The sequence below is a fragment of the Ranitomeya variabilis genome, chromosome 3 (assembly GCF_051348905.1).
Source record: "Ranitomeya variabilis isolate aRanVar5 chromosome 3, aRanVar5.hap1, whole genome shotgun sequence".
NCBI classification, from domain to species: Eukaryota; Metazoa; Chordata; class Amphibia; order Anura; family Dendrobatidae; genus Ranitomeya; species Ranitomeya variabilis.
In genome coordinates, this window is record NC_135234.1 from 745,789,412 (window position 1) to 745,861,500 (window position 72,089).

At 44.2% G+C, this 72,089-nt stretch overlaps 1 long non-coding RNA gene across 1 annotated transcript; it reads right to left on the reverse strand.

Annotated features, from left to right (window-relative positions):
• Window positions 1–5,364: 5,364 nt before the first annotated feature.
• LOC143818587 (uncharacterized) lies at window positions 5,365–50,780 on the reverse strand. Its single transcript, XR_013224626.1, has 5 exons — window positions 50,697–50,780; window positions 12,586–12,734; window positions 10,444–10,548; window positions 6,176–6,309; window positions 5,365–5,630 (listed from the first exon to the last, which is right to left on the reverse strand). It is a non-coding gene; the product is annotated as an uncharacterized LOC143818587 (long non-coding RNA).
• Window positions 50,781–72,089: the final 21,309 nt, after the last annotated feature.

Here is a 72,089-nt window from a genome sequence, read left to right on the forward strand (position 1 = left end):
AAACAGTTCTAGGTTGTATTAAGGTACCTTCACACGAAACGACGCTGCAGCGATAGCGACAACGATGCCGATCGCTGCAGCGTCGCTGTTTGATCGCTGGAGAGCTGTCACACAGACCGCTCTCCAGTGACCAACGATGCCGAGGTCCCCGTGTAACCAGGGTAAACATCGGGTTGCTAAGCGCAGGGCCGCGCTTAGTAACCCGATGTTTACCCTGGTTACCAGCGTAAAATGTAAAAAAAACAAACAGTAGATACTTACATTCGCGTCCCCCGGCGTCCGCTTCCTGCACTGACTGACTGACTGAGCGCCGGCAGTAGCAGGGCACAGCGGTGACATCACCGCTGTGCTGTGCTTTCACTTTCACTTTGCGGCGCTCAGTCAGTGTGGGAAGCAGACGGCGGGGGATGCGAATGTAAGTATGTACTGTTTGTTTTTTTTACATTTTACACTGGTAACCAGGGTAAACATCGGGTTACTAAGCGCGGCCCTGCGCTTAGTAACCCGATGTTTACCCTGGTTACCAGTGTAAAATATCGCTGGTATCGTTGCTTTTGCTGTCAAACACAACGATACACGGCGATCGGACGACCAAATAAAGTTCTGAACTTTATTCAGCGACCAGCGACATCACAGCAGGATCCTGATCGCTGCTGCATGTCAAACTAAATGATATCGCTAGCCAGGATGCTGCAACGTCACGGATCGCTAGCGATATCGTTACAAAGTCGTTTCGTGTGAAGGTACCTTAAGTCTAGATTACATGAAGTAATTATCCCCCTCTACTCCTCCTTGGTCAGCCCTCATCTGGAATACTGTGTCCAGTTCTGCGCACCACATTTTAAAAAAAGACATTGAAAAACTGGAGCAAGTTCATAGAAGAGCGACCAGGATGGTAAGTGGAGCGCCCCCAGAAGCAGGGCCGTGGGGTACTCGGTACCGGGCCTCTCTGTCTCAGTTCTGGGGTTGTCACGGTGGCTAGACCCGGTCCGTGACCCTGCTAAGGGGCGTCCAATGAAAGATGTGATGATGGTGCGTGGTGCAGGTCGCGAGGAATAACGAGGACACAGGGTTGCAGTCTCTTTACCTCTTTACTGAAGGCTTCAGGGTCCTCAATCCAGAGCACTGCTAACAGGGCTGGCTGAGACCGGCCGGTCCGAAGGCACCTCCAGAGTTCCCTTTGCAGGTGGAAATCAGTGCCTACCTTCTAGCGCCTGTGTGCTATAGTACCTCCCTGCTGAGCACCATGGGATAGTCCTCACAACTGTTGTGTCTGTTTCTGATGTTCTTCTTTCTCACAACTCGTATCTATTCTGATGTTCTTCTCCGTCCCCCAGATGATATGGATAGGACGCACCCGTATGACGGGTAGGCCTGGAGTTCTTCCGGGACCCTAGCATCGCCCCTCTCCCACAATTGCCCCCTATGTCTGCTTAGGTGATTTAGGTGAGACAGCCAACCTAAAATTAACTGTCCTGCCTCTGTTTGAAGTAATGCTTGGAGCCTAATACTTCCTCGGCGTTCTGGCCACCGGCTACGTGCCTCAGTAGGATGTTGCCTCGATCTTATGGCACGACTCCTACTGGCTTTATCTCCTTTTTGCTGCGAATCTCGTTTCTCACTTCTCCACAGTAAACCTCGCTTCTTTTCCTTTCTTAGGATGCCACCGCATTCAAGTGCAGGCGCGGCTCCGTAACCTTCTGTTCTTTTCGCTAGGCCACTGTCAGGATCCCACCCCTGACAGAGACCCCCCTGAATCTTCCCCTGCAACACCCTCTGCCACAGGATGTTGCCTGGTTCCAACCCAGTCAGCTTCTGACTAACTTCCTATCCAGCCCCCAGTTTTACCAGAGTGTGAGGAGTGGCCTAATACATAGCGCCCTTTGCTCCCCCTGGAGGCCAGAATGTGAAGTGTAAAGTGTGACTGTGATACCTGGTCAGGTGAACTCCTTAGGTGCCATCAGACGTACTATCCCTCCCCTTAGCGGCGGAGCGTCAGTACAGCAACGACCAGGACTCTGGGGCACTACATAAGCACAATGTAAACTATGTCCTATGAAGAACGGTTAAAGGATCTGGGAATGTTTATCTTGCAAAAAAGAAGGCTAAGAGGAGATTTAATAGCGGTCTACAAATATATGAAGGAATGTCAGAGTAGAGGGATCATAATTATTTTCATTTGCACATAGAAACACAAGAAGCAATGGGATAGAACTGAATGGGAGCAGATACAGACTAGATATTAGAAAAACTTTTTTACAGTGAGGGTGATCAATGAGTGGAACAGGCTGTCATGAGAGGTGGTGAGTACTTCTTCAAAGAAAGTCTTCATACAGAGGCTGGACAGATGTCGGTCTGAGATGGTTTAGTGAATCCTGCATTGAGAAGGGGGTTGGACATGATGACCTTGGAGATCCCTTCCAACTCTAACATGCCATCATTCTATGAACATCTCCACTTAGTTGGTAGCTAGGGAATAGTTAAGTGGCTGAAGTTTAGATTATAAAATGCTGCAGTCCTGGTTGTTCGTGTAGTAGAAGCAAGGATGTAGGACAGCAGCTCTCTCCTTTCCAGTAGACCAACATTGCAGAACTATCAGAAGAAAATGTAGTGCAGTATTCCTTTTTTACCCCTTAATAAGAGGAATCTCCTGGTCCACAAATCCACCCAACTGTGCTGGGACTCAGAGAGGCCACTTTGGTGAGGCCCAGGGATCCCATGCAGGCTTCAGCAAATGATGAAACTGATCACCTACCAACATGTAATTTTGAATAGAAGGCGCTGGGATCTGGAGGTCCATTGGGGTGTAGCAACCTCATATAGAGTGGAAAATATCCAGGAATAATAAACATGTAGGTAAATCTTCCAGGTTAACTAGCAGCTCCTCCTGTAATATACTCTATGGCATGGCCATTTATTTCCAGTGTGCATGTTTCTGCTACTGTTATTGGAACCTGCCTTACGAAATGTACCTCTGTGATTATCTGACATGTAACCATCAAGCTTATGTCTGGGTCGTCCTCCACCAAGCTGGGCGGTATTGACGTCAAACAGCCACGGTATTCTCTCCAGCCGGCTGGCCATCTTCAGCAGAATAAAAAGGAGGAAGTTGTGGAAGGGATGCAGGATCAACTCGTCTCAATAAGCAATGTCCAGACCTCAGGTGCAACAGGAAATAAACTCGCTTTTGCTGGAGCAGTGGATGATGCTGATGATTACAGCTCTCCACAGTTATTCAGTAGACCAGGCCAACAGCCGCTCATGGTGTTATTAGCCCATAACCCAGCTATTTTCTAGCAGCTCTCCTCAATCCCGCTGCTTATAGTACTATAGGGGCATTAAAACTCTCAGCCGGGACATTAGCATCCTTGGCTCCTCAAGACATCCCTCTTCTGATACCTAACTGGCATCGTCTGGCAGTTGGGCACTTCTTGAACTGCGCAGGACACTGTTTCACGCAGCTGCACAGATTTCGCTGGAGTCCCTACAGCGACCACAGCCAAGGCACTGGCTGGACTCCTTTATCTCCTTCACCCCTCAATCCCTGTGGCGCAAAGTTGCATCTCCTAGTCTTGGTAGTTCTCCTATTGGCGGCTGCTACCCACCAGATTTCACAATGTCCCTCTTATGCGCTTCAAGCGGAAAAATCGCCGTTAATCATAGCGTAAGAGTTTTTGAAAATTTTTCTTCACCAACATTCTTCTTCTAATTTGAATGGATTACTAATCAAATTGAATCATTTTTTTAACCAACAGATGGTTGTGCTGGACTTCCTTTCTTCTTACCTGTTTGTACTGACTCTACCAGCTGGATACGACACCCCTTCGGTTGATAGATACAGCACGGTCGGCACACTATTGGAAGTGCTGGTGATGAGCTTTTTACGTTTTCTATTACTTCACCATGGTGTAACTACACCTACATGGGCAGGTTCAGATCCCACTAAGGACAACACCTGCAAGGAGTTTGTATGTTCTCCCTGTGTTTGTGTGGGTTTCCTCTGGGTTCTATGGTCTCACACCCCAAAGACATACTGATAAGGAATTTAGATTGTGTGAGCTCCAATAGGGACAGTGATGACAATCTATGTAAAGCCTGTGGAATAAGATAGCGCTATATATGCAAAGCAAAAAAAAAAATGCATGCTTTACCACTGCTAACAGGATCACGTACTCCATCATGACTCTGCAGCATAATACACTAACCCTCTCCAAGTCACAAGTTACCTTGATTCTCAGCATACCCTCTTGTAATAAAAATCCAAACACAATGGAGGGGGAGCATTGATGCTCTTTATTTCACTTTTCTATGATTGAATGATCTACTCATACTGTTATCCATAGAGCCCCCCGCATGGGGACAATTGTCTTTATACGATGTGTCATTTCCCTCTCGGTCACTGTAATAAAAGATTTGTGAAACTAAAGATGACACTTTATAACAAGAATCAACCTAGAGGAGTAGATGGGTTATTTATGAGACTCGGCTCCAACCTAGTAGATAGCACGTAGTAATATGTCTACGCTGACCATGCTGATTTCATAGAGCAATTGCAACCTCACAGTATGGCACAAAATCATGACCTGGATTGACCGGAGGCCTAAACAAGGTATTTCTGTGAACTTAAAGTGAATTTGTCTTTAGATTTCACAATACAAGCGGTATCCAATATCACAAAGATCTCCTCGTCCTTATAAGACTGATGTACTTACTTTGAAAATTAATGCAGCATGGTTGCATATTCTTGATATTAATATGAATATTTGATTCGATTTCTGCCCGCTAGCCTGACTAACAGCTGCAGCTTGTAATGAGCAGTGTGAGATCTCTGCAGGGAAGAGGGACACTGAGGAGCTGTCAATCAGGCGTGGTGAATGGAAATTCAGAAGCAGCAGAGGAGGGGGAACACTGAGCAGCTTTCAATCAGGCTAGGTGGATGGAGTTTTAACAACAGGGAGAAGAGACAATGAGGAGCTGTCAATCAAGTTAGGCGGGCAGAGATTCAGTAGCAGCGGAGAAGGTAGACACTGAGGAGCAGTCAATCGGGCAAGACAGAAGGAGATTAATGAAAAGATTTAAATAATAAAAATATGTCTGCAGTTTGTATTGTGAAATCGGGTGACAAATCTACTTTTAAGCATAAGTATATTCATATATATGTATATCACATGTGAGACATTTTTTGCTCAGTTTTCAGAGTGGGAACTCTCCAAACTCATTGTATTTTTAACCCCCTCTGCTAGCTTGAGAGTCTCTGCTCTGAAAATTCAATAAAAAAAACTTGTATAAACACCCAAAGGCTATGTGGACACAGAAGAGTTTTTTTTATTTATTTATTATTTTTTTTTTAAGTATTTCAACTGGAAACTACTTGAGCAAATGTTCCTTGTTTGTGGAGTTTTTTGTTTAGTTTTTTATTTTCTGATACATTTCTTGAAGCGGTTGTGGCCAATTTTTGAAGACTTTGGAAAAGTTGTTTTCCCAAAAGTGTTTTGGAAGAATTTTTTTCTCTGAAAGCATTTTCTACAGCCTTTTATTTGGACAATGTCAAGTATGGAGAGTATTCCATTATGATTTCCATCAATGTGGCATGAACTTCCTTTTTTCCCCACCCAGGCAATATTCAAAACCTGAAGTGGAAACAAAGAGTCAAAGAAAACTGACACGATATCAACAGCAAAGTGACTTTATAATATAAATCACAAAAGTGTCCAAACACTATAAGAATATTGGTACTTCTCAATACATAGAACACTAGAGTGACCACCTAATAAGTGATCATCTCAATGAAGCTCACCAATAAAAAATGTCAGTTAAAATATAACATTTATTGAAAACAATTTTTTGTTACTAAAAGATCCAAATAACCACTAGAACAAACAATAACCCCAAATCGGAAGAGAAAACCCACCCACAGGTCAATTAATCTGGCTACAATAGACCATGAACAAAATGATGGAAGGAAAACAGGCAAGGAACATGTTGCATATAATTGAGCCAGGACAGAGATGCCTCGATCCCATAAGCACACCTAATAACGGACCCATCAGATCTACTCCTATAATAAGTGTACAGACCGCATCACTAAATGAAAAACCGATGGTGATCACTGGGTGTGCCAAGGAAAAAACAAGGTGAACGCCTGAAACAGTATTGAAAATAGCCAACACCTTACCAGGTAAATGCCCGTATAGTGAGTGTCCTCCTCCGGCGCCCCCGGACAATGTCAAGTATGGAGAGTATTCCATTATGATTTCCATCAATGTGGCATGAACTTCCTTTTTTCCCCACCCAGGCAATATTCAAAACCTGAAGTGGAAACAAAGAGTCAAAGAAAACTGACACGATATCAACAGCAAAGTGACTTTATAATAGAAATGTAATGTGAAGAGTCTTTCAAGCATTTTTTAACCAATTGTTTGTTTGTTTGTTTTTTTAGCTAAGCAGTTTAGGAAAGAAACAAAAGAACTCTGTATATATAGCCTTAGGGTATGTTCAACTGGCCCCAGTGTTGTTCAACATTTTTTAAAAATGATCTAGATAAGGGAACTAAAGGTAGACGTATCAGATTTGCAGACAAGGCAAAGTTAAGGGAGCTAGCTAAGGCTAAGTACGCATTTCCGTTTGGCCTGGGCTGCGTATGGTTGCGGACTTCCTCCCTTAAGCTCCGCCTACTTCCGCATACATCCTGCGTACCTATCTTTAACATTGAGTACGCAGGGACGTTGCGTTCCCGCGTGGTCGGTGGGCACATCAAAACGCCACATACAACGCATTTCCCTGTATACCCAATGTTAAAGATAGGTACGCAGGATGCATGCGGAAGTAGGCGGAGCTTAAGGGAGGAAGTACGCAGCCATACGCAGGCCAGTCAAACACAAGTGTGAACCCCGCCTAAAGTACTTACATTGATTGGTATTGTAGTATATACACCAACACAAATTAGAAAGTATATGTGATGTATGATACATGGTTTTCTAAATATTTTAAAAATCTAAATGTGGAAATTGTGACGTGCATTTGTATCCAGCTCCCTGACAGTAAATACTTTGCAGGACCATCTTTTGCTGCAATTACAGCTGCAAGTCTTTGGGGAAATGTCTCTATAAGCTTTGTACATCTATAAGTGACATTATTGGATGGAAGCGTCTGTGAACAGCAACTTTCACATCTTCCTATAGATTGGGATTTAGGTCTGGACTGTGACTGGTCCATTCACACACATGAATACGCTTTGATCTAAACCATTTTACTGCTTCTCTGGGACTATATTTATGATCATTGTTCTTCTGGAAGATGAACCTACACCCAGTTTCAAGTTTTTTGAAGTCTCTAATAAGTTTTTCTTCAGTATTGCCCTGTATTTAGCTCCATCCATCTTCCCATCAACTCTGACCGTCTTCCTTGTCCCTGCAGAAGAAAAGCCTCCACATAGCATGATGCTGTCACCACCGTGTATGATGGAGGGAATAGTATTATCAGGGTGATCTGCAGCATTAATTTTGCACCACACATAGAATTTTGCATGAAGCCCTAAATGTTCTACTTTGATCTCATCTGACGAGAGCATCTTCTTCCACATGTTAGCTGTGTCCCCGACAAGGCTGTTTGCAATCTGCAAGCATGACTTCTAATGGATTTCTTCTTGCCACTCTTCCCTAATGGCCATATTTTTGGATTATAGGACTAATAGTTGTCATGTTGGCAGATTCCCATACCTGAGCTGTGGATCTGTACAGTTCCTCCAAAGTGACCATGGGCCTCTTGACTGCTTCTCTAATTAGTGCCCTCCTTGCTTAGGGTGTCAGTTTCGGTGGACAGCCATGTCTCTGTAGGTCTGCAGTTGTACCATACTCCTTCCATTTTTGGATGATGGATTGAACAGTGCTCTGTGATATCTTCAGAACCTGGGCTATTTTTTTTTTTTTATAACCTAATTCTAATTTACTCTTCTCCATAACTTTATCCCTGACCTGACTGTTGTACTCCTGTTTTCATTACGTTTTTTGATCCCTAATGTTCTTAAACAAACCTCTGAGGCCTTCACAGAACAGCTGTAGTTATGCTGAAAATAAATTACACACAAGTGGTCTCAATTTACTAATTATACTTCTGGAGGCAATTGATCACTCAATATTGTATTAGGTGTTGATGGGATTTTATGTGATATACCAACACAAAGTAGCAAGTATCCCTAAGACAAAAATGGGTTTTGGGTAGATATACCAGTCAAAGCTAACATCTCAAAACTGATATAGTGGAACACAACACAACATGTACCATATATCCACATATACTTGAGAAAAAAAGAACAGTCTCACCCAAATGCATTAGGTAAATTCTCAGGCATCAGACACCGATCATTTTCAGATCCACATGAATTGGGGCATAGATAAATGCCTAACCATCATCCTGTTACGTAAACCAAGTAAAGGTGTTTTTTTGTCATGACCACCTCCCGGCCCATTTCTTCCCTAAGTAGGATACATCAGGGGATGAAAGCAGTCAGTTGTAGAGGTCTTAGATTCTAGTCTCCTGTCTATTAACAGCTTCTATTCCAAAAGGTATTGCTTACATCAATGGCCTAACATTATTATTATTATTATTTATTTATATAGCACCATTAATTCCATGGTGCTGTACATGAGAAAGGGGTTACATACAGGGTTATAGCTATCATTTACAGTAAACAGGTTTACAGTGACACACTAGTACAGAGGGGAGAGAACCCTGTCCTTGCAGACTTACATTCTATGGGATAGTGGGGAAGATACAGAAGGCAGGGGTGGGCGGCGGCGGCTCAGGCGGTGGTGAGGCGGCGGCTCGGTTATTGTAGGCTGTAGGCTTTCCTGAAGAGATGGGTTTTCAGGTTCTGTCTGAAGGATCCGAGGGTGGTGGATAATCGGACGTGTTGAGGCATGGAATTCCAGAGGATGGGGGATATTCGGGAGAAATCTTGGAGGCGATTGTGTGAGGAACGAATAAGTGCGGAGGAGAGTAGGAGGTCTTGAGATGAACGAAGATTACATGAAGGAAGATATTGGGAGATTAGTTCAGAGATATAGGGAGGGGATAGGTTGTGGATGGCTTTGTAGATCAGTGTTAGTAGTTTGAACTGGATTCGTTGGGGGATTGGGAGCCAGTGGAGGGATTTGCAGAGGGGAGAAGCAGGGGAGTAGCGAGGAGAGAAGTGGATTAGGCGGGCAGCAGAGTTGAGGACAGACTCATGTTCTACATTTGTGGCAGCCAGGAGTTTTTGATGATAACCACACAAACTGTCGAGGGGTAGTGAAGTGCCTATGCACAAGACAATCTTTTAAATACCTTCCACTTGTGTAGCTAATTTGTAGGTATGTGGTAAAAAATTCCCCAATATTGCTGTCCATCATGGGTACCAGCCACTGTTTTTGTTGTATTGATCTCAGTCCTTGAGCATCGTTAATGAATGCAGTAATAAACTGCAAACCCAAGTTGGCATCAATCTTTTTGGAGATCTGCGAGAATTAATCAGTTCTATCTTTTTAAGGTTTCCCTATAGGCTTTTCTCAAAACTTTATTTGGGTAGCCTCTCTCAAGGAACTTCCTTTTCGAGATTCCCTACCTGCTGTTTGAATTTGTCAATATCTGTACAATTCCTTTGCATTCACAGAAATTGACCTTTTGGGATCCCTTTCTTTTGTGGGGTGGGATGACTACATTCCCATCTGAGTAGGGAATTAGTTGATGTTGGCTTTCTGAAGTTGCTGGTACACAAGGAACCATCAGGCATTTTTTTTTTTAACAAAAACATCAAGAAAGGAGAGATTTGTGCTATTGATTTCAAAGGTGAAGGAAAGTCCCAAAAGATTAACATTCAGTGTGGACAAAACTCGCACTTGTGCCCTTCCAGAAAATGAAGATATTGTCTATATACCTTAGCCACATGATGATGCCCTCACTACCCAAGATGGATTCCTAGCCAAAAACAACTGTTTTCTCCCACAATCCCAGGAGCAGATTTAAAATATGAGGGGCCACATTAGCTCCCCATTGCAGTACCCTTGAGATGGTGGAAGTACTTGAAGACGTTTTTGTCAGCAGAATTTTGAGTCCCTCTACCAAAAATCGATTATGTCTCTGAAATTGGCAGCCCCTGTTTTTTAGGAAATATTCTACTGCTTCAAGACTTTTAAAAGAGGGATAGATTAACAGAGTGCCTCCACATCAATACTGGCCAAGATCATATCCTGTTTCAGGGTTAAACCTTTGATCTTGATACAAAGGTCAGTTGTATCCTGAGTATAGGAATTAAGGGCCAGAACAGAAAGGCTTAAGGATTCTAAGAAAGTAAACTCCCAGATTCTATGTTAAATCTTTTACTCCTGACATAAATAAGTCTGCCTTTAAACTGTGTAAGGCCCTTGTGGATCTTGGGCAAGCAGAAAGGTGGCCATTATGGGGTACCTTAGTAGTATAAACTCGAATTCCTTTTTCTCCAAAAGTGCAGATGTAAGTCCCCTCCTAAGGATTGTGCACAATTCATCCAAGATACACGTCTTTCGGATTGCTCTGGAACACAAAACAACAAGTGTCATATCCTAGGATATTCAAACACATCTCACGATAATCTTTTGTGTCCATGACCACCACATTCCCAATTTTTTCCGATAGTCTGATCATAATGTGGTTCTATATATGAGCCGCAAGTCAGTTTTATAATGTAAATATATGGAGTATAAGAATGAGGCTCTATAGGATTACATTGTAAACAGGACTTCTGGCTCAGACATAAACCCAAAAAGGATCTGGTAAGTCAGAATAGCAATCCCGTTGGTGAGAAGAGGACCAGAGCGGCGCTGGATTCCAGAGAAGACAGTGATTGGTGAGAATGTTATTGTACTTACACTACAAATATATTTACATAGGTTTAGACAATAAAAATTTTGGCCTGAGCACTTTTTTAATGACACCTTATTTGCATTGTTGAAAATCTAGATAAGGCAGAATAGAAATACCTAACACACAGATAAAGGTCTTTATTTATCTGTCCGATCACTTAATGGCCTATTGATCGTCGAATACATCACTTCACAAAAACGGTAATTCAAGAAAATGTCTCTGCCAATAAACTTTCATTCAGTTCAGCAGTCATTAAGTGTGCGCACTGTGTTTATACAAACAATACAGGTAGGAAGTGTATGTCTCCAATGTGCCACCTCAAGGAAATAAAAAAATTCTATATAAAATAATCATATGTATTTTCTACAGACTTAAAACTAACAAAATAACCTCTATCTTATAGGCTTCATCTCTTGCCCTAGATGAAGCCAATGTAGGCGAAACTTCAGTTGGGCAGCTGAAGTTTTTATGATAGCGATTTGCACATTACAGTCCTATATGTAAGCTATATAAGATGTTTCTGTATTGTACTTCGGTATTTCACTGTACTATCCCTCTTTAAAAAGTCTGACATGCATACTATTAGATTATGTCTTATACAGGGTCTACTATGAGTACTACGATAGTAGACACAGGGGCCATTGTTAGACTCTCAGCTGCCATAGTAAGCCATCGGCACTCGTGATTGTGTCGTGAGGAGCTGATGGGTGACAGAGGGAGAGGTCTACCTCTGTCTAATTATCTAAATGCCCTAGTTGCTATTGAACATGGCATCTAGAAGGTAAAATTGCCAGGATCAACACAAGCACCACTCCCAGAACTTAAAATAGGAGCAAGACCAAGCAATACAGCCCCACTCCTGCCACTGTTCTTATAGGAGAACTGACAACACTGATAAAAAATGTGTGTTGTAAAGTGCGAACTGGCTCCTGACTACGACGTAGATTTTTATTACTGTTCGGGAACCAGTTAAAAAAATTCTACTCATCATGTTAAAAAGAAAAAATCTTTCATGTGGCTATGGCGATGGAAAAACAAAACAGCTATGATAGTTCTAAAAATTCAATAATGAAAATAAATGCTGTCCTCAAAGCCCATAATATTGCATACTGAATGGCTTAATATTCATTGATAGTCATGAGTTCATTTTCCATTTTGCCTTACCTACGGTAGATACATTTTGGTCAACTTTTAAAGTACAGTATATGTCTGATTGAAAAGCTGCAACTTTTTGAAAGCTTTCATTGAGCTCCATTGTGTACTACAAGAAAGTGAAATTCCCGACTCTGTACATAAAGATCAAAACATGAGAGGCGTTCACAGAACTTTGTGGAAGACCAAATGTCCAGCAGCTAATACGGACTGTGCAAAATGTCTACAACAGATCAAAACTGTACTCAAAAGAAATGAATGGATGAAGCACATGAAAAGGACTGAGCTTTTTGACTCTCGATGTCTGTAGGCTACAAGAGGGATCATTCCAAGTGTTTATGACTTTAGGGAGACATCTATGATTCCGAGGAGTGAAGCCTCTGAGAACTGATCTCCAGCCTTTTCTGGTTGTAAACAACTGGGATGCAGAGGTAACAATTGAACCCAAGCTCTAGTACCTGAGTGACCCAAAGACCGTTCTGCAATATAGTAGGAGTATTTTTTTCCACCTTAAACATTTATGAGTTTACCAAAAGAAATGCTATGAATGCTTACTAGGTGCAGGTCCAACCTCGAGGATCCCTATCAACAGAACTTGGATTCTTAATTGCCAATTCACAGTCGATGTCTTTAAATTGATTTCAATGTAGAGGAACTGCGGGTTTTTTCTTTGACTCCATTTCAATTCAATAGGGAAGTGGCAGCTATGAATAAAAAAACATTAGTAGAAAAAAATGCACCATTCAGGCACATTAAATAATCTGGCCAACCACAGATACTTGGCATTATTTGGACTTCACATTTATAACTGAATGTTCGTAAAGCAAAAATCCAACTCTTGAAGTCAGTAGGAAAAAAAATAGGACATGCTTCTCAACACCTCCTACTTCTAAGCCACTGTCTTTTTTACGCATACTTTCAGGCCAAGTTAGCACCATCTTACATTGAAAATCTTGAGAATAATCATAGATGCCAAAGGACTATTCAAGTCAATATACTGTATATTCATGGTGGGTCATCCTCGTACTTAAAATTTAACTAAACTTTTTTTGCTAAATTATTATGAATACATTGCCAAGTTATGAAGCTTTGCAATATACTTAGTTGTACCTCATTTTGCTTCCTTTTCACCCACATACCATGTTGCATTGATTTTTCAATGTCCAGTTCATGCTACTTTATAATCTTCTTTTATGTTACACAACTTCTCCAAATAGCCAAGGCTCTGCTCCCTTCTCCTGGATCCGCTGCCATCTTCTGTGCTCCACATAGGCTTTTGCAAGTTACCCATCGTGGATCAATGACATCATTTCTCTAGACCTATTTAGGGCCCAGTTAGACAGACACTTGTGTCTTAGGATTGAGACTCGAGTCCTATGTTTGGTGTGCTCCACCATCTGTGCTTTTTGTGTTTGTGATTTCATTTATCCCTCCTGGGTGCCACTATGTCGATTTTGCTGCATCTGAGATTCCTGTGTGTGCCATGTCCTCACTGCCTATGTGCCTTCCTGAATTTTTGTAGCCACACCTGGGGTCCGTGTTCCCACCTGGACCTAAGGCTTAGAGGACCCAAACATTTTAACTGCTGGTCGGCAGTATCCATAGACTATATTCAAACAAGCTACATAAGGGAATTCCCATGTCTAAGTACAGGAGTTGGGGCACATATGATCAGACAAGGAGAATCCTGTAATTGACTATTTCTATATAGTCTACAAATCTTGCTGAGCAGCAGTTGAAAGCAGTTTCTAAAGGAGCATGAGCTGGGCAATTAAGCAGCACTTGCAAAGCATAATGCCGCAAGGCATTACTGTGAACAGAGCGTCACGAGGAGCATCGCGAAAGGCCTGGGCTGGATCTGGGGACTGTCGTAAGGTGAGTATGTAACTATTTTTTATTTTAATTCATTTTTTAACAGGGATATGGTGCCCACATTGCCATATTCTACATGGACTGTGTTATATACTACGTGGGTGGTGTTATACACTGCGTGGCTGTGCGATATACTACGTGGGTTGTGTTATATACTGCGTGGGCTGTGCTATATACTGCGTGGGCTGTGCTATATACTGCGTGGGCTGTGTTATATGCTACGTGGGCTGTGAGACTTTCGCCCGAGGCCCTCAAAAACCTGGAGCTGGCCCTGGCTTCACTGATTGATTGTTCGCGGCCAGCCAGGCATGACCAGCGACAGATGCAGTCCGGCCGCGAATTGACGCGGGATTTGAACAACGCTTCGCTAATTGGTCGCGCCCGGCCAGGCGAATCCTGTGTATTCATTGCATTATTCTGAAATCTTCATAAATAAACTACATACATATTCTAGAATACCCGATGCGTTAGAATCGGGCCACCATCTAGTGAGGACTGATTTGGCTAGGTGAGATGCTCTGGACTGGGGTCTAAGGGGTAAGGTTTCTTCTTCTGGAGAGTGACATACCAGCTCTGGATTGTCAAGGTAAAGAGGCTTGTTTGCTGTGCAATGCTCCTCTGGGAAATTTAATATGCAAATTGCCTCTGCAGAGAAGAAGAGGACTTGAACTCTATAGCGCCACCTGTTGGAAGTAGCCGTCATCTCATTCCACTTATTTTGGGTTATGTCAAGCCAAGAGAAAGGTACAGAAGGAAATATCGGTCTTTGGAGTTCTCTATCAAAAATGAATAATAAACCAGAATACGGCACAGTTATGGTAAACACAATAATAAAATGATTTTATGAAGCCTGGAAAATGGCGATTAGCGTTGGAGCCTGTCTTTCTGAAAAGCAGACATGAGTCATCCTTCAAGACTAGATGTTCCACATATATTTGTCATTTGTCCATCTCCAAAAGGCAACATCAGGTTTACAAACCCACAGAGCAGAAACGTGCGGCTTTATAAAATTTCCGCTTTCCCCGTAAAATGCGAATTAACATGCAGATCACAACTGTAAAAGTTTGGAAGCCGTACAGATGATTATTCATCTGCCTCTTTATGCAGCACAGTTGGTGCATTTTCATAGTGCGTTGAATCTACAATTATTTGGTCAGATGGCCACTAAGTATTTTCAGGGAATTATAAGGAGGAACAGACCTAAATGGTGGCAGCTATATACTGTACTTAAATCATCAAGTAAATTGGGAATTACCCATTCATACCCTGAAATTCAATATTTCTATGTAAGCAAAATTGGAAGTGAGGGGGCACAGGGCTACATAAACCAGACAAAAACATGATGATTAACAATAGGGAGGTCTATACAGTTCTCAGAATGGAGAGTGATGACAACTTGTCTCTTCAGAATTCCCCATAAGTGTTCAATTGGTTTCAGATCAGGAGACACTTAAGGTACCTTCACACATAACGATTTCGTTAACGATATCATTGCAACGTCACGCTTTTTGGTGACATAGCAACGATCCCGCTAACGATCTCGTTATGTGTGACAGCGACCAACGATCAGGCCCCTGCTGGGAGATCGTTGGTCGTAGGGAATGATCGGGACCTTTATTTGGTCGCTGATCACCCGCTGTCATCGCTGGATCGGCATGTGTGACGCCGATCCATCGATGTGTTCACTTGTAACCAGGGTAAATATCGGGTTAGTAAGCGCAGGGCCGCGCTTAGTAACCCGATATTTACCCTGGTTACCATTGTAAAAGTTAAAAAAAAAAACACTACATACTCACATTCCGAGGTCTGTCACGTCCCCCGCCGTCAGCTTCCCTGCACTGACTGTCAGCGCCGGCCGTAAAGCAGAGCACAGCGGTGACGTCCTGGCTCTGGAATAATCTGAAACTGTACGCCACACAATTTCATTGCTTCTTTAGTTTGCTTTGGCAAGCATTTCAAGTCGCTTCGCTCTATCATGTGAGGCATTACAAGTTCATGACAAAGGTCCTTCAAGAATATGCGTCTCCTGTCCTTCCTCTGTGCATAAAATTCCAGATGAGTTTCTGTATAAATAATGAATGAATTTAGGACTGCTACATCAAGCATATTTGAAAATAGTACTACAGGCCATCGTTTTGTTTGCCTCTTACACGAATATTCTCCCACCATCTCATCCATTTTATCTACACCTCCTTTTGTTGTATTGTAATGCAGGATGATTTCTGGTTTCAATTTTTTGTCATTGCTGTCAACACTGCAATCGTGATGCATGGTACTGAGTAAAATTACAGATTTCTACTTCTTCGCCTTGTAAGATACCAAAGTCGCTTTGTTATTGAATCCAAAAACACTCTCATAAAGTGCTCGCTGATGATTGTGTTTCAGTGCTTCTGGAATTTCTCGTCTGTTTTGCTTTATAGTACCGTGTTTCCCCGATAGTAAGATGTAGTGGGGGTTTTAGCGGGGTCGGCTAATGTAAGACGCACCCCGAAAGTAAGACATAGTAAACTGTACGTTGGAAAAATATAAGCCATAGTACCGGTACCTTTTGCTGCATTACTGTATTTTTCCGCTGCCCGGAATCAGAGCTGGGAAACCACGTGGTCCCGATGATTAAGTGCAGTGAATATTCATTAGCGGCTCCCCGCCCACCGATCAGCTGAGCGGTGAGCCGGCAGCAGCAAATGAATGCTTCACTTAAGCAGGGACACACATGGCTTCCCCAGCTGATCCCTGCAACTGCTGGGGAGATTTGTGTGTCTGGGGGAGGAGGAGGCAGCAGCAGGGGCCAGGAGATCGCTGCCTACCTGCCTGCCATGCTTGGACGCCGAGTGTTGTGCACACACAGGACCTGTGCTGATGTAAGAAGTGGGCGGGCTGGAGCGTCACATGGCAGCTCAGAGCCCTCCCTCTTCTTGACATCATCACAGGTCCTTCAGGCTCCCCACTAGAATCTTCAGCTTCCTCATAACCTGTGCTGTGGAAAGGCAACAAGAGGGAGGTCCAGGATCCGCCGGAGGGGTGAGTATATCCATATTTTTTATTTTAATTCTTTATTTTTTACATGAATATGGATCCCAGGGCCTGAAGGAGAGTTTCCTCTCCTTCAGACCCTGGGAACCATCCTGCATACCTTCCGATACTTGTGTTCCATTGACTTGCATTGGTATCGGGTATCGGTATCGGCGATATCCGATACTTTTTGGATATCGGCCGATACCATCCGATACCGATACCTTTGAGTATCGGAAGGTATTGCTCAACACTACTTACTGCGCAATCGCAATATACGGCGCAATTTTCCAATATAAGACATACCCCGAAAGTAAGACATAGTGGGACTTTTGAGTGGTAAAAGAATGTAGGACACTGTCTTACTTTCGGGGAAACACGGTACCAACAAGTTTAATAGCTTTTGCAAGCAGAAAATTGCCTAGTTCAACATTGGTGAAATAATTGTCCATGGTAATGTTTCTACCTGAATTGAATATTGGAACAGCAAGAGTTTTGACTATTTCAGACCCCAGATCCTTCTGTACTGGTGCACCAACCTCTTTGCCACAGTAGATTACGCCATTTATGCCATAATAATTTGCAGAATCACACATCCAGAAGATTTTTATTCCATACTTGGCTGGCTTGCTGGGCATGTATTGTATGAACGGTACAAGTTGCTCATCTACAGTAACATTAGTACTAGGATTGTAAAGTTTTGTGCAATTTTTGATAAATATGTTCCAGATATAACGGATAGGGGCTAATTTGTCTGTTTCAAACCTCGCTGCACGAGTTCGCTTATCATCAAAGCGAATGATTCTTCTAATTTCCTCATATCTGCCCACTGACATTGTCGCCTTATAGTGTGGATCAGAAAGTGGGTCGAGAAATAATTCTCATATTGGAACATCATACGACTTGACTCCCTGCCAGCAGTAAAAGTCCAATATATGCATAAAGTTCCTCTTTTGAGATATTTTTACAGGAGTTATTTTTTGCAGAAGCGATACGTCTTCTTTCTAGGTTTGGACATAATAGGACCTCTTCTGCAATATTGTCAGAAAAATAAGTACAGAATACATCTTTAGGGGTAAAGTAACTGGGACTTCCCACAGCTCCTTGAGCCTGTCTCACAATATTGTGTGTTGGAGTACGTCCGACTAATGTAGGATTACTGTCCCAAAAAACATTTGTTTTGGATGTTCTGCTTATCACTTCTTGAGGATCCACTAGATTCACTTCTTCATCATCAGAAGAATCACTGGATGAGGATGTTTGATTAGCTGGTGGCAGATATTCTTCATCAGACAAAGATAGTTCACTTTCATCATCACTTTGAAACATAATCGCTTCAATCTCTTGGTCAGTCAGACACTTGGAGAAAGACTGTGTCATTGCTGACTAGATGTTAGCAAACTAAAAGAAAAAACAATGAACAGAATCAGGGTTGTCCACTCTTTGCTTGTGTGTGACAAACTGTAAGGGCTCATTTCCACATGCGAGTCACACGTCCGTATCTCGCATGTGGAAACCAAGCTGTGGAGCCGGCACTCCAGAGCGGAGCGTGCGGCCGCATAGGAACACATGGAGCTGCACAGCTCCGCTCCTGAGTGCCGGCACCAGAGCTTGGTTTCCACATGCGAGATACGGACGTGTGACTCGCATGTGGAAATGAGCCCTAAGTGTAATGTCCCCCCTTCTTCCTCTCACCCTCAGCAGCTCTTACCTACTTTTAGGTTGTGTACAATTCTCTGGATTTTTGTGGCTCACAAGCTCTAGCCTTTGCAAGCTTCTTAGAAACAGAAACTGAAAATTAATCAGATTTCCTCTCAACAGCTTATCTTATCACAGGTCCTTCAGCAATTAGTTCACAGTGTATACTGTCCTCAGTACTCTATACACAGCTCATTACTGTGTTCCGAAGGATCTGAGGTGATGTCATGGCCTTATCACTCCCTCCAAAAATCACATGACATCCTCACATGTTATTATCCACACCCTGGCCCCTCCACCATTATTACTGAGTACAAATAAAGTAACTTGAGACACAAACACTACTGAGAACATGATAAAAATAGCGGGGGCCTAAAAGGCCCCCAATTCGTACAGATGTAGTTTTCACCAAACAAGCATTGTTACACCATAATACCTATGAAAAAAATTATATTAACAACTGGATATTATCAACGACGACATACTTGAGGAATACCTGGAGTTTCAAAATTTTAACTAAAGTAATTTTGCAGATAATAGCAAAAATGTAAGCATGGGGCCTAAAAGGCCCCCAATATACGTTCTAGGGTTAACTCCATGACCTTGGGGTTTTCCGTTTTTGCATTTCTGTTTTTTGCTCCTCTTCTTCCCAGATCCATAACTTTTTTTATTTTATCAATATGGCTATGTGAGGGCTTGTTATTTGCAGGACAACTTGTGCTTTTTAATGACACCATTGGTTTTACCAGATCGTGCACTGGAAAATGGGGAAAAAATTCAAAGTATGATGAAATTACATAAAAAGTGCAAATCCACAATTTTTTTTTTTTTTTACCATGATCACTAAATGCTAAAACTGACCTGCCATTATAATTCTCCAGGTCATTATGAGTTTGCAGATACCAGACATATATAGGTTCTGTTTTATTAACCCTTAAAGTCCAATGACGGACCATTACTATTGACCTTATGTCAACTTTTCTTTTGTTCTGGTCCTCATGCAATATTCCTAGATGGGTCACTGTATATTCTAGTCCACATACGCCCTTATATTGGGAGACTTCTTACATATGGGTTGATATTAGTCACCATATAAATATTAGGCTACGCCGACACTGTTCCGATATATTGAAATTCAAAGAACAGGCGGATGGCCTACAAGGAAGTTTTGCAGAAAGAGGGTATCTCCAAGTAATATTGAAGGAGGCCTATACAGAGTCACTTAAAAGAGATCGAAAAGAATTACTTAGCCTCAAAAAGAATTCAAGTGAAGAGAACACATGTTTTATTATAAGGATCTCTAATCGAGAGGGAGGAGTGAGAGAAATTTTGAAATGCCAATGGCCAATTCTGCTCATGGATGCTGACATCAGAGAAGCGGTGGGTCCTTCCCCACACATTACTTTTCAAAGAAATAGGTCCCTAAAAGATAGATTGGTCCACAGCCATTTTCATGATCCCCCAAACCAAACTTGGCTGAATAGACAACCAATAGGATGCTTTAAATGCGGCAGATGTAAGGCGTGTAAATCAGTTATATCTGGAAAGACTTTGTTGAGCAATAACACAGTAAGAACTTGCACCATAAGACACTTTAGTAATTGCCGCACAATGGGAATCATCTATAAAGCTACATGTGAGTGTGGGATGGAATACATAGGAAAGACTAGAAGGGAATTCAGATGAAGGATAGGCGAACATATCAGGGATATAGCAAGTAAAAGAGAGACAGCTATCGCTAATCATTTGAACAATTTCCATCAAGGTGACGCCAGTAAAATCATGGGAACTGACAAAATTATTCCTCCATCCAGAGGGGGCAACTGGGACCAGATGATCCCACAAAAGGAGACGAAATAGATCTTCTGGCTCCAGACTACCCAGGCCCTAAAGGTTTGAACGATCTACTTTCCTTCTCTTTCATATAGTGTAGTTGAAAATAGGGTTAGAGAGTTAGGAGAGCCATCGTTGAGTGAGGGCGCCAGTGCGCAGGTTCTAGGGTGCCAACCTCCGTGATAGGTAGTGACATAAGTGTTAGGGCATCCTAGGGCCTAATGGCCCCCATTCATAATCATAATCAGTCATATCTTTCCCTATTATTTCCTCCACTTTTGAGGTATTATTTCTGTGTCCGCACATGCGAGTTATTGATGTAACCACTATTTATTTTGTGTGATAATTTATATATTCTCTCCCCAATAAAGTCTTTGTGAGATCGTTTTTTGGAGTTGTGCTCCATCTGATGTTGGCCCTATCATGTGGCTGTATTCCGGGAGTTCCTCAGTTATGCCCTTTAAATTAAATATGTCCTGACAGGGAACGTGCACATAAACGAATGGCACCATGCGATTTGCAGGCATTTCCAGTGTTTCCCAGCATCCACAGAGTTCTACTTTATTTGTTGTTAGAGATGTTTAGGATTCCACTGTAGGATAAAAGCCATACGCATAGCCATAGCGATGAGTTCGGCTATCCAATCATCGGATCTATTAGTATGGGGCTTTTGGTGAATGCGCATGCGCAAGATGTCGCTTGCGTTTCATATGCGGCCCAAGGACCGGATGCACACACAAGATGTGTCCTGACTATGAACCGGAAGTCATTTCTGAGTTGCGCTCTATAAAGATGGGCTACGCAGCAGCCTCTATAATGGCAATCTCTCTGAGCACCATGGTCATATTGAATCCCTGATCAGTCCCTGATGAGCTGATGATGAAATGCATCGGGAGAATGAAGTCCACGAACGATTACTGCATCGGGTGAGAGCATTCCTTTATTCATGATTGTCGCAATGACTCTATAAATACTCTAAGAAAAAGTTGGATATTAAGGATTATGGTGTGTTTAAGAAGGAATGGGCAAAGCAGCATTCGGTAATCTGAATGCCCTATAATCCCTCCCCTTTACTAATGCTGAGTTATGTGTATAAATAATGCCTTAATATTTGCATGTGCATTTTTTGCTTACTCTCAAGTGTTTCTTATTTGTACAGTACAAGCACAGTTGATGGGATTAACAGCTATGGGCTTATATTATCAGAATGGGAAGGTCCATGGTTATTTCTCCCTACCCAGCCTAAAAATACCAGCATTCAGCCATCCCAGAATTGTCATATCATATTAGATGCACCAATTCCGGAACATTGCCCAGCTCTTCTCAATTGCCCTGGTGCGGTGGCAAGTATGGTAATGGTAGTTGGGTTTGATGACACCTGTGATTCGGGAAAAAAATCCAGCAATAAAAAAGAAACACACACAGATAAATATACTTTATTTGAATAAAGTCTCCCCCACACTATCCCTCGTTCACCAATTTATTGAAAAAAAATGTATCTCATGCAGGTCCGAAGTAATCCATGTTCCTCAATTTTGTCTCCGGCGCCTGTGAACAGCAGTAAAGTGACTGCTATTCACAGGGGCCAGAGAGTGACTACAACGACAATTAGAACTTCTGTATCTCACTGCGATCAGCAAGACTTGGCAGTCAGTTTACGGTTATTTACAGGCGAGACAGAATTGAGGAACGTGGATTACTTCAGACCTGCATGAGATTGTCAGGACTCTGAACATTTTTATTACCTTTTATGCATTACTGCCCTTTTCCAAGATGGCGTCTTTGGTCTCATGTGCACTGTGTCTTCCTGCTATAAAACTCCACCCCAGCCTTCAGTCTGTGCTAGAGTATTCTGCCTTGCATCCTGCTCCTGACGCTGGTGGCTCCCTGGCTATATACCTGCTCCTGTGAACCTGTGGGGTTATCCTGCTACTCAGCTCTGAGTTCCTGCTGCATACACCAGTTTCCAGTAATCCTCCTTCATCTGCTGCTCGTGTTTACTTCCATCTGCATTTGCTGGACATGTAAGCTGTTGCTGCTCTGCTTAAACCTGAGATTATCACCCAGGCCTCCCTGGTTGAGATAAGACTTTGCTTGAACTGCCATATAAGCATATTTATCTGTGTTTGGACTATACAAGGACTTATTTGTGTCAAGTATCCTCAAGAATAATTGTGCTTCACAGACTTTCTGCGTGATTGCATTTTCCTCTGAAGTTCCCTATAGACAGTTAAGCTGCGTTTATTATTTACACCAAGTGTTGTGGACTTGAGTTTCTCTCTGCACCTGTTTGAATCACCGTGTGATAATATATACTTTACCACTTAAAAACTGTGTCCTGTAGTTGTCTTGTTCCACGCAAAGAGTCTCCTGAGTTATCCCCTATAATTATTACAGAGATATTTAATGGTGAATTGAGTTTAAATCATGAGTAAGGGTTATTGACGAAACATGTACAGTGGGGAAAAAAAGAATTTAGTCAGCCACCAATTGTGCAAGTTCTCCCACTTAAAAACATGAGAGAGGCCTGTAATTGACATCACAGGTAGACCACAATTAAGAGTCAAAATAAGAAAACAAATCCAGAAAATCACCTTGCCTGATTTGGCAAGATTTATTTTGCAAATTACGATGGAAAATATGTATTTGGTCATTAACAAAAGTTCATATCAATATTTTGTTATATATCCTTTGTTGGCAATGACAGAGGTCAAATGTTTTCTGTAAGTCTTCACTGTTGGCATATGCAACAGATTAGGACTTATTATAAGTGAAAGGAGGACTTTACACTAACCAGACAGCAGATGGCGATAGTGTGTAAAGTTATATACTTGCTGTAATGTGGAGAGGGAAACTCTCAGTTGTTTGTTTTTCTTACTTCCTGATTCTTCCTGTTTTTCTTCATCTTGAATGTGTATTGTGTTCAGTGCACGGTCTGTGTAACACTGAATTGTATCTCATGTTTACCAGTATGAAGTAAATACTGTTTACTCAAGATATCTTGCTGATTGAAGCTCTCGTAACTACAGCGGTGACTGCAAGAAAACGCACTCTGCAACATTCACAAGGTTGACACACACTGTTGGTGGTATGTTGGCCCATTCCTCCATGCAGATCTCCTCTAGAGCAGTGATGTGTTGGGCCTGTCGCTGTGCAACACAGATTTTCAACTGTCTCCAAAGGTTTTCTATGGGGTTGAGATCTGGAGACTGGCTAGGCCACTCCAGGACCTTCATATGCTTCTTATGAAGCCACTATTTTGTTGCCCTGGCGGTGTGCTTGGGATCTTTATCATGCTGAAAGACCCATCCACGTTTCATCTTCATTGACCTTGCTGATGGAAGGAGGTTTGCACTCAAGATCTCACCATACATGGCCCCATTCATTCTTTTATAAGTCATCCTGGTCCCTTTGCAGAGAAACAGCACCAAAGCATGATGTTGCCAACTCCATGCTTCACAGTAGGTATGGCGTTCTTTGGATGCAACTCAGCATTCTGTCTCCAACCACGATGAGTTTTATTTCTACCAAAGAGTTCCACTTTGGTTTCATCAGACCATATTTCTATCTACTGGCTAACACGGTACCAAGATATATTTCTTTCCTGTATCAGACCATATGACATTCTCCCAATACTCTTCTGGATAATCCAAATGCTCTCTAACAAACTTCAGATGGGCCCAGACATGTACTGGCTTAAGCAGGGGGACACATCTGACACTGTAGGATCTGAGTCCCTGGCGGCATAGTGTGTTACTAATGGTAGCCTTTGTTATGGTGGTCCCATCTCTATGCAGGTCATTCACTAGGTCCTCCCGTGTGGTTCTGGGATTTGTGCTCATCATTCTTGTGATTATTTTCACCCCACAGGGTGAGATCTTGGGTGGAGTCCCAGATCAAGGGAGATTATCAGTGGTCTTGTAAGTCTTCCATTTTCTTATTATTGCTTCTCACAGTTGATTTCATCACACCAAGCTGCTGGCCTATTGCAAATTCAGTCTTCCCAGCCTGGTGCAAGGCTACAATTTTGTTTCTGGTGTCCTTCGACAGCTCTTTAGTCTTCACCATAGTGGAGTTTAGAGTGTGACTGTTTGACGTTGTGGACAGGTGTCTTATACTGATAAGTTCAAACAGGTACCATTACTACAGGTAATGAGTGGAGGACAAAGGAGCCTCTTAAAGAAGTTACATGTATGTTTGAGACAGAAATCTTGCATGTTTTTAGGTGACCAAATACTTAATTTCCACCATAATTTGTAAAATAAATCTTGCCAAATCAGACAAGGTGATTTTCTGGATTTGTTTTCTCATTTTGACTCTCATAGTTGGTGTCTACCTTGCATACACTATATTAAATAATACATTTGTTTACTTGTTTACCTATGAATGAATGAATGTGTAAGACATCCCATCATCCCAGAGAACATTTCACAGAAGGATTCTTATAAATCTTGGATGAGCCGGGCTTGTGAGATACAATCATTTCCTTCGGCATCATGTATGAATCAGGCTGCAAGGTGTTAAATAGTGGCCTGGTATCAGCAATGGTGAAGGAGGAATTAGAGAAGGGCGAACACTGCAATATACAGATACTGAAGATCTCAGTTTATTATTTGGCACAATGTACCAAATTATTACTATGTTTCACATTTGGAATTTATGTGTCACTGAATATGAATCTACGAAGGGAAGAGCTGCACAATGAAATTTGGTTAGATAGTGGGATTAGAGCAACCACTGTTGGATTTCTGCATACAACAATTACTTAATTGTTCTTAAAAATCATCAAAATGGCAAATACAAGTGGTATAGGACTTTGACATCACAGTCACATGAAAATAGTCCTGCACTGCCGCTGCCCACGTCGTGCACAAATTTCACAACGTGCGTCGGTACATCGGCCCGACGTATAGCAACGGACCCGTACCAACGCAAGTGTGAAAGTAGCTTTACCCCTAATGTAGGTCTGTAGATGGAAATGAAGTGGACGAGAGGAGACTTCTGCTGTAAACCATTACTGAAGAGGAAGGTAAGGAGAAGGTACAGAGCAGCAGAAGGAGCAGGTGTGAAGAACATTGTATTAAAAGATTGGGTCATGGGGAACAATCTGTGAGAGAGGAGTGACCACAGGGAGCAGTCTGCGAGAGAGGAGTGACCACAGGGAGCAGTCTGCGAGAGATGAGTGACCACAGGGAGCAGTCTGCGAGAGAGGAGTGACCACAGGGAGCAGTCTGCGAGAGATGAGTGACCACAGGGAGCAGTCTGCGAGAGATGAGTGACCACAGGGAGCAGTCTGCGAGAGGAGTGACCACAGGGAGCAGTCTGCGAGAGGAGTGACCACAGGGAGCAGTCTGCGAGAGGAGTGACCACAGGGAGCAGTCTGCGAGAGGAGTGACCACAGGGAGCAGTCTGCTAGAGGAGTGACCACAGGGAGCAGTCTGCGAGAGGAGTGACCACAGGGAGCAGTCTGCGAGAGGAGTGACCACTGGGAGCAGTCTGCGAGAGATGAGTGACCACAGGGAGCAGTCTGCGAGAGAGGAGTGACCACAGGGAGCAGTCTGCGAGAGATGAGTGACCACAGGGAGCAGTCTGCGAGAGATGAGTGACCACAGGGAGCAGTCTGCGAGAGGAGTGACCACAGGGAGCAGTCTGCGAGAGGAGTGACCACAGGGAGCAGTCTGCGAGAGGAGTGACCACAGGGAGCAGTCTGCGAGAGGAGTGACCACAGGGAGCAGTCTGCTAGAGGAGTGACCACAGGGAGCAGTCTGCGAGAGGAGTGACCACAGGGAGCAGTCTGCGAGAGGAGTGACCACAGGGAGCAGTCTGCGAGAGATGAGTGACCACAGGGAGCAGTCTGCGAGAGGAGTGACCACAGGGAGCAGTCTGCGAGAGGAGTGACCACAGGGAGCAGTCTGCGAGAGGAGTGACCACAGGGAGCAGTCTGCTAGAGGAGTGACCACAGGGAGCAGTCTGCGAGAGGAGTGACCACAGGGAGCAGTCTGCGAGAGGAGTGACCACTGGGAGCAGTCTGCGAGAGGAGTGACCACAGGGAGCAGTCTGCGAGAGGAGTGACCACAGGGAGCAGTCTGCGAGAGAGGAGTGCACGCAGGAAGCAGTCTGTGAGAGAGGAGTGACCACATGGAGTAGACTGCGAGAGATGAGTGGCCACAGGGAGCGGACTGAGAGAGGAGTGACCACACAGGGAGTAGACTGAGAAAAGTGATCACAGGGAGTAGACTGTGAGAGAAGTGATCACAGGGAGCAGTCAGGAAGAGAGGAGTCACCACAGGGTACAGTCTGCAAGAGAGGAGTGACCACAGGGAGCAGTCGGGAAGAGAGGAGTGACCACAGGGTGCAGTCTGCAAGAGAGGAGTGACTACAGGAAGCAGTCTGCGAGAGAGGAGTGACCACAGGAAGCGGACAGAGAGGAGTGACCACACAGGGAGTAGACTGTGAGAGAAGTGATCACAGCCAGCAGTCTGCATGAGAGGAGTGACCACAGGGAGCAGACTGCAAGAGAGGAGTGACCACAGGGAGCAGACTGCGTGAGAGGAGTGACCACACAGGGAGTAGACTGTGAGAGAAGTGATCACAGGGAGCAGTCTAAGAGGAGTGACCACAGGGAGCAGTCTGCAAGAGAGGAGTGACCACACAGGGGTAGACAGAGAGAAGTGATCACAGGGAGCAGTCTAAGAGGAGTGACCACAGGGAGCAGTCTGCGAGAGAGGAGTGACCACAGGGAGCAGACTGCGAGAGAGGAGTGACCACATAGAGAGCAGACTACGAGAGAGGAGAGAACACAAAGAGCAGGCTGTGAGAGAGGAGTGACCACAGGGAGCAGTCTGCGAGAGAGGAGTGACCACAGGGAGCAGTCGGGAAGAGAGGAGTGACCACAGGGTGCAGTCTGCAAGAGACGAGGGTCCACAGGGAGGAGTCTGTGAGAGAGGAGTGACCACAGGAAGCAGTCTGCGAGAGGAGTGACCACAGGAAGCAGTCTGCGAGAGAGGAGTGACCACAGGAAGCGGACAGAGAGGAGTGACCACACAGGGAGTAGACTGTGAGAGAAGTGATCACAGGGAGCAGTCTGCAAGAGAGGAGTGACCACAGGGAGCAGACTGCAAGAGAGGAGTGACCTCAGGGAGCAGACTGCAAGAGAGGAGTGACCACAGGGAGCAGACTGCAAGAGAGGAGTGACCAAAGGGAGCAGACTGCAAGAGAGGAATGACCACACAAGGAGTAGACTGTGAGAGAGAAGTGATCACAGGGAGCAGTCTGCAAGAGAGGAGTGACCACAGGGAGCAGCCTGCGAGAGAGGAGTGACCACAGGGTGCAGTCTGCGAGAGAGGAGTGACCACAGGGTGCAGCCTGCGAGAGAGGAGTGACCACAGGGTGCAGCCTGCGAGAGAGGAGTGACCACAGGGTGCAGTCTGCGAGAGAGAAGTGACCACAGGGAGCAGACTGCGAGAGAGGAGTGACCACATAGGGAGCAGTCTGTGAGAGAGGAGTGACCACAGGGAGCATACTATGAGAGAGGAGTGACCACAGGGAGCAGTCTGCGAGAGAGGAGTGACCACATAGGGAGCAGCTTGCGAGAGAGGAGTGACCACAGGGAGCAGTCTGCGAGAAAGTAGTGACCACATAGGGAGCAGCTTGCGAGAGAGGAGTGACCACAGGGAGCAGTCTGCAAGAGAGGAGTGACTACAGGGAGCAGTCTGTGAGAACATTGACCATGGAGAGCAGTCTATGAGAGAGTAGGAGCAGTCTTCAAAAGAATCAGTCTGTGAGAAAGCAAAAAAGCTTGGGGAGCAGTTTTCAAGAAATTTGGAGAGATGTCGGGCAGTCTGTACTGGAAAGAAGGTACAAGGAAAAGTTAAAAGGCACATGAAGCACAGTCTGTGGCGGAAAGAAAGGCATAAAGATTGGTTAGATAAAGAGGAGTTTTGCACAGAAGCCTGAGAAAGAAAAGGGGGTATGGGTAGTGGTCTTTGAGGGAGAAAGAGGCATGAGAAAAGTCTGCAAAGCAGAAAGTGGAATGGGGAGCAGCCTGTGAGGTAGAAAGGAGTCTAGGGAACAGTCTGTGAGGGAGAAAGGTGTATGAAGAGCAGCTGTGATAGAGAAAGGAGAATGGGGAGCAGTCTATGAGTGAGAAAGGAGTATGGGGAGCAGTCTATGAGGGAGAAAGGAGTATGGGAAGCAGTCTATAAGGGAGAAAGGAGTATGGGAAGCAGTCTATGAGGGAGAGAGGAGTATAGGGAGCAGTCTGAGGGAGAAAGAACTATGGGGATCAGTCTGAGGAAGAAAGGAGTATGGGGAGCAGTTTATGAGGGAGAAAGGAGTATGAGAGCTGTCTATGAGGGAGAAAGGAGTATGGAAAGCAGTCTATGAGGCAGAAAGGAGTATGGGAAGCAGTCTATGAGGGAGAAAGTATGGGGAGCAGTCTGTGAGGGAGAAAGAACTATGGGGATCAGTCTGTGAGGAAGAAAGGAGTATGGGGAGCAGTCTGAGGGAGAAAGGAGTATGGGGAGCAGTTTATGAGGGAGAAAGGAGTATGTGTAGCAGTCTGAGGGAGAAAAGAGTATGGGGAGCAGTCTGAGGGAGAAAGGAGTATGGGGAGCAGTCTGTGAGGGAAAAAGGAGTATGTGAAGCAGCCTGAGGGAGAAAAGAGTATGGGGAGCAGTCTATGAGGGAGAAAGGAGTATGAGAGCTGTCTATGAGGGAGAAAGGAGTATGGAAAGCAGTCTATGAGGCAGAAAGGAGTATGGGAAGCAGTCTATGAGGGAGAAAGTATGGGGAGCAGTCTGTGAGGGAGAAAGAACTATGGGGATCAGTCTGTGAGGAAGAAAGGAGTATGGGGAGCAGTCTGAGGGAGAAAGGAGTATGGGGAGCAGTTTATGAGGGAGAAAGGAGTATGTGTAGCAGTCTGAGGGAGAAAAGAGTATGGGGAGCAGTCTGAGGGAGAAAGGAGTATGGGGAGCAGTCTGTGAGGGAGAAAGGAGTATGTGAAGCAGCCTGAGGGAGAAAAGAGTATGGGGAGCAGTCTATGAGGGAGAAAGGAGTATGAGAGCTGTCTATGAGGGAGAAAGGAGTATGGAAAGCAGTCTATGAGGCAGGAAGGAGTATGGGAAGCAGTCTATGAGGGAGAAATTATGGGGAGGAGTCTGTGAGGGAGAAAGAACTATGGGGATCAGTCTGAGGAAAAAAGGAGTATGGGGAGCAGTCTGAGGGAGAAAGGAGTATGGGGAGCAGTCTGAGGGAGAAAGGAGTATGGGGAGCAGTCTGAGGGAGAAAGGAGTATGAGAGCAGTCTATGAGGGAGAAAGGAGTATGTGTAGCAGTCTGAGGGAGAAAAGAGTATGGGGAGCAGTCTGAGGGAGAAAGGAGTATGAGAGCAGTCTATGAGGGAGAAAGGAGTATGGGAAGCAGTCTATGAGGGAGAAAGGAGTATGAGAGCAGTCTATGAGGGAGAAAGGAGTATGGGAAGCAGTCTATGAGGGAGAAAGAACTATGGGGATCAGTCTGTGAGGAAGAAATGAGTATGGGGAGCAGTCTGAGGGAGAAAGGAGTATGGGAAGCAGTCTGAGGGAGAAAGAATGGGGAGCAGTCTATGAGGGAGAAAGGAGTATGGGGAGCAGCCTGTGAGGTAGAAAGGAGTAAGGGGAGCAGTCTATGAGGCAAAAAGAAGCATGGAGAACAGTATGACAGAGAATGGGAGATGGGGAGCAGTCTGTGCAGGAGAATTGGGTATAAAGAGCAGTGTGTGAGGGAAAAGGGGGTATACCGAGTAGTATGATTGAGAAGTATAGGGAGCACTCTTTGAGAGAGAATTTACAGAATGACTGCAGGTATTATGTATGTGGGGGCTAAAGTAATAAAAAGTAGTAGTTTCTAGAAGTGAAGTTTGCCATATACATGTATCATTCAGCCAACAGCATTTTTCTCTCCCCAATAAATATGCACGTTTAAATCAACAAGTTAGGAAAAAGTAATGTACAGATGCCAGAAACTGAATGGAAAACCAATTTAATGGCTGTCTATTGCTTTCATTGGACTTTAGTACTCACTATAATTCAGAACCAATAATCCTAACCGTGCATAGAAGAAACTATTATAAAACTTTCACCTTTATAGCTATATAATCTACTTTAGAGAGTGTACTCATATTGTAATAATGGAGTTTTAAGCGCTGATAGTGGAGCAGAAGGTTACATCAACAATGAAAAGGACTTACCGTAAATGCGTCTCTAAGTATCAATCTATTGTCTGGCAAGTGTGATTAACATATTGGAAGTGTCACCTTCCTCCCTGAGATTTGGGGAAGACAATAGACACTTCTACCTGATTCATGATATTCTGAACAGCTTCACATTGTATTCTGGGAAGAAGATACTTGTGGACTTAATTTTGTTATCAAATAAACCATTAATTGAATTTATATAAGTTTACAGCAGGATATGAACATTTACATAACATGTATTTGTATCTGCGGAGAATCGCTAGAGTTGTTGAATAGTTTATATGAATATTCGCTCTATTGTATCCTTGATACATTTGTATTTTTATGCCAAGGTAAACAAAGTTAATTAATTGAAAAGATGACTGATTTTAAAAAGTTTTGCATACTGTACAAAATGATACAAAAGTGCATATATACAACCAGTCTATTCCGCTATGTGAAAGTATATGGCAAGGTAAACCGTATACCCAGACTCGGACTGGCCCACAGGAGGACAGGTGAATTCCCTGGTGGGCCATGCAACTGAATGAGAAGTAATTGGCACAGTTCATCTAATGCAACATGTAGAGCATGTCATAATTAATTGAACAAGTTACCCAGTTTATTAATATATAGCAGCATAGGTACATTTCTAAACAAGTTGCAGGCAGGGAAATATACTGGGAAAAAGCTGAAGTGTGGAAGCCACTTACATGCAATTTTTTACAGGAATAAAGACAACTCCCCTGTTATAAAGTTATTTGTACAGTTTCCAAACTTTCCATGCTGGACAAAATCATAAAAATATATATAAAAGTTTAGTTACTCTTATGAGGTAGCATAGCTGTGGTCATGTTGACAGCTGCTACAATAACACAACTCTGTCTCAGTAATCAGAGTTGCATTTCAGAATTTTCAGAAGGCTCATTAGCAGCTGAGTCCAGATTACAATGACAAGTAATACCGCTATATACAGCTGGTAACACAGGATCCACCAATCACAATTGATGATATCACAGCTCACCTTCTCCCCCTCCTGTACAATGACTGATAACATCTCTATATACAGCAGGTAGCACAGAATCCAGCATTCCAGAATCATTATTATTAATTTATACAGCACCATTGAGTCCATGGTTCTGTACATGAGAAGGGGTTACATACAAAATACAGATATCACTTCTAGTAAACAAACTAACAATGACAGACTGGTACAGAGGGGAGAGGACCCTGCCTTTGCGGGCTTACATCCTACAAGGTGATAGGGAAGGAGAGAGTAGGTTGGGGTCACGGCAGCTCTGATTGTTTTGAGGTGGCATGGTCATTGCAGGCTGTAAGCTTTTTTTGAAGAGACGGGTTTTCAGATTCCATCTGAAGGATCCGAATGTGGTGGATAATCGTGTTGGGACACTAAATTCCAAAGCATGGGTGATTTTCGGATGAAGTCTTGGAGGCGATTGGGTGAGGAACGAATAGGTGTGGAGGAGATTAAAGCGATGGCCGGGGGACCACCACGGTGCAGGAAGACTACTGTACACAAGATGAGGTGCAAACAACAAAGGGTAGATTTATTGGAAGGCAAGGAATGAAGTGGATGAGGAAGATGCAAACAGGGGTATACGATAGCAAAAGATAATTTACAAGAGTTATATTCTTTAGCTTGTTCATAAAATAGCACGGTGCTCCAATCTGTTACAAACTCAATAGGTGTCACACAAGTAAATGCAAACAACAAACAAAGAATGATGCTACTCTACGTATAACCTCCCTGGCCTTTACTAAGCAGGCCTCACGGCTGCCGTGTTCTGACTATTGAAGCCTACACTAGGCCCTGATGTGCGCAAAGCAGGAACAAACTCACGGTGATGTTGGGGACTCAGATCCAGTCCCGGGGGCTCTCAACAGTCTAGTACGGTTGTGCGCATGGCTTTCTGTCAGCTCCGTGAAACCCTCCTACAGAGAGAAGGAGGTTTTGGGAAGACCACAGATTACGTGAGGAAAGATATTGGGAGATTAGTTTGGAGATGTACGGAGGAGAAAGGTTAAGGATGGTTTTGTAGGTCATAGTTAGTAGTTTGAAATGGATATGTTGGGGAACTGGGAGCCAGTTAAAGGATTTGCAAAGGGGAGAAGCAGAGGAATAGTGAGGAGAGAGATGAATTAGTCCATCAGCAGAGTTATGGATGGACTGGAGAGGTGCGATATTATTAGCAGGGAGGCCACAGAGGAGGATGATGCATTAGTCAAGGCAGGAGATGATGAGGGCATGAACAAACATTTTAGTAGATTAAGGGTTGAGGAAGGGACAGATTCTGGAAATATTTTTGAGCTGGAGGTGACAAGAGGTCGAGAGATCTTGGATGGTAAAGTGTGATGTAATTTATTGTGATGGATAGATAAGGTAGAGAAAATACCTGAGATGGAGAAGAGATAAGGATTCAGATTTGTGCACTTTGAGCTTGAGGAAGCGAGAGAATTAGAAGGAGTATATGGCTGATAGACACATCAAGATTCTGGATAGCAGTGAGGTGACATCTGGGCCAGAGAGGTAGATCTGAGTGTCATCAGCGTATAGGTGGTACTGGAAGCCATGGGACATTATAAGTGGTCTCAGGCCAAGGGTATGGATGGAGAAGAGTAGGGATTCTAGGACAGAGCCTTGAGTGACTCCAACAGAGAGAGCGGGATGAGGAGGTAGTGTGGGGGTGGGAGACACTAAATGTGTGGTTGGAATGGTGGAGGGGACCCTGGATAGGGCAAGGTCTTTGACACCAAAGGAAGAGAGGATCTGTGGTAGCAGGCAGTGTTCAACTGTGTCGAAGGCAGAGCACCGTTGTAGAGGGAGTTTGGAGGCTGCAGACTGGTGAGTGTCAGTGGGGATATTGATTTCACTCATGATGATGGGGAATGTCAGTAGAGAGAACGTGAAGAAGTCAACTGGAGAATTGGTCAATAAATTTGAGGGGCCCGGGGGTTGGAATATAATGGCCACTTGGAGGTTGGAGGGAGAATAGATATTAACAAGGTGAACTTCAAAAGAAGGGAGGATAAAGGAGGGTAGAGGTGGGATTGGGTTGAAGGTACAGTTGGTAGAAAGGAGAAGACACATTCCTCCACTAAATCTGTTGCCAGGGAGAGGACTGTGGATTGACCCACAAAAAGCATCGGATAAAAACTGTACTAATATAATTTTTTTTTTTTTTTAAACATATATACAAACAGTTTTAAATTTACAGGTCCTGCCATGTTTGACGACGACCATATTTTAGGAGGGAGGAGTTTTAGGAGGTTGGGGGGACCCTCACATGCCTCTTCTCCCTTGGACATTGAACACGTATATCATGTGCGGCACCCTGAAATGTATTCATGTTCATTAATGTAAATGTATTTGTTATGTGTCATGTACTGTAATGTGGATGTCTTTAATATGTTTACTGTGTAGAATTAGGGCTAGGATAGGTTCTTAGGTAGTATAGGACCATAGGGGGATTAGAATAGTGATCATAGTCATCATAGAATAAAATATATAGTTAGCATACTGGTTTAGCAGTTAGGAGGAGCTACAGAGCAGTGCAGTACAGGACAATGTGATATAGGAGGAACCTTCCAGGTTAGGGAGCAGAGCCCGGGCAGCCTTGCCTAGGGCAAGGTGCATGCAGCACTGAGAGCAGATAGTCAGTCGGCCATGGGGATAGTGTTGCTACGGCAGTAAGGGGCCCCAGGCTGAGGATCGTGCCAACGGGCATCAGCTTAACAAGGACTATATCAAGAAGGATCTGGGGTCTATAACGGAGGCAGGAGTAGCTGAGATGGTGTTCCTGGAACCTTTCCCTATTGAAACCAGGCGAGGGGGATGGCAGAGAGCTAGTGACACAGCAAATATGGATGATGCAGAGATTGTCTAGAAATGAGGCCGGGATTGCCGCAAGAAGAGAGATAGAGTTAACAGGAAAGATAGAGGCTGCCCTGAAGGCAAGGAGAGCTCAGGAGATATCCCTTTGTGAAGTTTGTGCTGCAAATGTGATGAATGACTTACTGAATAGCAAAGTTCAACTGTTGGAAAAGAACTGTTTCTGGGATGTTTTGTGGAGCTGAGAAACGCGGAGCCGGGATGACAGAACTTGAAGGGACTGACAGTGAATGCAAGTTTGCTGCTGCGCACGCTGCACATGCAGCCAAAGGCACACTATTTTATCTGTGGGGCACTGTGAGAATTAACTAGGGAAAAGATGGAAAGTGGACCCACTGGACCGTGATAACGATCCCCCCACGGACGAGCTGACCAGGTGGACCGCCCCCTATACAGAGAGAGTTAGGGGCAGCTGGGGAAGCGAGATAGAACAGACAAAAGGTTACATGGGACCGGAGGAAACAAAAGAGGAACCAGACTGACGGGAGCGGGTGAAACACAGGACTGTGGCGATACAGGACTGGTAACACAGGGACAGCAGGATGACACTGGTAATACAGGACTGGTAACACACGGACGGCAGGACTGCGGCGATACAGGACTGGTAATGGAGCGCCCCCACTGCCGCAGGGCCGAGGGGTACCCGGTACCGGGCCTCTCTGTCTCGGTTCTGGGAGTGTCACGGTGGCTAGACCCGGTCCGTGACCCTGCTGAGGGGCGTCCAGTGAAAGTTGAGAATGTTGTGGTGTGATGCAGGTCGCGATGAATAACGAGGACACCAGGTTGCAGTCTCTTTACCTCTTTACTGAAGGCTTCAGGATCCTCAATCCGGAGTACGGTTAACAGGGCTGTCTGAGACCGGCCGGTCCGATGGCACCTCCAGAGTTCCCTTTGCAGGTGGAAATCTGTGCCTACCTGCTAGCGCTTGTGTGTTGTAGTCCTTCCCTGCTTAGCACCACGGGATAGTCCTCACAACTGTTGTGTCTGTTTCTGAAGTTCCCTCACAACTGATTCTGATGTTCTTCTTCGTCCCCCAGATGATATGGCTAGGACGCACCCATATGACGGGTAGGCCTGGAGGTCTTCCGGGACCCTAGTGTCGCCCCTCTCCAACTGTTGCCCCCTATGTCTGCTTAGGTGATTTTGGGTGAGACAGCCCACCTATAACTGACTGTCCTGGCGTAGGTTTGAAGTAAGGCCTGGAGCTCAATACTTCCTCGGCCTTTCCGGCCACCGGCTACGCGCCTCAGTAGGATGTTGCCTCGGTCTTGCAGCACGACTCCTACTGGTGTTATCTCCTTGTTGCGTTGATCTTGTTTCTCACTCTTCACAATAAACCTCGCTTCTTATCCTTTCTTGGGGTACCGCCGCAATTAATGCAGGCGCGGTCCCGTAACGTTCTTTCTGTTCGCTAGGCCTCTGTCAGGATCCCACCCCTGACAGGGACCCCCCCTGAATCTTCCCCTGCAACACTCTCTGCCAGAAGAAACAAAGTCCAGCTCACCATACCGACATTCCCAAGGACTCGGAGCACGGAACCGCTGTGTCAAGGCGTGGACGAACAGGAAAAGGAAGGAGATCCAGCTCAACGATGTAGTGAAAAATCCGTAACTTTATTCACTTCAATTCATATTGTGTAAGGATAAAACATCAGTACGCAATAAAATTAAAAACATGGTCCAAGATCAACGCGTTTCTGGTGGCAAGGCAGGTATCATGATTAAGGGTGCCTTGCCACCAGAAACGCGTTGATCTTGAACCTTGTTTTTAATTTTATTGCGTACTGATGTTTTATCCTTACACGATATGAATTGAAGTGAATAAAGTTACGGATTTTTCACTACATCGTTGAGCTGGATCTCCTTCCTTTTCCAACACTCTCTGCCACAGGATGTAGCCTGGTTCCAACCCAGTCAGCTTCTAACTAACTTCCTATCTAACCCCCAGTTTTACCAGATTGTGAGGAGTGGCCTAATACATAGCACCCTTAGCTCCACCAGGAGGCCAGACTGTGAAATGTATTGGTGTCTGTGATACCTGGTCAGATGAACTCCTTCAGTGCCATCAGACGTACCATCACCCCCCTTAGCGGCGGAGCATCAGTACTGCAACGACCAGGACTCTGGGGCGCTGCAGTAACACAGGAATGGCAGGAGGACTGCGGCGATACAGGACTGGTAACACAGGGACGGCAGGAGGACTGCTGCGATACAGGACTGGTAACACAGGGACAGAAACAAAAGAGCACGGAGGAGAGGCCAAGAGCACAAGCATAACACAAGTGATCTTCAGGCACTTAGAGGCGGACGGAAGCCGCTTACATACCAATGCAGCAAGGCACTTCTGGGTGAAGATCCTCCAAGATGAAAGAGAGGAGGGAATGAGCGCCACCAGGAAGGTTAGAGGTGCGCACGCGCAGTGCTGCACCCGACGAGCAACAGAAGCTGGGAGCGAGCACAGAGAGGAGGACGCCGCAGGAGAGGAGGAGTGCAGAGACGCCAAAGACAGGTGAGTATAAGTAGGTGGCAACAGCAGCGGCGTAACAGGCACCAGGGTGTGGGAACAGAGCAGTCAGTTGCCACGACTACCACTGGCCGACTTACACATGCACATTCATTCTCATTTGGTCTGTGGTCATAAATCAGCTGAGAAGTGCTCAGAAAAAGACATAAAACAGGCATACGCTCTCCTGCCAGACCATACAATCAAGCTCATGGACAGATTCTCAGTTAAGGCCGGGGTCACACTTGCGGGTGCAATGTGAGAGACTAGCACGAGCCTCTCGTATAAATATCCGGCACTCGGGACCGGAGTGTGCGACTGCATGTATTTCTATGCAGCTGAACGCTCCGGTCCCGAGTGCCGGCGACAGTGCCGGGTATTGAGGTGAGAGACTCGTGCTAGTCTCTCACATTGAACTCACAAGTGTGACTTCGGCATTACTCATTCTTCAGCCAGCAACAGGCAGTGCCATTCAGTGGTTATCTATATATATATATATATATATATATATATATATATATATATATATATATATATATATAAGAGGCATAGTGATTACTTGCTAATCCCGCCCCACCACATTACCACACATAATCCCACCCCCAACCACATTACCACACACAATCCCGCCCCTACCACATTACCACACACAATCCCGCCCCCACCACATTACCACACATAATCCCGCCCCCCCACCACATTACCACACACAATCCCACCCCCCCACCACATTACCACACACAATCCCACCCCCCCACCACATTAATCCCGCCCCCACAACATTACCAAAGACAATCCCGCCCCCACCACATTACCACACATAATTCCGCCCCACCACATTACCACACATAATCCCGCCCCCACCACATTACCACACATAATCCCGCCCCCCCACATTACCACACATAATCCCGCCCCCCACCACATTATCAGAGATAATCCCGCCCCCACCACATTACCAGACATAATCCCGCCCCCCCACATTACCACACATAATCCCGCCCCCACCACATTATCAGAGATAATCCCGCCCCCACCACATTACCACACATAATCCCGCCCCCACCACATTACCACACATAATTCCGCCCCCACTACATTACCACACATAATTCCGCCCCCACCACATTACCACACATAATTCCGCCCCACCACATTACCACACATAATCCCGCCCCCCCACATTACCACACATAATCCCGCCCCCCCACATTACCACACATAATCCCGCCCCCACCACATTATCAGAGATAATCCCGCCCCCCACCACATTACCACACATAATCCCGCCCCCCACCACATGACCACACTATTGTTATTAACTTCATTTTAAAGGCCCCGTCTCACATAGCGAGATCGCTGCTGAGTCACTAGTTTTGTGACGCAACAGCGACCTCAGTAGCGATCTCGCTATGTGTGACACGTACCAGCGATCAGGCCCCTGCTGTGAGATCGCTGGTCGTGTCGGAATGGCCTGGACCGTTTTTTGGTCGTTGAGGTCCCGCTGACATCGCTGAATCGGTGTGTGTGACACCGATCCAGCGATGTCTTCACTGGTAACCAGGGTAAACATCGGGTTACTAAGCGCAGGGCCGCGCTTAGTAACCCGATGTTTACCGTGGTTACCAGCGTAAATGTAAAAAAAAACAAACACTACATACTCACCATCTGATGTCCGTCAGGTCCCTTGCCGTCTGCTTCCTGCTCTGACTGAGATCCGGCCGTACAGCGAGAGCACAGCAGTGACGTCACCGCTGCGCTCTCGCTGTACGGCGGCTCAGTCAGAGCAGGAAGCAGACGGCAAGGGACCTGACGGACATCAGATGGTGAGTATGTACTGTTTTTTTTTTTTTACATTTACGCTGGTAACCAGGGTAAACATCGGGTTACTAAGCGCGGCCCTGCGCTTAGTAACCCGATGTTTACCCTGGTTACCCGGGTGCTGCAGGGGGACTTCGGCATCGTTGAAGACAGTTTCAACGATGCCGAAGTTGTTCCCCTGATCGTTGGTCGCTGGAGAGAGCTGTCTGTGTGACAGCTCCCCAGCGACCACACAACGACTTACCAACGATCACGGCCAGGTCGTATCGCTGCTCGTGATCGTTGGTAAATCGCTATGTGAGACGGGGCCTTAAGTTAATTTACCACCTGCGTAAGCGCTATTGAATGTTGTCATTATTTACTTTAGTGTAATCACCCGCAGCGTTAATTAGATAGCAATGAGCATGCCGAGTGTTAGCTGGCTGGAAACATCTAGTAGAATATAAAGGGTGGAGCATTTTTCTGTACATATGATTGTGTGAGGGCTTGTTTTTTGCGGGACAAATTGCACTTTTGAGTGAAGTCATTCCAGCTATCATGTGATGCACTGGAAAGCAGGAAGAAAATTCAAAGTGTGATGAAATAACAAAAAAAATGTGCAATTCCACAATTGTTTTATTTTGTATTTTTTATTTTTCAATTTACCATGTTCAGTATACAGCAAAACTGACCTGGCCTTACTATTCTCCAGGTTAATGCAAGTATGCAGATACCAGACATGGGTAATTTATTTTTTTATTTTAAAGGGAATTTGTCAGCAGGGTTTTGCTATGTAATCTGAGGACAGCATAGGGTAGGGGTTAAAACGCAGATTTCAATGTTGCATCACATGTCCAGCTGGGTACTATTGTTTGCTTACACTGAAGGTTTTATCACCTGGTGATTATCATTGTCTGGACTTCATCAGCAAAAGCAAGGCATGCATTCCAATCTGACTCCGCCCCTCCTGTGATAAGCAGCTCACTGTCAATAGGAAATGTGCACAAAGAGCTTTGATGTGGGCGGGGTTAAATTTCTCAGCTCTGCTGCATCGCTAAATATAAAATCTGTGATTATGTCAGAACTAGGTTACCCTGTAAACTAAGTGATACATCACTTGATTCACGGTCTCTGCCCCTACATCATGCTGCTCTCAGATATGGTAGCAAAAACCTGCTGCCAGGTTCCTTTTAAATGGTGGAAAAAAAATTGTAAAGAAAAATTGTTGCTTGTGTCGCCATTTTCCGAGACCCGCAATATTTTTAGTTTTTGGTAGCTGAGGCTGTGTGAGGGTTTATTGTTTGTGCCCTGAGCTGAAGTTTTTAATGATACCAATTTGGGGTAAATATGATGTTTCGATTGCCTCTTATTGTATTTTATTGTAGTGTTGCACTGGCCAAAAAAAATTCTGGTATTTCAACTTTATCATTTTGTCTTTTGCTGATTTGTTTAATTAATTTAATATTTTGATCGATCGGACTTTTACGGATGTGGCGATACCTATTATGTATTTTTTTTCTTCATTTATTTGTAATGTGTAGAAATGGGGAAAGTAGGAATTTTTTATGCATTTCATATTTTTAACCCCTTCCCGACCTTGCATGTACTCAGTTAGTCCAAGTTTGGCTGGTACCTACTCAGTACGTGCAAGGTCGGTAAGTCAAGGCGACTTTGCGAGCTTTAACCCCTAAATACTTTGATAGCTAGCGTTTGCAGTATTTAGCAGGCAGGCTAATTCCAGCAAAATCTGAACTCCAATTTTGTGCTTCTTCCCTTCTGAGCTTTGCACTGTCCCTCAAAAGTAGTTTTTGACCACATATGTGGGTATCATTGCACAACAAATTTTGGAGTCAATTTTCTCCCGTTATCCTTGTGAAAATGAAACAATTTGGGGCTATAACAACAGCTTTGTTGGAAATTTCTGTCTTCATTTTCACAGACCAATGTTGTACAATTCTGTGAAACACCTTGGGGTTCAAGATGCTCACCACACATCTAGATACATTTCTGCAAGGGTTTAGTTTCCACTGTTTAGGTACACTACGGGCTCTCCAAACTCGACATGACACCCGCATATAATTCCATCAAAGTCTACATTCCAGAACGTCACTCCTTCCTTTCAGAGTCCTGCTGTGTGCCAAACTGTAGTTTTCCCCCACATATGGAGCACTCAAGAGAAATTACACCACCACTTGTAAGGAGAACTGTTACCCTTGTGAAAATAAAAAATTGGGGCAAAAACAACATTTGTGTGAGAAAAATGTTATTTTTTATTTTCACGGCTCTACGTTCTGTGAAGCACCTGGAGGCTCAAGGTGCTCACCACACATCTAAATAAATTTCCTGAGGAATCTAGTTTCCAAAATTGTGTCACTTGAGGGGAGTTTCCACTGTTTAGCCACATCAGGGGCTCTGCAAATGCAACATGGTATCCGCTATTTATTCCAGCAAATTTTGCATTCAAGAAGTCAAATGGCGCTCCTTCCCTTTAAAGCCCTGCCATGCGCCCAGACAGTGGTTTTCCCTCAAATATGGGGTATCAGTATTCTAAAGAGAAATTGCACAATACATTTTGGGGTCCATTTTTCACTGCTACCCTTGTGAAAATGAAAAAAAAGGTCTAAAATGACATTTTTATGTAAAAAACTGAAGGGTTAATATATTTATTGAATGGGGCTTTGAGCACCTTGAGGGGTGCAGTTTTTAGAATGTGTCACTTTTGGGTATTTTCTGTGTTATATAGACCCCTCAAAGTCACTTCAAAAGTAATGTGGTCCCTAAGAAAATGGTTTTTTAAATTCAGTTTAAAAAAATGAGAAATCGCTGGTCAACTTGTAAGTCTTTTAAGAATTGCGGTGATGTAGAGCAGACATGTGAAAAATGTTATTTATTAGTTGTGTTGTGTGACATAACTCTCTGATTTAATGACAAAAAATAAAAGTTTGAAAATTGATAAATTTTCAATACTTTAACCAAATTTCCACTTTTTTTTTTTTTACAAATAAACACAAGTCTTCTCGAAGAATTTTTTCCACTATCATGAAGTACAATATGTCACAAGAAAACCTCAGAAGTCTCAGAATCAGTGGGATCCATTGAAGCGTTTTAGAGTTTTTGCCTCATACTGTGACATTGGTCAGAATTGTAAAATTTGGCCTCAACATGAAGGCGCAAACAGGCTTGGGTGGTGAAAAGGATAAAAAAAAACCTTTTCTTTCCATTTCTACTGTATTTGTCAGTCCTCTTAGGGGACAAAGCTGTGATCATCCAGTTGCTTGTATTATACATTGCAATGCTACAGTACTGCAATGTATAGCTTCAATGACAAAGGCCTATGAATGCCAGATATGGGCCGGCTTTCACAGCAGTGCCATCATGACAGGCACAGAAGTCTTCAGCAAATCCCCAGACATCATAACAACCCATTGGTGCCCCGTAATCATGTAATGTGCATGCAGATGGGTGCATAGAATTATGCACCCCGGGGTGGTGTGCTGTGAATGCCACTATCACATATTGACAGCGACATTCACCAGGTTAACAGGTTAGAAGCCACTGGCGGAGCTTTGCTCCACGTGCGGCTATTAGAGGCAGATGATGGCTGAATAGCACAGCCATCATCTACCAGGAAAGATGCGAGTTTGGTTTGCCATTAGGGAGCTGACATGATATAATTGTACTTCATATGTCGGGAAGGTGTTAAAGGGGTTTGAAGACAATTTTTTATCTTTTTACTTAAGGCCATATTTGTGCATCAGGCTGGTTTCACACTTGCGTTTTGATCTGCAGCGTTTTAGCGCTAAAAAACGCATGCGTTTTTTTTCTATACTTAACATTTAAAAACGCATGCTTTTTTTGCATGCGTTTTGACGCATTTTCGGCAACGCATGCGTTTTTTGACGCGTGCGTTCAGTTGCAGAAATGCAACCTGTAGTAATTTCTAGCGGCGTTTTTTTGCCGCAAAGAAACGCATGCGTTTATTCGCGGCAAAAAAATGCATTGCTGTCTATGTAAACGCATGCGTTTTTAAGCACATGCGTTTGCTTGCGTTAAAAATGCATGCGTTTTTATAGAAAAACATAAGAAAAAACAAGAAAACCCTAACCCTAAACACAAGAAAAAACAAGAAAACCCTAACCCTACCCCTAACCCTAACCCTAACCCTGACAAGCCACCCCCCACCATCAAGGTGATAAAGGGATCCAAACCCTAACCCTAACCCTGACAAGCCACCCCCCACAATCAAGGTGATAAAGGGATCCTAACCCTAAGGCCGGGGTCACACTAGACCGTAATACGGACGAGTGCTATGCGATAAAAAATCGCATAGCACTCGGCCCAATGTTAATCTATGGTCCAGCTCCCATCATCCGATATTTTCTCCACCGTATTTCGGATCCGAGGGAACTCGCAGCAGGCTGCGATTGTCAGCGTATCTCGGCCGAGACTCGCCAATGCAAGTCTATGGGTGCGAGAAAAAATTGGATTACACACGGACCATGCGTGTGCATTGCGAGAAATACGCAGCGGTGTTCTATTGAAAAGCCGGTAATTCAATTGCCGGCTTTTCATTTCTCCTGCACAAACCCGACAGGATATGAGACATGGTTTACATACAGTAAACCATCTCATATCCCCTTTTTTTTTGCATATTCCACACTACTAATGTTAGTAGTGTGTATGTGCAAAATTTGGGCGCTGTAGCTGCTCAAATAAAGGGTTAAATGGCGGAAAAAATTGGCGTGGGCTCCCGCGCAATTTTCTCCTCCAGAGTGGTAAAGCCAGTGACTGACGGCAGATATTAATAGCCTAGAGAGGGTCCATGGTTATTGGCCCCCCCCGGCTACAAACATCTGCCCCCAGCCACCCCAGAAAAGGCACATCTGGAAGATGCGCCTGTTCTGGCACTTGGCCACTCTCTTCCCACTCCCTGTAGCGGTGGGATATGGGGTAATGAAGGGTTAATGCCACCTTGCTATTGTAAGGTGACATTAAGCCAGATTAATAATGGAGAGGCGTCAATTATGACACCTATCTATTATTAATCCAATTGTCTGTAAGGGTTAAAAAACACACACACACATTATTAAAAATTATTTTAATGAAATAAACACACAGGTTGTTTTAGTATTTTATTGTTCTCTCAATCCATCATAAGACCCTCGCTTGGCAAAATAATAAACGCACAAGATACATACCCTCTGGTGAACCGTCACGTCCCACGAGGTAATCCATCTGAAGGGGTTAATTATTTTACAGCCATGAGCTGCGCTAAAGCACTCGCTCGTGTCTGTAATCCCCGGGGAAGAAGGAAATCTGAGTGATCTGTACTTACATTGAGTTGCGGTGATGCGGCCTCTGGTGGATGTTCTCATGAACTGCAGCCTTGGAAAAGTTCCCACGCTCGAGTTCATATGAGTTCATCCACCAGAGGGCGCCTCACCGCAACTCAATGTAAGTACAGATCACTCAGATTTCCTTCTTCCCTGGGGATTACAGACACGAGCGAGTGCTTTAGCGCAGCTCATGGCTGTAAAATAATTAACCCCTTCAGATGGATTACCTCGTGGGACGTGACGGTTCACCAGAGGGTATGTGTCTTGTGCGTTTATTATTTTGCCAAGCGAGGGTCTTATGATGGATTGAGAGAACAATAAAATACTAAAACAACCTGTGTGTTTATTTCATTAAAATACTTTTTAATAATGTGTGTGTGTTTTTTAACCCTTACAGACAATTGGATTAATAATGGATAGGTGTCATAATTGACGCCTCTCCATTATTAATCTGGCTTAATGTCACCTTACAATAGCAAGGTGGCATTAACCCTTCATTACCCCATATCCCACCGCTACAGGGAGTGGGAAGAGAGTGGCCAAGTGCCAGAACAGGCGCATCTTCCAGATGTGCCTTTTCTGGGGTGGCTGGGGGCAGATGTTTGTAGCCAGGGGGGCCAATAACCATGGACCCTCTCCTGGCTATTAATATCTGCCCTCAGTCACTGGCTTTACCATTCTGGCGGAGAAAATTGCGCGGGAGCCCACGCCAATTTTTTCCGCCATTTAACCCTATATTATAGTAGCTACAGCGGCCAAATTTTGCACATACACACTACTAACATTAGTAGTGTGGAATATGCAAAAAAAAAGGGGATATGAGATGGTTTACTGTATGTAAACCATGTCTCATATCCTGTCGGGTTTGTGAAGGAGAGAGCAAAAGCCAGCAATTGAATTACCGGCTTTTCACAGATATCGCGCTGAATGAAATATAAATACAGAATATATATATATGTGTGTCTCAATGACATATATACAGTATATATATATATATATATATATATATATATATATATATATATATATATATATATATATATATGTTTTCCCGAACATTTGAGCACATAAGTCCATTAGATGTCGGTTTTGCAAGCCTGCGAGAAAATCTCGCAGTACGGATGCCATACGGATTACATACGGAGGATGCCATGCGCAAAATACACTGACATACCCTGCCTACGGATGACATACGGACCACTATTTTGGGGACTTTTCTGCGTATTACGGCCGTGAAAAACGGACCTTTTTTTATACGTTGTGTGTGTCCCCGGCCTAACCCTAACCCTACCCCTAACCCTAGGGATCCATAGGAATTGGCTATTATGTTGACCTGGTGACCAGGACATTTTTCTAATAAAAAGCTTTGTTCAATGTGGACACCCCAAGATATACGGTATTGCTATAGAGTACTAAAAATATAAACTCGTAGAGTATTGACTGTCATATAGGGTTAGGATCCCTTTATCACCTTGATGGTGGGGGGTGGCTTGTCAGGGTTAGGGTTAGGGTTTGGATCCCTTTATCACCTTGATGGTGGGGGGTGGCTTGTCAGGGTTAGGGTTAGGGTTTGGATCCCTTTATCACCTTGATGGTGGGGGGTGGCTTGTCAGGGTTAGGGTTAGGGTTTGGATCCCTTTATGCCCTTGATGGTGGGGTGTGGCTTGTCAGGGTTAGGGTTAGGGGTAGGGTTAGTATCCCTTTATCACCTTGATGGTGGGGGGTGGCTTATCAGTGACCTGGTGACCAGGACATTCTAATAAAAAGCTACCCCTAACCCTAACCCTAGGGATCCTAACCCTAACCCTATCCATAACCCTAACCCTAACCCTAGCTATTTCTATTCATAGTGGGTTTTCTAGTTGATTTTGATGATTGACAGCTGTCACACACTTCTCAGCATGCGTTTAAAAAACGCAAACGCATGAAAAAACGCATGTAAACGCGGCAAAACGCCGCGTTTTTTTTTCTGCATGCAAAAACGCATGCGTCTAAAAAACGCTGCGTTTTGCCGCGTTTACATGTGTTTTTTGTGTGAAACCAGCCTAAAAATTACTTTTACGATTTCCTTAAAAATTTAGCACTCTTTGCTTTCATTAGCTTCTTGTTATGTACTTGTCCCGTCTTCTGGGTCCTTTGTTGTGCTCTACGTTGGGTCTTATAAATGTCCCAGCATTACTCAATAAAATCATCTACCAAGGCCTTTTATGGGCCAGTTGGACACATTCATGTCTGTCTCAGAGTTGAGACTTTCATGCATTCAGTAGTTTGGAGTTTGCAAAGGTGAATACAACAGAAGACATGGGATGGCAGCAAACTCCTGTGATTTCTACAAACCTTCAGACCTGCAGGTTAAACCTTCACTTGATACATGAGGGAAAACTATTATTTCTAGTAAACACTAGAAGCTGATATTTAGCAATGTTTTGCTATGCTACATTCAGCTTTCATTTCTACCAACCCTCAGACCTGCTGGTTAACTCGTTTGCAATAAGCATCACAAACTTATTTTAAACTGTTCTCATTAAGCAATTATCTGTTGTGGATCCTGCTACCTACATCTGGGTGCTTCTTCAGACCTGACATTTTTCTCTACATCTTTTGGTTCTTTGGCTTCCGGTATGCCTGCCACACTTGTTGGTCTGCTGAGTAGCATAGCCTGTTATCCAAATCCTCGCTGTTTTATGTGCCGATGCCTTAGGTCCATGTGTCCATCCTGACCTATCACCTTGTGAATCCACCTCATCGTTGTGCTAATTTAGACGTCCGTGCAAATCGGTTGGAGATCGGACCACAATAAATAGATAAATATAGATGAAGCTGTCACATTCAGGTGAGGAGACCCAAGGACATTCTGTGCATTAGTGTTCCAAATTTGGACCGATGTGAATGGACATCTACATGAGCCTTAACACTTCTGTGTTGTACTGTCTATTGTTGGCTGCAGAATGACTTCAGATTCTATGATTCTTCGGTCATCTATGACGGTTTTTATCTGTTTTATTAGATGAGCAAACCTGAACTGTAAAGTTCGGGGTTCGTACTGGACAGTGTCCTATACTGAACTCCAAAATACAGACTTCTACTGGAATTCCGTTTTAGTGTGCAGAGTTTCGGGAGGAGAGGGAGAGAGAGAAAGACCCATAGTTTTTACTATGACTATTTTACAACACAAAGTGTGTGCTCCCACTGACTTATGGGGTTTGGGTTCTTGTTAAAGTTTGGGTACAGTTCTGGTACCCTAACCAGATTTTAGAGTAAGGTTCAGTTAAACCCAATAAGCCCAAACTTCCACTGGTCCAATCATCCCTATGTTTTATCTGTCCTCCTTTTCCCAAACTCCTTTTAGCTGACTTATGACCACAGACCACATTAATTAAAACATAAGTATAAGTCAATAGGTTTTTTGCAGACTCCAACTGGTTTTCTTCAAGAATGGTCCTGTATTTGGCTCCATCCATCTTCCCTTCAATTTTAACCATCTTCCCTATCCCTGCTGAAGAAAAGCAGGCCCAAACCATGATGCTGCCACCACCATGTTTGACAGTGGGAATGGTGTGTTCAGGGTGATGAGCTGTTCTGCCTTATGCCAAACATATCATTTGGCATTGTTGCCAAAAAGTTTGATTTTGGTTTCATCTGACCAGAGCATCTTCTTCCACATGTTTGGTGTGTCTCCCAGGTGGCTTGTTGCAAACTTTAAATGACACTTTTTACGGATATCTTTGAGAAATGGCTTTCTTCTTGCCACTCTTCCATAAAGGCCAGATTTGTGTAGTGTACGAATGATTGTTGTCCTATGGACAGACTGTCCCACCTCAGCTGTAGATCTCTGCAGTTCATCCAGAGTGATCATGGGCCTCTTGGCTGCATCTCTGATCAGTCTTCTCCTTGTTTGAGAGGGACGGCCGGGTCTTGGTAGATTTGCAGTGGTATGATACTCGTTCCATTTCAATATGATCGCTTAAACAGTGCTCCTTGGGATGTTTAAAGGGAACCTGTCACCCCCCCCCCCAGTCGTTTCAAACTAAAAGAGCCACCTTGTGTAGCAGTAATGCTGCATTCTGACAAGGTGGCTCTTTTAGTTCTGGGTGCTGTAACTTGAGAAATAATCAGTTTTATAATTTGTCTGAAATACCTGCTCCTCAGTCAAGTGGGCCGGCGTTTCCCCCCTGCTTCAGACAGCACACAGCTGTCACTCACATCTTCTTGGCGCCGGGCGCCGCCTCCTCCTCACCGCTGTTTTCAAAAATAGCCGGCACCTGTGCTCTTTTCTCCTGCCTGGTGCAGGCGCAGTGAACACTGGCCGTCTTTCCTCATATGCAGTCCAGCTGACTGCGCCTGCGCGGCCGCCCTGCTTGTGATTCCCAGCCCCACAGTGACTTATGATTTATTCACATTGCGGGGCTGGGATTCACAAGATTCATTATACTTATCATCATTAGGCATTTAGGACAACATTGGATCATTCAGAGATCCACAATGAACTTCTGGAGTGAGTTTGCTGCACTGAAAGTAAAGAGGCCGAATAATATTGCACGCCCCACTTTTCAGTTTTTGAATTTCCACAAAAATTGAAAATAACCAATAAATTTCATTCAACTTCACAATTGTGTTCCACTTATTGCTGATTCTTCACCAAAAATGTACATTTGGTATCTTTATGTTTGAAGCATAATATGTGGGAAAAGGTTGAAAAGTTCCAGGGGGCCGAATACTTTCGCAAGGCACAGTAGAAGACTTTGATTCAATTAACAACATAATTCTCATTTCAAGTAAATAATCTGCTGTGTTCATTGACTGCGCTATCATGTAATGAGCTGCAATTAATACTCACAATAGCTTTACGCTTTTATGCCTATTATGACTTATCTTTCATTTTTCACCAGTTTTCCCCTCTGCACTCTTTCTCTTCAGGGCTTGATCTCATGTTGAGTATTTGGAGCCTTTTTTTCTGTGCCTTTTTTATGTGGGTAACATCATGCACTTTACAGTCACAGCATAGCAAAATAATATTATTTGATAGCATTTTTTTTTTCAATACCAAGATAGAGAAAAAAATTATATACCGGTATTCATCCAGTGTTAAAGGCGCTGTCCAGGATTAAAAAAAATAATGCTGCTGTCTTCCAAAAAACAGTGTCACTCAGTCTACACATCCTGTTGACATTGGTGGTGTGGTTTTTAGAATTAGGCAGCCATGTTAAATCTACAAATACGCAAGTGCAACGAGTTTATATCAACTTTCTGTCAACTCCTTTTTTTAAATGGGGCAGAGGGACCAATTCTCCAACCCTAAGGGCCCCAAAAATACATTGCAGAAGGCTGATCAAAATAGAGAACTTTGTTAGAAGCCGGGCCAACCATATGCTCCTTGCCTTATCAAGCGTGCTAATAGGGGGTATGAAATGCGACCCCTACTCTCTTTTCTAAGATTCCAATTTTTCTATTCCGTCAATCACCATTTAATTAGGAATTTTTGTGTAAAATCCTTCTAATCCACTAACTGTAAATAGAAACTAAGACTTGCATTTTTTTGGCTCCGCCATTAAAGCTGATAAGCCTCTATCTTTTAAATGCAACCTGTAGGAAATAGTGACATTTAAAATTTTGCAACTGTAGAATCAGCCCCCTGGTTACTTACGAAAACTCTCCATTCAGCCCACACCTTACCTTAAGATTTTCCTAGATGTGAAAAAGGGATGAAAAATCAGAGCTCAAATCATTAAAGAGGTTGTCCCATGAACAAAAGTTTATTTCAATCAATAGATCTTGGAATAATAATAATTTCCACCATTGGATGTGTTTAAATAAAATGTTCCTGTGCTGAGATAATCTTATAAATGTGCCCCTACTGTGTGCTGTGTAATGGCGCTGTCTGACCATACACGGACATGGTCAGATCATACCACATTTCCTCCGAGATGGGGGGGGGGGGTAAGGTAAAAATGCAGATACTACAGCACAGGATCGCAAATGATTATTCTAGGTAAAACAATGTGTAAAAACAGGTAGGGAAATGTTTTACCTCACAGAAAGAAGCAGCTGTGATCCTGTGCTGTAATGTCGGTTTACTCTTTACTGTCCCTCCCCAAATTAGGAGTCCTCCCCTGCCCAGGAGATGTGGTATGATCAGACCATGGTCCTGCACGGTCAGACACAGCCATTATACAGTACACAGCAGGGGCACATTTTTATGATTATCTCAGCACAGGAACATTTTATTTAAACACATCCATTTATGAAAATTATTATTCTAAGATTTATTGATTAAAAGGAGCTTTTGTTTGTGGGAAAACCCCTTTAATTCAGTAGCGCTGAACTATTATCTTTGAGATACCGGTCTAGACTACGCTCACAAGGTCTATTCCTTTAGTGAGACCCCCAAATTTACCAAATTTTGGGAGGCAAGGACAATGGATTGCTGCAAGGGCTCTGCCACATGTAGAGCATTCATGCTTGAACTTGCATAAATTGTAAAACCTACTTACAGTTAAAGAGCCAATAATCTCCTAAGTGGCGAACAGCCACTGGTCCTTGATAGCTGGTTCTGAGGCAAGCAGCTGCCGGCTGACAGGGCTTTTGTGACATCATAAGACATATCTACACATTGGTGACTTTCATTCCTCAGCCTAACTCGGGTTGCCGTCATTGTATTTCCACCATGCACTACCTCCCAGTGATTTAGAAACATTGATTGAATCTCTTCCCGGGACGGTAAAGGTTAGCCAGACCTCAAATCTGCCATGAAGAAAGGCAGTCAGATAGGCTGTTGGGGGCATGTTTAGTAAGGTGGTAGCCGATGGAGCTCCCTTACAATGTTCTCAGGAAGTGTAGTTAGGGTGCAATTGTCACAGAGAAATGCATTGATCCTTGTGGCCCTGTACCAGAAAAATGGAGTTACCCAATTTGTCCTGTTGTTCATCTGTAATGTTCACCATAAGTAATGTGCCGCCATCCATAACCACCAAGAATGTGCCTCTGAATTGTGGAAAAGAAAACAGAAAGCTTATTTCCTGTGTTGTGAAATTGGATTTTGGGCTCCCCCGGTGGCCACTGGTGGAATTGAACTTGTGTGCATCATCCCCTCTGTTCACCTGTTCCCATCAGGATGTGGGAGTCGCTATTTAACCTTGCTCCTCTGTCACTTCCATGCCGGTCAACATTGTAATCAGAAGCCTTTCTGTGCATGTTCCTGCTTCTAGACAACTCCCAGCTAAGTCGGACTTTTGTCCTTGTTTGTTTTTTGCATTTTGTTCCAGTTCACAGCTGCAGTTTCGTTTCTGTGTCTGGAAAGCTCTTGTGATCTGAAATTGCCACTCTGATGTTATGAGTTAATACTAGAGTCTTAAAGTAATTTCAGGATGGTATTTTGATAGGGTTTTCAGCTGACCATGAAAGTGCCCTTTCTGTCTTCCTGCTATCTAGTAAGCGGACCTCGATTTTGCTAAACCTATTTTCATACTACGTTTGTCATTTTCATCTAAAATCACCGCCAATATATGTGGGGGCCTCTGTCTGCCTTTCGGGGAAATTTCTCTAGAGGTGAGCCAGGACTGTATTTTCCTCTGCCAGGATTAGTTAGTCCTCCGGCTGGCGCTGAGCGTCTAGGGATAAAACGCAGGCTACGCTACCCGGCTACTGTTAGTTGTGCGGCAGGTTTAGTTCATGGTCAGTTTAAGTTTCCATCCTTCCAAGAGCTAGTTCATATGTATGCTGGGCTATGTTCTCTTGCCATTGAGAACCATAACAGTTTGACCGGCCTACAAAGGGTTAAATTAATTGGCAGAGAAAGGAGAGAAAAAAGAAGTCTGCTGAAAATTTTTTTTTTTTTTTTTTCCTTCAGTTCTGAGTGTGCTTTCAATTGAATCACTTGCAAGTCTGCCTATATTGCAGCCTTCCTCTCTCTCTCTCCTTCTAATCCTGGAATGGCTCTGTGTTCACCTGTTTAAAATGGATATTCAGAGTTTAGCTGCAGGTTTGAATAATCTCACCACGAAGGTTCAAAATTTACAAGATTTTGTTGTTCATGTTCCTATATCTGAACCTAGAATTCCTTTGCCTGAATTTTTCTCGGGGAATAGATCTTGCTTTCAAAATTTCAAAAATAATTGCAAGTTGTTTTTGTCCCTGAAATCTCGCTCTGCTGGAGATCCTGCACAGCAGGTCAGGATTGTGATTTCCTTGCTCCGGGGCGACCCTCAAGATTGGGCTTTTGCATTGGCTCCAGGGGATCCTGCGTTGCTCAATGTGGATGCGTTTTTTCTGGCCTTGGGGTTGCTTTATGAGGAACCTCATTTAGAGCTTCAGGCGGAAAAAGCCTTGATGTCCCTATCTCAGGGGCAAGATGAAGTTGAAATATACTGCCAAAAATTCCGTAAATGGTCTGTGCTTACTCAGTGGAATGAGTGCGCCCTGGCGGCGAATTTCAGAGAGGGTCTCTCTGATGCCATTAAGGATGTTATGGTGGGGTTCCCTGTGCCTGCGGGTCTGAATGAGTCCATGACAATGGCTATCCAGATCGATAGACGTCTGCGGGAGCGCAAACCTGTGCACCATTTGGCGGTGTCTACTGAGAAGACGCCAGAGAATATGCAATGTGATAGAATTCTGTCCAGAAGCGAACGGCAGAATTTTAGACGAAAAAATGGGTTGTGCTTTTATTGTGGTGATTCAACTCATGTTATATCAGCATGCTCTAAGCGCACTAAGAAGCTTGATAAGTCAGTTTCAATTGGCACTTTACAGTCTAAGTTTATTCTATCTGTGACCCTGATTTGTTCTTTATCATCTATTACCGCGGACGCCTATGTCGACTCTGGCGCCGCTTTGAGTCTTATGGATTGGTCCTTTGCCAAACGCTGTGGGTATGATTTAGAGCCTCTTGAAACTCCTATACCTCTGAAGGGGATTGACTCCACCCCATTGGCTAGTAATAAACCACAATACTGGACACAAGTAACTATGCGAATTAATCCGGATCATCAGGAGATTATTCGCTTTCTTGTGCTGTATAATCTACATGATGTGTTGGTGCTTGGATTGCCATGGCTGCAATCTCATAACCCAGTCCTCGACTGGAAAGCTATGTCTGTGTTAAGCTGGGGATGTAAGGGGATGCATGGGGACGTACCTTTGGTTTCCATTTCATCATCTATTCCCTCTGAGATTCCTGAATTCTTGTCTGACTATCGTGACGTTTTTGAAGAACCTAAGCTTGGTTCATTACCTCCGCACCGGGAGTGCGATTGTGCCATAGATTTGATTCCGGGTAGTAAATACCCTAAGGGTCGTTTATTTAATCTGTCTGTGCCTGAACATGCTGCTATGCGAGAATATATAAAGGAGTCCTTGGAAAAGGGACATATTCGTCCTTCGTCATCTCCCTTAGGAGCCGTTTTTTTCTTTGTGTCTAAGAAAGATGGCTCTTTGAGGCCGTGTATTGATTATCGGCTTTTGAATAAAATCACGGTTAAATATCAATATCCGTTGCCACTGCTGACTGATTTGTTTGCTCGCATAAAGGGGGCCAAGTGGTTCTCTAAGATAGATCTCCGTGGGGCGTATAATTTGGTGCGAATTAAGCAGGGGGATGAGTGGAAAACCGCATTTAATACGCCCGAGGGCCACTTTGAGTATTTGGTGATGCCTTTTGGCCTTTCAAATGCCCCTTCAGTCTTTCAGTCCTTTATGCATGACATTTTCCGTGATTATTTGGATAAATTTATGATCGTGTATCTGGATGATATTCTGATTTTTTCGGATGACTGGGACTCTCATGTCCAGCAGGTCAGGAGGGTTTTTCAGGTTTTGCGGTCTAATTCCTTGTGTGTGAAGGGTTCTAAGTGCGTTTTTGGGGTTCAAAAGATTTCCTTCTTGGGATACATTTTTTCCCCCTCTTCCATCGAGATGGATCCTGTCAAGGTTCAGGCTATTTGTGATTGGACGCAACCCTCTTCTCTTAAGAGTCTTCAGAAATTTTTGGGCTTTGCTAACTTTTATCGTCGATTTATTGCTGGTTTTTCTGATGTTGTTAAACCATTGACTGATTTGACTAAGAAGGGTGCTGATGTTGCTGATTGGTCCCCTGCTGCTGTGGAGGCCTTTCGGGAGCTTAAGCGCCGCTTTTCTTCCGCCCCTGTGTTGCGTCAGCCTGATGTTGCTCTTCCTTTTCAGGTTGAGGTCGACGCTTCTGAAATCGGAGCTGGGGCGGTTTTGTCGCAGAGAAGTTCCGACTGCTCCGTGATGAAACCTTGTGCTTTTTTTTCTCGTAAATTTTCGCCCGCCGAGCGGAATTATGATATTGGGAATCGGGAGCTTTTGGCCATGAAGTGGGCTTTTGAGGAGTGGCGTCATTGGCTTGAGGGGGCTAGACATCAGGTGGTGGTATTGACCGACCACAAAAATTTAATTTATCTTGAGTCCGCCAGACGCCTGAATCCTAGACAGGCGCGCTGGTCGTTGTTTTTCTCTCGGTTTAATTTTGTGGTGTCATACCTACCGGGTTCTAAGAATGTTAAGGCGGATGCCCTTTCTAGGAGTTTTGAGCCTGACTCCCCTGGTAATTCTGAACCTACAGGTATCCTTAAGGATGGAGTGATATTGTCTGCCGTTTCTCCAGACCTGCGGCGGGCCTTGCAGGAGTTTCAGGCGGATAGACCTGATCGTTGCCCACCTGGTAGACTGTTTGTTCCTGATGATTGGACCAGTAAAGTCATTTCTGAGGTTCATTCTTCTGCGTTGGCAGGTCATCCTGGAATCTTTGGTACCAGGGATTTGGTGGCAAGGTCCTTCTGGTGGCCTTCCCTGTCACGAGATGTACGAGGCTTTGTGCAGTCTTGTGGCGTTTGTGCTCGGGCCAAGCCTTGGTGTTCTCGGGCTAGTGGATTGTTGTTGCCCTTGCCTATCCCGAAGAGGCCTTGGACGCACATCTCGATGGATTTTATTTCGGATCTTCCTGTTTCTCAGAAGATGTCTGTCATCTGGGTGGTGTGTGACCGTTTCTCTAAGATGGTCCATTTGGTTCCCCTGCCTAAGTTGCCTTCTTCTTCCGAGTTGGTTCCTCTGTTTTTTCAAAATGTGGTTCGTTTGCATGGTATTCCGGAGAATATCATTTCTGACAGAGGAACCCAATTCGTGTCTAGATTTTGGCGGGCATTCTGTGCTAGGATGGGCATAGATTTGTCTTTCTCGTCTGCTTTCCATCCTCAGACTAATGGCCAGACCGAGCGGACGAATCAGACTTTGGAGACATATTTGAGGTGTTTTGTGTCTGCAGATCAGGATGATTGGGTTGCTTTTTTGCCTTTAGCGGAGTTTGCCCTCAATAATCGGGCCAGCTCTGCCACCTTGGTGTCTCCTTTTTTCTGTAATTCGGGGTTTCATCCTCGATTTTCCTCCGGTCAGGTGGAATCTTCGGATTGTCCTGGAGTGGATGCTGTGGTGGAGAGGTTGCATCAGATTTGGGGGCAGGTAGTGGACAATTTGAAGTTGTCCCAGGAGAAGACTCAGCTTTTTGCCAACCGCCGGCGTCGGGTTGGTCCTCGGCTTTGTGTCGGGGACTTGGTGTGGTTGTCTTCTCGTTTTGTCCCTATGAGGGTTTCTTCTCCTAAGTTTAAGCCTCGGTTCATCGGCCCGTACAAGATATTGGAGATTCTTAACCCTGTGTCCTTCCGTTTGGACCTCCCTGCATCTTTTTCTATTCATAATGTTTTTCATCGGTCATTATTGCGCAGGTATGAGGTACCGGTTGTGCCTTCCGTTGAGCCTCCTGCTCCGCTGTTGGTTGAGGGCGAGTTGGAGTACGTTGTGGAAAAAATCTTGGACTCTCGTGTTTCCAGACGGAAACTCCAGTATCTGGTCAAATGGAAGGGATACGGTCAGGAGGATAATTCTTGGGTGACTGCCTCTGATGTTCATGCCTCCGATCTGGTCCGTGCCTTTCATAGGGCTCATCCTGATCGCCCTGGTGGTTCTGGTGAGGGTTCGGTGCCCCCTCCTTGAGGGGGGGGGTACTGTTGTGAAATTGGATTTTGGGCTCCCCCGGTGGCCACTGGTGGAATTGAACTTGTGTGCATCATCCCCTCTGTTCACCTGTTCCCATCAGGATGTGGGAGTCGCTATTTAACCTTGCTCCTCTGTCACTTCCATGCCGGTCAACATTGTAATCAGAAGCCTTTCTGTGCATGTTCCTGCTTCTAGACAACTCCCAGCTAAAGGTACCGTCACACTAAACGATATCGCTAGCGATCCGTGACGTTGCAGCGTCCTCGCTAGCGATATCGTTTAGTTTGACACGCAGCAGCGATCAGGATCCTGCTGTGATGTCGCTGGTCGCTGAATAAAGTCCAGAACTTTATTTGGTCGTCCGATCGCCGTGTATCGTTGTGTTTGACACCAAAAGCAACGATACCAGCGATGTTTTACACTGGTAACCAGGGTAAACATCGGGTTACCAAGCGCAGGGCCGCGCTTAGTAACCCGATGTTTACCCTGGTTACCAGCGTAAAAGTAAAAAAAACAAACAGTACATACTCACCCAGCGTCATACCTCCCCCAGCGTCTGCTTCCTGACACTGACTGAGCGCCGGCCCTAAAGTGAAAGTGAAAGCCGCTGTGCTGTTAGGGCCGGAGCTCAGTCAGTGTCAGGAAGCAGAAGCTGGGGGACGCTGGGTGAGTATGTACTGTTTGTTTTTTTTACTTTTACGCTGGTAACCAGGGTAAACATCGGGTTACTAAGCGCGGCCCTGCGCTTAGCAACCCGATGTTTACCCTGGTTACCCGGGGACCTCGGCATCGTTGGTCGCTGGAGAGCGGTCTGTGTGACAGCTCTCCAGCGATCAAACAGCGACGCTGCAGCGATCGGCATCGTTGTTGCTATCGCTGCAGCGTCGCTTAATGTGACGGTACCTTAAGTCGGACTTTTGTCCTTGTTTGTTTTTTGCATTTTGTTCCAGTTCACAGCTGCAGTTTCGTTTCTGTGTCTGGAAAGCTCTTGTGATCTGAAATTGCCACTCTGATGTTATGAGTTAATACTAGAGTCTTAAAGTAATTTCAGGATGGTATTTTGATAGGGTTTTCAGCTGACCATGAAAGTGCCCTTTCTGTCTTCCTGCTATCTAGTAAGCGGACCTCGATTTTGCTAAACCTATTTTCATACTACGTTTGTCATTTTCATCTAAAATCACCGCCAATATATGTGGGGGCCTCTGTCTGCCTTTCGGGGAAATTTCTCTAGAGGTGAGCCAGGACTGTATTTTCCTCTGCCAGGATTAGTTAGTCCTCCGGCTGGCGCTGAGCGTCTAGGGATAAAACGCAGGCTACGCTACCCGGCTACTGTTAGTTGTGCGGCAGGTTTAGTTCATGGTCAGTTTAAGTTTCCATCCTTCCAAGAGCTAGTTCATATGTATGCTGGGCTATGTTCTCTTGCCATTGAGAACCATAACATTCCTGCTAGTCTGTACATAAGATTGTCAGTAAAAAGAACTTTATTTTTACAAACTGGTCTAGTTTCTTCATCGTGGGTCTAAAGAGGTCTATTGCAGCACCAACTGTGGCAGAACTGAATCTGCATCTGCAGCAACCTGACCACACACACAGCCAGTCATGATTCCTTTTTATGTAGCATGCCAGGGTGCGGAGGACAAGTTCTCTGCACCACGATACATGAGGATGACTGGGACTCAGGCCCGCTGGGAGCTAGTATGCTGAGCAGTCCGCCGGCGCACAGCTTGGCATTTGGTATTAGAGGAAGTGGGATTAACCTCACTTAAAGCACCTGGCTCCCGAAGCCTCACCAGTAGGCGAGACAGAAAGCCATCACATTCATCTTGCATCCTAGTCTGCAAGGCTGCCATCAAAGTAGCTTGGTTGGCCATGCCACGGAGAGAGTAAGGGACGTACCAGAGAAAGGCACAGTGGGCTTTTAGTTAACAGCACCTTACAGACATAACCCACAGAAGCCTAAATTACCTTCCCAGTCCACGTCACCTTCGTTGATCAGTGTCCATGGGCATTTCTATCATCTGTCATCCTCTTTAATGCCATTTTTTGTAAATAATGGACCCAAGTCCTCAAGACTGGTATTTTGTAGTCTTGATTAAGAGTGCACTGGAATAGGAAATGCCAAATGCAATAAGAAGTGAGCACAAAATGTGATTTAGATTCTATATTTCAAAGATTCCGCGGCACCAGAAAGTTTGTAGAAGGCTTCCTGAAAATCACATAAGGAAAATACAAAAATTTAGGTAGACGATGCAAGGTTTCAGCCATGATAGGCCTTTATCAAGCCAGAAATACAAATGATAAAAAATTAATCTATTAATTTCTGGTGACTGAATATTCGAAATTTTCATTGTTTGACACCTTACGGGTGTCAGCACAGAGCCACCATTGAAGTATGAGAATTATTCACTGGATCCAGTTAGATTCTGTATTTGTTTTTGTGCAAACTATGGCAGAGGTTCATGAACTTCAGTTTTAAATAGATGGCAGGTAAGGGTGTGTTGAGGTCAAGCCATGCCCTGCATCCATCCATAGTAAAATGGGTACATATAAGATGCTTTATAATGTAATGATGTATGTGTAATATGTAGTTATTAATCTATATGGACTAGTGAGAGTTAGGGAGATACAGTATAAGTGTAGGAATTAGTGACAGTAGAAGTAATGGGTAAGGGTACTGTCACACAGTGCAATTACGATCGCTACGACGGCACGATTCGTGACGTTCTAGCGATATCGTTACGATATCGCAGTGTCTGACACGCAGCAGCGATCAGGGACCCTGCTGAGAATCGTACGTCGTAGCAGATCGTTTGAAACTTTCTTTCGTCGCTGGATCTCCCGCTGTCATCGCTGGATCGTTGTGTGTGACAGCGATCCAGCGATGCGTTCGCTGGTAACCAGGGTAAACATCGGGTTACTAAGCGCAGGGCCGCGCTTAGTAACCCGATGTTTACCGTGGTTACCAGCGTAAAAGTAAAAAAAAAAAAACCGTACATACTCACCATCTGATGTCTGTCAGGTCCCTTGCAGTCTGCTTCCCGCTCTGACTGAGCGCCGGCCGGAAAGTGAGAGCAGATCACAGCGGTGACGTCACTGCTGCGCTCTGCTCTCACTGTACGGCTGCACTCAGTCAGAGCGGGAAGCAGACTGCAAGGGACCTGACAGACATCAGATGGTGAGTATGTACTGTTTGTTTTTTTTTACTTTTACGCTGGTAACCACGGTAAACATCGAGTTACTAAGCGCGGCCCTGCGCTTAGTAACCCGATATTTACCCTGGTTACCAGCGAACCTCGGCATCGCTCCAGCGCCGTGATTGCAAAGTGTGACCGCAGTCTACGACGCTGGAGCGATACTCATACGACGCTGCGACGTCACGGATCGTGCCGTCGTAGCGACGAAAATTGCACGGTGTGACAGTACCCTAATATAGGGTTTAGTACGCACTGTAGATTAGGAGATTAGATATGGTTAGGATGAGAACTGGTTAAGGAAATAGGGGATTTCCAAGTTAGGAAGGGCCAGGGTAGTGATAATTGAGACATTTCCTGGTTGTAGTCAAAGAGTTGGATGAAGAACAGCAAGGTTGTTTCAGAAACAAGTTTAAGAAGAATAGTCCAGCAGTTCAGGGCCTCAGGGCTGGAAGTCACACGAGTATTAGGAAACAGGAGCAGCATGAGAGCAGCAGCAACTAGGTTCAATGGGAAATCCCGTAATGTCTGAGACCTACTGTCAGGAAAAGGTTTGGAAGAGCCATCTTTTATTTCGCCCTCGATTGGGAAAACAGACAGGCACCCCCAGGCAAGAACTAGTCTGGAAAAAACAGCAACAAAAGGCAGAGATTCTTACCTGCCTAGGCCTCCAAATAAATGCACTAACAGGATGCAGTGGACCCATGTGGTTAAAATGGAAACAACACATGGGGTGCATTTGGATAGCGCTGGGCAGGCCCGCCTGATCTAATAGAAGGGTGTCACTACTAGGCCTGCCTGGATGCTGTGCATCTCCATTGTGTGAACAGCGCCACATACAAGTTTTTATGTGCAGCAATGTGCCAAGCAGCCACCCCCTCCATTAGTTTGGTAGCTGGTGAGTGGCTGCCTCATCGGTTATGCTGCACCTGTGTTGTTTCCAAGAACTAGCCTGGCTAGTCGGGAAGCAGCGGAACTGGATGGTATGTTACCGGAACAAAGATTGCCAGGAGATCAAGGGAGAGCACAGAGGAAAGGATATATGATCAGTGAGAAGTACTGTGCAATGTCGGAGACTGAACTGAACTTGCAGAGTAAAGTTGTTTTGTTAAAAATGTACTTGGACTCTGTAAATCAGTGTGATCTGGAATCGGGACCATGCAACCTGAGAACTCTAACCTAAAAGTGAGTGACTTGCATTGCACAGAAATCACACAACAAATGGGACATTGTGTTTTCTTTGCGGGGTGCTAGGGTGTGCCGGAACAGCAGCCCCTTGCCATGACTACCACCCTGGTCATCTCACAGGTGCACTGGAGTATGTGCACTAAGTTCAGACTCAAGGACACAAAAAAATGCAGGATACATGGTTTTATTTTTTTGCCTACGGACAAAAAATAAAGATCTATGGTGAAAAAAATGCCACCAACTGCTTGGAAAACAGCAAAGTTTCAGCCTGCAAAATGTTTTAAAATAAATCTAACCCGAAGGCACAAGTGAAGTGACCATGCATGGTGACCTGTGCGGGACACAGTGCGGAGTAATGAGGAATCAGTGATATTCATAAAGAGTTGTTAAGTAGTAGACTTGTATAATAATTGCAAAGAACTTTATAATTAGGATTATGGCTTTTTTTCTCACTTCATTTTGAATATTGGACTTTAATAATTTTATAGAAACACAACCTGGACATCAGGATATTACTGTGGAAGGACGCAACTAAATTATACTGCATAACTCATAAAACATGAAAGAAGAACATTTTAATGTCACAATTATTAAATTGTGATATTGCAAAAGAAAATGTTGTTAACCCCTTCCTGTCCCCTGACATAATATTATGCTGCAGCTTTGTATACATCATGATGGTGGCACGGGAGTACAAAGGAAGTACTGCATTGCACTATATATGGAAGGATCACCATCGGGGCAGTACTGTTGTACGTGGCCTCAGTGTGAGGACGTGTATACAGCTATAGCTTTAGTTTTAGGTAGAAATTCCTCCTCAAGGGAAGAGTCAGACAGCTGTACAACTTGGACGGGGATCACAACGCAATGCTCGGACTGGTTGGTGACTCTCTCAACTAGAGCATGACAGCTGCACAGAAATACATGCTGTCACACTCGGGATGGAAAAGCCGATGGCCAGTGTGAGCATTGTGTTGTGATCCCGTCTGCGTAATAAGGACATCTGACGCTTCTGTTAAAGTTACTGCTTGGGTCTGACTTTTAGTCATAAACATGATTTTTTATCCATTTCCTTTAAAATGTTACACTTTGTCACTTTGACTGACAGTTCTTCCTTCTGCTTGACTGCACACAGGAACACTTCTCCCCAGGTCATGAACTAACACAACAGTGGTGACACAGTACTGCTTAGACTATGAGTCCGATAGCATAAACCATAGTTACATAGTTACATAGTTAGTAAGGCCGAAAAAAGACATTTGTCCATCCAGTTCAGCCTATATTCCATCATAATAAATCCCCAGATCTACGTCATTCTACAGAACCTAATAATTGTATGATACAATATTGTTCTGCTCCAGGAAGACATCCAGGCCTCTCTTGAACCCCTCGACTGAGTTCGCCATCACCACCTCCTCAGGCAAGCAATTCCAGATTCTCACTGCCCTAACAGTAAAGAATCCTCTTCTATTTTGGTGGAAAAACCTTCTCTCCTCCAGACGCAAAGAATGCCCCCTGGTGCCCATCACCTTCCTTGGTATAAACAGATCCTCAGCGAGATATTTGTACTGTCCCCTTATATACTTATACATGGTTATTAGATCGCCCCTCAGTCGTCTTTTTTCTAGACTAAATAATCCTAATTTCGCTAATCTATCTGGGTATTGTAGTTCTCCCATCCCCTTTATTAATTTTGTTGCCCTCCTTTGTACTCTCTCTAGTTCCATTATATCCTTCTTGAGCACCGGTGCCCAAAACTGGACCAGACAATATGATTTTAGCATGTCATAAATAAAAGGCATGGTGACATTGGCTTCATGCCTACATAAGACAACACATGTCACAATTCTGCCACTCGCTGTGTCCTAGGGATGCTGTGAGTGACAGCTCAACCGTCCTACGGCTAGCAGGGGTGTGTTGGGCTGTCAGTGTTGTGTTTCCTCCAGGTGTTGTCCTCTCCAGATAATTGCTAAGCTATTTGGCTAGTTGGCAATGTCAGATCATTGCCAATTGTAGCTTCAATTTAGTGGTTTCCTTACTCTGTGCTCTGTATTTTGATCTTTTGTTGCCGGACTGTTATGGTTACCCCAATGACCAGGGGAATAAAAATACAAAACGGACTAGCTCTCGGGTGATGGAAACTAAGGTCGACCGTGACCTGAACCTGACCCAACACTTACAGTAGCCGGGGGATGTACCTACGATGCCCTAGACACCACGCGCCAGCCGGAGATCTAACTACCCCTATAAGAGGAATATACAGGCCTGCCTTACCTCCAGTGAGGAACCCCAAAAGATGATAGTAGGCCCCCACAGATATTGACGGTGAGTTCAGAGGAAATGACATACGTAGGATGAACAGCAGATTTAGCACAGTGAGGTCCGCTTACTAGATAGCAGAAGGACAGGAAAGTGTTACTTCACGGTCGACCTAAAAATCACTATTCAAAAACACCATCCAGAAATTACTTTAAACTCCAGTGACAACTCATGCCACTGGAGTAGTAATTTTCTGTCCACAAGAGCTTCCAGCACTGAAGAGTCACATTGCAGATAGCTGGACAAAAATAGCAAAAACAAGAAACAAAATTCAACTTAGCTGAACTGGAACTTGAGGCAGGTGAATGCAACAGAATGCTACTAGCACATTGTTGGCCGGCATGTGACTAACAGCCAAGCAGCCTTAAATAGGAAACTCCCCTAGAGGGTGGCGACAGGTAATCAGAGATGGAGGAAGGCACATAAGAGGCACTACCATAACAGACCACCGGGGGAGCCCACAAACCGAATTCACAACAGTACCCCCCCCTTAAGGAGGGGGCACCGAACCCTCACCAGAACCACCAGGGCGATCTGGATGAGCACTATGAAATGCACGAACCAAATCAGGAGCATGAACATCGGATGCTGTCACCCAAGAATTATCCTCCTGGCCATAACCTTTCCACTTAACCAGATACTGAAGTTTCCGTCTGGAAACACGGGAGTCCAAGATCTTTTCCACCACATACTCCAATTCACCCTCAACCAACACAGGAGCAGGTGGATCAGCAGAAGGAACAACCGGTACCTCATACCTCCGCAATAATGACCGATGGAAAACATTATGGATATTAAAAGATGCTGGGAGGTCCAAACGAAAGGACACAGGATTAAGAACCTCCAGAATCCTATAAGGGCCGATAAACCGAGGCTTAAACTTAGGAGACGAGACCTTCATAGGAACAAATCGAGAAGACAGCCACACCAGGTCCCCAACACAAAGACGAGGACCAATACGCCGATGACGATTAGTGAACTGTTGAGTCTTCTCCTGGGACAACTTCAGATTGTCCACAACCTGTCCCCAAATCCGATGCATCCTATCAACCACAGCATCCACTCCAGGACAATCCGAAGACTCCAATTGACCGGACGAAAACCGAGGGTGAAACCCTGAATTACAAAAAAATGGAGAAACCAAAGTGGCAGAACTGGCCCGATTGTTAAGGGCAAACTCTGCCAATGGCAAAAAGTCAAGCCAATCATCCTGATCAGCGGACACAAAACACCTCAAGTAAGTCTCCAAGGTCTGATTAGTACGCTCAGTCTGGCCATTAGTCTGAGGATGGAATGCAGACGAAAAAGACAAATCGATACCCATCCTGGCACAGAACGTCCGCCAAAATCTAGACACAAACTGAGTACCCCTGTCAGACACTATATTCTCAGGAATACCATGCAAACGCACCACATTCTGAAAAAATAGAGGAACCAACTCAGAGGAGGAGGGCAATTTGGGTAAAGGTACCAAATGAACCATCTTGGAAAAACGGTCACAAATCACCCAGATGACAGACATCCTACGAGAAACCGGAAGGTCAGAAATAAAGTCCATAGAGATGTGCGTCCAAGGCCTCTTAGGAATAGGCAAGGGCAACAACAACCCACTGGCCCTAGAACAGCAGGGCTTGGCCCGAGCACAAACATCACAAGACTGCACAAACATGCGCACATCTCGAGACAAAGAAGGCCACCAGAAGGACCTAGACACCAAATCCCTGGTGCCAAAAATTCCAGGATGACCTGTCAACGCGGAAGAATGAACCTCCGAGATAACTCTACTGGTCCAATCATCAGGGACAAACAGTCTACCAGGCGGACAGCGATCAGGCCTATCCACCTGAAACTCCTGCAAAGAACGCCGCAGGTCTGGGGAGACAGCTGACAATATCACCCCATCCTTCAGGATGCCGGTAGGTTCGGAATCACCAGGCGAGTCAGGCTCAAAACTCCTAGAGAGGGCATCCGCCTTCACATTCTTGGACCCAGGCAGATATGACACCACAAAGTTAAATCGGGAGAAAAACAACGACCAGCGCGCCTGTCTAGGATTCAGACGCCTGGCCGACTCAAGATAAATTAGATTCTTGTGGTCAGTGAGGACCACCACCTGGTGTCTAGCACCCTCAAGCCAATGACGCCACTCCTCAAACGCCCACTTCATGGCCAGAAGTTCCCGATTTCCCACATCATAATTTCGCTCAGCGGGCGAAAACTTTCGGGAGAAAAACGCACATGGTCTCATTACTGAGCAGTCAGGATCTTTCTGCGACAAAACTGCACCTGCTCCGATCTCCGAAGCATCCACCTCAACCTGGAATGGAAGTAACACATCAGGTTGGCGCAACACAGGAGCGGAAGAAAAGCGGCGCTTAAGCTCTTGAAAGGCCTCCACAGCCGCAGAGGACCAATTAGCAACATCAGCACCCTTTTTGGTCAAATCAGTCAAAGGTTTAGCAATGGCAGAAAAACCCGCTATAAATCGGCGATAGAAATTAGCAAAACCCAAGAACTTTTGCAGACTCTTCAAAGAAGTAGGTTGCATCCAATCACAAATGGCCTGGACCTTGACAGGGTCCATCTCCATAGATGAAGGGGAAAAAATATATCCCAAAAAGGAAATTCTCTGAACTCCAAAACTACACTTTGAGCCCTTTACAAAAAGAGAATTAGCTCGCAAAACCTGAAAAACTCTCCTGACCTGTTGAACGTGAGATTCCCAGTCCTCCGAAAAAACAAGAATATCATCCAAATACACAATCATAAACTTATCCAGATATTCACGGAAAATATCGTGCATAAAGGACTGAAAAACGGAAGGGGCATTTGCGAGACCGAAAGGCATTACCAAATACTCAAAATGGCCTTCAGGCGTATTAAATGCGGTCTTCCACTCATCCCCCTGCTTAATCCGCACCAAATTATACGCACCACGTAGATCGATCTTAGTGAACCACTTAGCCCCCTTTATACGAGCAAACAGATCAGTCAGTAAAGGTAACGGGTACTGGTATTTAACTGTAATCTTATTCAAAAGTCGATAGTCGATACAAGGTCTCAATGAACCATCCTTTTTACCTACAAAGAAAAATCCTGCCCCTAGTGGAGACAACGAGGGGCGAATATGACCCTTTTCCAAGGATTCTCTGATATACTCCCGCATAGCAGTATGTTCGGGCACAGACAAATTAAACAAGCGACCCTTAGGAAACTTACTACCGGGGATCAATTCAATAGCGCAGTCACACTCTCTGTGAGGAGGGAGAGAATCAACTTTAGGCTCTTGAAAGACATCATAAAAATCTGACAGAAATGCTGGGATCTCAGAGGGAGTAGATGAAGAAATAGGAACCAAAGGTGCATCCCCATGAATACCCCGACATCCCCAGCTCAACACAGACATAGATTTCCAGTCCAAGACGGGATTATGAATCTGTAACCATGGTAATCCAAGCACTAAGACATCATGTAGGTTATATAATACAAGGAAACGAATAATCTCCTGATGGTCTGGGGTAAGACGCATAGTCACTTGTGTCCAATATTGTGGTTTATTGCTAGCCAAAGGTGTAGAATCAATACCCTTCAGGGGAATAGAAACTTCCAATGGCTCCAAATCAAACCCACAACGCTTGGCAAAGGACCAATCCATGAGACTCAGAGCGGCGCCAGAATCCACATAAGCATTCACAGTAACAGATGATAAGGTACAAATCAATGTCACGGACAAAAGAAATTTTGACTGCAAGGTACCTGTAGAAAAAGATTTATCAACCTTTTTATCAACCTTATTTATACGTTTAGAGCATGCTGATATAACATGAGCTGGATCTCCACAGTAGAAGCACAACCCATTTTTGCGCCTGTAATTCTGTCGTTCGCCTCTAGACAATACACTATCGCATTGCATATGCTCTAATGCCTTTTCAGAGGTCACCGCCAAATGGTGCACAGGTCTTTGCTCAGAAGACACCGCCATATGGTGCACAGGTTTTTGCTCAGAAGATACCGCCATATGGTGCACAGATTTTTCCTCAGAAGACCCCGCCATATGGTGCACAGATTTGCGCTCCCGCAAACGCCGATCAATCTGGATAGCCAATTTCATGGCATCATTCAGACCTGCAGGCACAGGGAACCCCACCATGACATCCTTCACGGCATCAGAGAGACCTTCTCTGAAATTAGCTGCTAAAGCGCACTCATTCCATTTAGTAAGCACCGACCATTTACGGAATTTCTGGCAGTATATCTCAGCTTCATCTTGCCCTTGGGAAAGAGCTATCAAGGCTTTCTCAGCCAAAATCTCCAAATTAGGCTCTTCATAAAGCAACCCCAAAGCCTGAAAAAACGCATCTACATTTAACAACACAGGATCCCCTGGCGATAATGCAAATGCCCAACTTTGTGGGTCGCCGCGCAATAGAGAGATAACAATTTTAACTTGTTGAGTATGATCACCAGCAGAGTGAGATCTCAGAGACAAAAACAATTTGCAATTTTCTCTGAAACTCAAAAACCGGGATCTGTCTCCGGTAAAGTATTCAGGCAGAGGAATCTTAGGTTCAGACATTGGAGCACGTATAACAAAATCTTGTAGGTTCTGTACTTTTGTCGCAAGGTTATTCAAACCTGCAACTAAACTCTGTGGATCCATATTCAAATGGGTGTAACCCAAGCATTCAGAGGTTAAGAGGAGAGGAGAAAAAAAAAAAAGGCTGAAGACTGCAGTTTAAGCAAGGAATACAAATGATCAAACTAAGGTGCACTTTCAAACACAAAAAAAAAAAAAAACCTTTTCTCCTCCTTCCTGCTTTAGTGCATATTTTAACACATAGATTTTTTACAGGCCGGCCAAACTGTTATGGTTACCCCAATGACCAGGGGAATAAAAATACAAAACGGACTAGCTCTCGGGTGATGGAAACTAAGGTCGACCGTGACCTGAACCTGACCCAACACTTACAGTAGCCGGGGGATGTACCTACGATGCCCTAGACACCACGCGCCAGCCGGAGATCTAACTACCCCTATAAGAGGAATATACAGGCCTGCCTTACCTCCAGTGAGGAACCCCAAAAGATGATAGTAGGCCCCCACAGATATTGACGGTGAGTTCAGAGGAAATGACATACGTAGGATGAACAGCAGATTTAGCACAGTGAGGTCCGCTTACTAGATAGCAGAAGGACAGGAAAGTGTTACTTCACGGTCGACCTAAAAATCACTATTCAAAAACACCATCCAGAAATTACTTTAAACTCCAGTGACAACTCATGCCACTGGAGTAGTAATTTTCTGTCCACAAGAGCTTCCAGCACTGAAGAGTCACATTGCAGATAGCTGGACAAAAATAGCAAAAACAAGAAACAAAATTCAACTTAGCTGAACTGGAACTTGAGGCAGGTGAATGCAACAGAATGCTACTAGCACATTGTTGGCCGGCATATGACTAACAGCCAAGCAGCCTTAAATAGGAAACTCCCCTAGAGGGTGGCGACAGGTAATCAGAGATGGAGGAAGGCACATAAGAGGCACTACCATAACAGACCACCGGGGGAGCCCACAAACCGAATTCACAACACCGGACCTTGGATTTGCCTTTTGACCACACATTTATAAAGCCCGTTTTGCCTTTGATGTATTCCGATTTTAGTTACCAGATCCCGAACTGTGCCCCTGACTATCAATTTGTCTTATCCCTTAGTCTTTGACGTACCTTCCTGGCTTTTGACCGTGGACCTCTTGATCACTCTGCTTCACGACTGGTCCGTGAGTAGTGACTAGTGTCACAAAATGACATTGCAACTCTTAAGGGCTTCAGTATGAGTCCTTTTCAGGACAATATGATTTTTTTTTTTTTTTAATACCCAGTCAATTCTCTATTTTTAGTAGCGTATTATTCTACGCAGGTTTACATGGCATTATTTTTTTTTTCATGTTGTTCGGTCATGATTTCCTACTTTCTTGTTTATTGCCATGGCATGAACTGGAGCCATCTCTAAAGAGTTAATTTTAGAAATGTCTTCAGGTAAATATTAATTCTCTGTGACAAGTTCACTTTAAATAAGACACACATGTAGAGCAATCATTAGCAGAAGTGGAATCGACATGACTAATTATTGTAACCACGTCAGAACTGCTCTCCAAATGTGATGTTCGGTAATTATGAAAACAAACAAACTTAAATGTCATATATGAAGAGCAAATTATCACAGAATAAAGCAAAATATCAAAAAGTTGGGCTTTTTTTTTTTTTTTAGGAACTTCTTCAATCTAAGATTTCAATGCCATTTTTTTCGATAAGCAGGAGAGTTTTTCAAGTAATTAAACTTTTATTTAAAAAAAAAACATAACGTGGAAACAGCGTGGAAAGTTATGAAACTTTGCGCATGCCTTTATTAGCAAATTTATCTTCAATCCAGTGCAAAATTACATGTGAGTGGCTTGCAATCTCCAGATTTTCCCCAGTCTGTTTGCCTGTGTTCATCGGCATTGATATCAGTATGTGCTTATTTGGAGCACAGATGATGGCAGTGATGGGTCAGCTCAGCTCCTGTGTCACAAAGGCCTCTGTCACACTTCCGTCTTTCATTCTCTGTCATAATGTGTCATTTTGTGAAAAAAAACGGATCCTGTGAATTTGCCCGCAGGATGCGTTTTTTTCTCATAGACTTGTATTAGCGACGGATTGCGACGCATGGCCACACGTTTCATTCGTCGTGCACTGAATCCGTCGGAATTTGTTGACACATCGTCTGGAAAAAACGTACAATACAATGAAACGTTTTTTGTCTGCGTCGGAAAAATGTGCCACAATGGATCCTGCGGCATACGTCGTTGACTAGAATGGAAGCCTATGGACGCGTCGTAGTACATCACATGACGGAATCCAGCGGTGGATTCCGTTTTTTTACACTGAGCATGCTCCAAATCAGTATTTAGTAGCCAATTGGCCAGACAGCCCCAAATCTATATAAACCTGGCATGTGGCTTCATTCCTCAATGCGCCAGCAAGAGGCATACAAGCAAGAAGCCTGCCTGATGGATAGATGCATAGATGGTCACAATATTTTCTATAACTCCTTCCATTTCTGCCACTTGCTCTAAACCCTCTCAAAGATGGGGTGTTAAAACACTCAATATATAGGTTTCCATTATTTTCCAGTAGCCAATCACATTTGGGAGCCTCCCATTTGGAGGTATGGAAAACGGAACTGTCTAGCGGATCCGTCGAAAAACTGGATGCGTTGCATCCGTTTTACACTATTTTTGCCGCATCCGTCGATACGTCGCGCCGATGGATTGTGACGTCCGCCAGACGACAGAAGTGTGAAAGAGACCTAACTCTGAGGATAAGCTGCTGCAGGATATTGTTCTGATAACCATAACACTCAGAGGAGGAGGCAGTGCTGACTAGGGATGAGCAAGCCCTAAAATGCTCGGATGCTCGTTATTGGAACTCAGCAATTCCTAATACTCACATGCTCATTTCGAGTAACGAGTCTAAAGGGAGTCAATGCGAAATCCGAGCATTTTTCCAGCAGATGTTACAAAGAGGTCTGGGAGGCAGTGAAACTATTTCAATGGATGGAAAAGTGCTGAATGGAAGGAGAAAAGCAAGGGGAAGACCGCTACATGTATCTGACACCCAAATTGCTGCGGAGATCAATGGTGTCACTTTTATTCCACTGTAAGGACTGACAATAAAAAGTTCAAAATCAAAGAGAAATTGGAGTTTACAGGAAAAAATGTTAGGAAACATTCTTTCCTGTGTAATGACTTATATAGGGCAAAATTTTAAAAGGATCAAAAAAAATAATAATTTAAGTAAACCAAAATTGGACATTTGAGTGTAATTTATGAAGGAAGCAAGAACTATTTGGCGGTCACCATTATTCAGTGAATAGTGGCAATCACAAGACCGGGAGCGGTAAAAAACAACCCGAATCATGTTCTTCAGAGTCTCAGCTACCCCCGGTTGCCGAGACCCCGGATATTTTCTGACGCTGGGGGACGCTATACATTTATTTTTCAGCGCTGTTAAAAAGCGATTCTGAGGAATAAGTACCCTTAACGTCCGCCATTAAAAAGGCATATCGGCGGTCGTTAAGGAGTTAAAACAGTGCTGACCAATCATAAAATGGCAGAAACAATACAGGTGTGCAATAATTAGAGAAACTAGAGTGGATATACTGTACAACAGTGTCATATTTGTACCTTCATAATTCAAAGTCGTAGCAGTAATATTAAGCGACAGATTATTGGAGCTGATATATGAACAGTGTCATTTCTGAAAATCACAGGTCAACAAACAGTATCATACAGAAGATGATTAGATACACAGCTCAGCAGGGAGTATCACATAGGAGAGGATTATATACATGGCTCGGCAGGCGGTACCACACAAGAGGGGATGAGGTACACAGCTAATCAGAAATAATTAAACATATGGTCTTTTAAACAAGGTACCCCCTTGTTTAAGGACAGAAAAACTCACAATGGTCACAGAAATAACTTGAATCTGACAAAAACAATAATAAATAAAAGATCTCTGAAAATGAACAAATGACAGTCAGACTTGCTTCCACAGAATAAAAAAAAAAAAAATAAAACTCATGAAATAGGCCTGGACAGAAATGATGGAACCCTTAACTTAATATTTTGTTGCACAACCTTTTGAGGCAATCACACAATTCCTGTAACGGTCAATGAGACTTCCGCACCTCTCGACACTTATTTTGGCCGCTCCTCAAGAGCAAACTGCTCCATTGTCTCATGTTTGAAGGTTGCCTTTTCCAGATGGCATGTTTCAGCTCTTTCCAAAGATGCTCAATAGGATTTAGGTCAGTGCTCATGTGACCTCTGTCATTGCCAACAAAGGATATATAACAAAATATTGGGATAAACTTTTCTTAGTGACCATATACTTATTTCCCACCATAATTTGAAAAATAAATCTTGCCAAATCAGACAAGGTGATTTTCTGGATTTGTTTTCTCATTTTGACTCTCATAGTTGTGGTCTACCTATGATGTCAATTACAGGCCTCTCTCATCTTTTTAAGTGGGAGAACTTGCACAATTGGTGGCTGACAATACTTTTTTCCCCACTGAAATCAATTTTTCATCCATACACTGTAAGGCCTCTTTCACACATCAGTGTTTCCGGTACATG